Here is a 72089-nt window from a genome sequence, read left to right as displayed (position 1 = left end):
TATTTAGGTTATCACTTAAGACATGATCCACTTGTATGTCTCCACATACATGTTTAAGTTAAAATGACAACCAAGGATATTAGTTTATTGGTTTATGGTAAATGCAAATAAAATATCTCATATTTCACAGACAATAGTGAAGAAAATATCTCATATTATTACATCACAAATGTTTGTTCATACACGTCTTTACAAATTACAGGACCCTACGAGATTCAGGGCATCAACCCTAACATAAACATGGATAGATACCATCAACAAGGATGGGAGCAATCAAGTGGAGCATCTCAACTTAGTGACGAGGTTCATGACCTTTGAGGTCAACTTGCTAAGTTAACTTCTTTGGTTAGTCAATTGGTTGCAGGTGCAAGCATGTAGGATTGATCACCCTGAGCAAGCATGCCCAAGTTTGCAGTGGAGCCCTATGCCACAAGATTACTCCATGGGAGGGTATTTTAGTTATACGGATGACGATTTTCATCGGTCTAGATGGGAGAAGTCCAATGGCTATGGAAACCTAGGATGGGACCAGTGCCACTATGATCCACACCTTGCCACATCCGACATGTCGATGCATGCTCACACCGCCAATTAAGGTATGACTAGAAGATGTGATTAGACAACTTGCTATTAACAATCTTGTTTTTTAGCAAGAGATCCAGACTGAGGTTAGAACTAATCTTCATAGTTTGAGAGACTCGGTCACTCAATCTTCTAATTCAATTGAGAGAGGATGGGAATCCCAGATACTTACATCTTATGACATCACCGAGATGTGTGGCAATGAGGTAATCTATGTCGACATTGAGGATAAGTTGGAAGATAGCATGTCATGCTTAAAGCCAGTTTGTGAGGACTATGGAGAATTTGAGCCTAAAACCATCGATTTCCAGGTGATGGAGTTAGAGGTTGAAAAACATCGCCCTGTTCCAGCATATGGTATATCATATATTTTTTAGTTTTGTTCTTCTTGTTCTCAAGAGTATATTGAGTCTTTATTTTGACTCTTTTGGTTCACTTGAGTCTTTTGATTCTTTCTTTTTACTTTTTTTGGCTAACATGAAAATTTTCAAATTTGACATGTCTGGTTCTCTTCAAAAGATGAAGAGTCTTATAGCCTTACCGAGCTATATCAACTCATCAGAGAAGGGGCCAGAGAAATTCGAGAATTTCTTTGTGCCTTGACAGGGGATACGTCAAGTCGAGCAATCGACGTTAAAAATTTGTCCTTCCTGAAGGGAGTCGGTGAAAAATTTACTGCTTTCTTTATTTGTTTTCTAGATTAGCTTTCTTTTTGTTTTTGTTTTGTAAGGACGACCTAGAGGAAATGAGCATCTTTTTTAGAGGCGAGCCTGGCCACCACCATCCCGTGCACGACAATATTTTCAAGGGATGTTTTATGTTCCCTTATTACCTTTTTCTTTTTTAGCTATACTTGAGATACATTGGGGACAATGTATTACTTTAAGTTGGAGGTGGGGTACCCGCTGGTAGTTTTTTATATTAGATTGGGATCCTTGAGCGTTGTGCTCGGACTATGCTTTGTGTGCTTTGATTACCTTGCTAGCTCGTTTGCTCTGTTGTTATCATGATAGTTTATGATGCACTTTTCCTGTGATGAAATTTGCATGAAAGAACGTTAGGAAAGCATGATAATGATTTTAGCCCAAATTTTAAAAAAAATTCTTGTCTCTCATGCATCTTTAAGTCATTAATTTTGCGAAATTAAATTCTTGCATGCTTAGAATTGGGTTATCTGGTTTATACTTCTGTTGTCACTCCAAAAGGTCCACCTTTGACTTAGGAGTAATCACACGTGTTTTAGAACAAAACTAGACAAAGTGGATAAAATAGGGTCTACTGTGAACTAAAAAAAAAAGAAAGAAAGAAAAGCAAATTAGTTGCAATTCTGGAAAAAGAGAGAGAGAGAGAGAGAGAGAGAGAGAGAAAATGTATAAAAAAATAAGACATATGCTAGCGTGCCTACAAAAAAATAATTTGTATGTGTGTGTGCATGGATAAAGGTGAAAAGAGCTGCCTTTGCTGTATCTAGTTAGAGCCCCGCGAGAAAAGAGTGGATAAGTTCTCGGTGGTGGGGTGTGAAAGCTAACCCTCTAGGTAAAGTATATGCCTTCTATGTTTTGTGTGTGTGTTTAGGCACCCATGTCTTAGTGTTGCCCTCCATTTGCAAGTTTGGTATGTCCGAGGTTGAAAACTTAACCAGTGTAGGGGAAAAATAGGATGAGAACTTTTTAAAAACTCTTTCGGGCCATGCAAGCTTAACTAGCAAAACTCTAGGCTTACTCATACATGAATAGATTAAGAATCATTCTTAAACTTGTGTTTCATTGATTGATCATAATTGAATTTCGTTCTTAATTATAAATTTCATTCTAACTGACTGTTGAGACTGAAGGAACAACCTTGCAAATTAAGCTACATGTTTTTTATTGTTTTATATTCTATTTGATTTTTGTGTTTCTACCTTGCTCGAGATGAGAAGGAACTGAGTTGGGGGTGTTTGATAGCTCTCAAATAGATCTATTATTCCTAACTTAATTCAGGCTCGTTGTTAGATTTTTTGCGTTTATGTTCATGTTTTATAGGTACCAAGCAATCAAGAGGTAGAATTGGCAATTTGGTGAAGAACGGGGTTAATTTGAAGCAATTTGGAGTTGATTTGAGCATCTGAGTTTTGAAAAAAAAAAAAAAAAAAACCAAAATCCCCTGTTTTAGCATCCCAATGCTCACCTTATACGAAGCCTCGATACTCGCTTGATGCTCAAAGGCAGTAGCCTGATGTGCAGGGGCGCGTCGCAGCGTTGTAACGCTCCGAGTTGGCAACAATTCCAGCATTGCAACGTTTCCCTGACGCTAGTGGCTTTATTTGTCGAGCGTTGCAATGCTGCATAAGTTTCTATAAATACCTCTCTTCGTCATCAAAATATGCTAACTTCTGGGGGTTGAACTGATGGAAGCCGAAGTTAACCTTTATTCTTCTTCCTTTCCCTTCAAAATTTAGTGTCTTTATGTTAGTTTTTCTTTTTATTTTGGTTGTAATTGATGGATTGGATGTGTATCTCAGATTTTTCTATGAATTAAAAGGTAACTTCTATCTAATTTCTTTGAGCAAGAGACCTATGTCTAATTTCTTGATTTTTCTGTAATTAAGTTGTGATGTTCTTTAATTCTATGTTTTTCTTTGAATCTAGATGAATTTAGATTTGCATTTGTTATTGGACTGACGACCCTATCATGATTGCATATCTCCACTAGTTAATTTTGAGCTCGCACGTTTCCTCATAGTTCGTCTATTCTTGATTTTACCCCAGTAACAATGGTTGAATGTGTATGCTTGAGATTTATAGGTTGTCCTTAAATTTTGGTAATGCATGTTTAATCTAGATTCGAAGAATAAATTGGTTAACTGAATATGGCTTTTCTTGACTTTTAATCAACACGATTGAATCCTTGTTCTTAATGTATATGTTTTTCTAATTGTATATGATTGCTAAGAACCCAGTAGAATTAAGAGCATATAGTTTAATTGGGGCATGGTCTTTCTGACCTTAATTAATAATTAGGATGCTTGATTGATTTCGATTTAATTGATTGTCGGCCTTTGTAGAGATTAATTAAGTCGAATCGATTTGGTAGTCGTGCATGCATAGAATTGAACATTCGTTTAATTATCGATTTCCATGATAGAAATTGTATAGGAAACTCTCTCTTGCTCTAGAAATTAGATATACTCCTATTTTAGATTACATTTACCCCCTTTTAATTTAATTTCACGCATATATCTCTTCCACACAAAACCCTCCATTTACCACTCTAGTTAGAAAATTAACTTAGTGAAACAAATCGTGCTTCCTTGCGGATCAACTTGAACTTATCACTGTTGCTACGTCTTTGTAATGATAGGAGTAGTTCGGTATTTTACAAATTTCCTTTATTTTCGTAGTCCTTTTCGGGAATTAAACAACACCGTAAGAGGCTCGAACAGAAACCTTTTCTTTTGTTGAAAGATTTGAGGCTATCAAAGTTCTACTTGGAATAACATGTCTTCTAAAATTCAAATTGTACCAAAAGGATGTAAAGAGTGCTTTCCTGAATGGATATCTAAATGAGGAAGTGCATGTTGAGTAGCCCAAAGGATTTTTGGATCCTTCTCATCTTGATTATGTATACAAACTCAACAAAGGCCTTTATGGACTCAAACATGCACCTAGAGCTTGGTATGAACGTTTGACCAAATTTCTATTTAACAATGGGTACAGTCGATGAGGAGTTGATAAAACTCTCTTTGTTAAAAAAATCTCAAGAGAATTTTGTGATTGTCTAGATTCAAGTTGACGACATTGTCTTTGATGGGATGCTACAGGAGATGGTTAAGCTCTTTATGAAATAAATGCAACAAGAATTTGAGATAAGCATGATAGGAGAATTGTCTTATTTTCTGAGGTTTCAAATTAAACAATTGGATGAAGGAATTTTTATCTATCAAAGTAAATATGCCAAGAACATTGTGAAGAAGTTTGGTCTTGAGAAGGCAGTAATAAAAGAACCCATGCTCCCACTCATGTGAAAATGTCAAAAGACTCGAATGGACCTCAAGTTGATGAGAGTCTGTATAGAAGTACATTGGAAGTTTCTATTTAACAGCCAACAGACATGACATTACATTTGTTGTCGGAGTTTGTGCCAGATACCAGTCCTGTACCAAGACCAGTCACTTATTTAGTGCTAAAAGAATAATCAGATATATCAATGGCACGAGTGATTAAGGTTTATTATACACGTTTGATACAAGTAGCTCTCTGGTAGGCTGTTGTGATGACGATTGGGCTAGAAGTATTGCAAACAAGAAAAGTACATCTAGAGGTTGTTTCTTTCTTGGAAATAAAACCTAATTTCGTGATTTGGTAAGAAATAAAAATGTGTTTCTTTGTCAACAGCTGAAGTTGAATATATTGCTACATTGAGTAGCTGCACCCAATTAATATGGATGAAATAAATGTTACAGGAGTGTGCTGTCACACAAGATATCTGACTCTTTACTATGACAACATGAGTGTGATTAATATATCCAAGATTCCTATTCAGTACAGTCGTACTAAGCATATCGACATCATACATCACATTATTCGCGACCTGATGGAGAGCAAACAAATTACGTTGGTGCATATTAACTTAAAAAATTAAAAGTTGACATTTTTACCAAGGCTTTAGATGCAGTTCGTTTTGAGGCTCTAAGAGTAGTTTTGGGCCTTTGTATTCGAAAGGCATAGCAATTATTTCAATGGGCCAATCTGAAATGTTTCTTGGCCCATCAATCTTGGAAGCCCAAACTGTTAATTAATATTGAAACCGTATTAATTATGGTTGGTAAAGGCATGAGGAAGTTTAATTGGTGTTTAATTTCAAATTTTCCTTTGAATTTGAATTTCTTTGAGTTGAAGTATGATGAGTTTTTGTTTGAAATCATGGGCACTCCTTGCTCTCAACCATTCCGAAACAGTTACTTGCATGCGATTTCAGTGATTTCCCTTCAAATGGTCAGCACTAGAAAAGGAACACACACTTCTGATATCAAAATGGTGAGGTACAAAGAAAAGACGAAGATGAAGTGGTATATCAAAGAAGATGGTCTTTTGCCTATAACAAAAAAATATGGTGTTCGTGTGCGTGGACTCATGATTAAAAGAAAGAAGCTAGAGTTCCTTCACCATCGGTAAAACGTCATTGTTCCGGTTCTAGCCCTTCTGTGAATTTGAAAGGAAAAGAGAATGTAAGTTCTTCCTCTTTAATAATGACTGATTTGGTTGGTCTAGGGTTTGAAATTCGTCCCAATCCTGAAAAGTAAATTTCAAGTGGTTCTTCTGACCACATGCACGAGTTTATAACTTTCCCTAGAAATTCTAAGGATTTAGTAGAAGATTGTGTTGATCCTCTTTCAGTTGCTCAAGAGGATATTAGAGCTTCTATTAGTAATGTAGTTATCGATGATTTACTTACTGATGTTATAGGAGATATTGATTCTAATGTGGCTGAAATTGGGTTGGCTGCTAATAAGAGTGTTGTTGTCTCTGAATCTGAGTTAAACAAAAATAAAGGTGTTAATGTGAACGCATAAAATGTTTTAAATATTGTGGTTGAAAATATTGAATCTGCCTCTTCTATATCTGGTGCTACTGCTTCGCAATATGTTTCTATTGATTTTTTTGTTTTTAGTACTGAGCCCTGTGAAGTGGGTCAACTATCGAGGAGAATGTTAAGACTTTGCCTGAGACATCTATTATGCATATCCAAGTAAATGTGGTTGATGATCATTTGTCTACTATGAATGATAATAATTTGAAGAATATCAATCTGTCCAATGTTGTCCATGAATCTAATAATCTGAGTGTTGAGAAATCTTCCAGTTCTGTCCAAGAATATGATCCTGATGATGATATTTCTTTTTTTGAACTAACTTGTAAGAAAGATGTGAATGTTAAAAGTGTTGATGATGCATCCTCTAAGACATCTAAGTCTAAGTCTGATCAGTATATATTCGAGGATGACCCTAATTTGCTAGAGAACTAGGAATTGAAGAGTTTATCTGATGATGGGAAGTCTATTCCAAATCATGCTACTAAAGCCTCAGCTAAGTCCAAAGGAAAGAAAGATGGTCCTTCTAGACCTGCTACGAAAAATGTTTCATCTATTGCATTAGATTGTATTTCTTTTCATACTGAGGCAAGGGCTAGTCTAGAGAAATTTGTGGTTAAGAGAAAAAATTTGGATGCAAAGAAACTATCAAATAGAATTTAAGACTGTTTCGACCTTATGAATTTGATTCTTCAAACTTAACTTGACAGAACTGTTGCTAAATTTGGGACCATTCTATCCTCAAATTGTGAGAGAATTTATTTTCAATCTTTCTTCAGAGTTTGACAATCCTAATAGCCTGATTTTCATAAAATTCATATGTGAAGGCATCCATTTATCTTTACTATTGATCTCATTAATAAATATCTCAATAGAACTGTTCCTACTGATGTTTCTGAAAAGCGACCATCGTTGAGAGAGTTGGCATTTGAATTAACTGATGAGGCAAGGTCATCTTGGCCTAAGAAGGGTTAGTTGTCTACTGTCATTCTGAGTACTAAATATGTTGTGCTTCATAGAATTGGGATTTTCAGCTGGTGTCCTTCCTCTCACAAATCAGTTTTTTTTTTTTTTTCTCTCGCTACATTGTTATATCACATTGGGATTGGATCTCCTTTCAACTATGGAAATTTTGTACTTACTCAGATCAAGCGCCACATTGGATCTCAAGCCTTAAAATTGCCCATCTACTATCCTCGTTTAATTTGTGGAGTTTTACTTGCTCAAAAACCAAATTTCATCACTATTGGGGAACCTGTTGGTGCTGCTCCTACTCTCATTTCAATTCAACCTGAAATTCTACAAAATTATCATGTCCCAAATTTAACTACTCATTCCTTTGCTACCTATGTTGATGGTCTCAGTCAAGCTTTGATTGAATCTCCTTTTGGAAGTCAAGTTCTGCATCATCTTTCTAATGAATTTGAAGATATTGATGCTCATATTCAGAAGCTTCAGGAGCCAAAAGTGATTGTAGAAGGGATGTTACAAACAATGCATGTAACATTGGCCAGGTCTATTGGGACGTCTTCCTCTCAGTCGCATGATTAATTTGTTTAAGACAGAAAGGGGGAGACTTTGTGATGGTGTTGTGTTGAAATCATGAGGAAAGTTTGCTTGTTTAAACTTGTTCTGTTTTGGTTCGTGGCTTTAGATCAATCCAGTGTTGGTTATATGGTGTTCATTTTTTTGCCTTTTTTTTCTGTTCTTTGTTTAGCTGGTTAATTGACTTTGTTTGTCTTACTTCTGTTGTAAAGACTTTTGCATCTTCAGTTGTTACTAATGAAGGGAACGAATCTCGCAGAATCATGTGATCGTCATGCAATTTCGAAATTGATTTTATGGAAGAAAAAAAAAGAAAATAGTTTATAGTGAACAGAGGATAAACACCAATATTGAGCATGATATTGCAAGAGGAAAAGAAGGGAAAAAGCAACAAACCTTTCTCGAATCCCAATCTTCACGATTTTCTCTTCGTCTTCTCACAAACGCCTCTTCAACGAACAAAGACACCACCGTAAGTTACCTTGTTATTCTCTAGGATTCCAAGGGTAGAAGTGTGGTCTCTAGCACCTTGGAGGAGGAAGAGGTAGAGAAAAAATGTTGAGAGAGTAAAGAAAAATTGTTTGGTGGAGGCTAGGGTTTTTCACACAAAAAATGAACCCTCTCTAAATGAGTATAATGATGAATTTATATGGAGAAAGGTTAACCTCTTCTCCAAGTTTTTCCTTTTCCACCATTTTAAGCTAATTAATTAAATAGTCCTTTATTTAATTATTGGCTTACAAATTAAATGATCATATATTAAACCCAATTTAATATGTAATTAATTAACATAAATATCACATATTTATACTAGCCTCTAATCTCCATCATTTCCTAATCAATTAATTAACTATTAATTAATCAGTTAAACAACTATATTGAATCATATTTAATATAAAGTTAATCAACATATAAATATCACATATTTATATGTATACATCTCTTTATGAATCCAATTCATATAAATTTAATATTTGAATCATATTGAAATATATCTCTCTTACATAATTTGGATTATAGATCACATCTATAATTAACCATTATATATTAATCTCATTAATATAAAATTCCCTCAATTAATTTGAACAATTCAAATCATTCCTCATTACTATCCTTTAGTGAACTAACAAGGAGACCTTATCGACCTACAAATTAGAAGCTCCAATGATATGGGATTAATTAGTTAAACTCTTTAATTAAATTAATAAATATTCATTAACTACTAGTCACTTCACTAAAGACTGGTAGCTGCACTATTCGCACTGCAGATATATTTCTATGTCCATGGATATAACCAATCAACAGTAAGTCGACCCTTCACAAATCGCTCATAACTACAGCTGGGTCAAATTATCATTTTATCCCTGTAGTTATATCTAACTCTTTAAGTACCACTGATTCCTCTAATGAACAAATAGCTTATAGTCCAACTATAAACTGACACCTCTTGGGCCAATGAGAGGTTGAGGTCTCATTGTTCAAGACTCAGAATCAACTATTAAGGGAACAATTTATCTACTTTCCTTAAGATCGGGAATGAGTGAATTCCATCTTGTGTAATTGTGTTCCCAACTCCTTGCTCAAAAAAATCCCCAAAATGGTAGGCTTGTTGAGCCAACTAACATAGTCACTCTCACCCATACAAATCAAAGGATTGCTCTCATAAAAGAGAGTTCACAACTCACTCAGAATTAAAGTCAAGTCACCTATGTGTTGGGTTGTATGTCCTAAAACTCGCAATTTTACCAATAAAAATGTTGTTCGACATTTATTCAATAAAGTTGCTATTGAATTTGTAAATTGTACTTATAAAGACTAAATCCAATAAACTAAGATCCATGGCTATTATATGAATACTTGAACTTTATGTGGACATAAATATGGATCAAGTTCGAGTAAATAGCCAAAACGGTCTATAGTATACGAATAAGGTTGGGTGCTTTATTCTGGTAACACTATTGGATGCGGCTCACTCTATGGCTGTTAAAATTTGTTGTAAGGTGCTACAAACTAAGTGATCTTGATTCGTTCATGTATTGACATGAGGAGTGGGGACATCCTATGCAAATAGTTTGCGTAAAATTGAACCAAGAAATAAGTCACTCTTACTTTATAATGTTGTTTATTGTTTAAAACTAACTATTTCGTATAGATGACCTAGGTAACTCAATCTTAATCCTGAGCTAACTACGAACTCTTGATTATTCGGGATTATCCTTAGATTTTCATAGGTAAAGGTTGGCTCAACAGCGCCGTCTCAATAAGCGTCCCATTTAAGGGATAAGACCGGGTAAATAATTGGGGATATAGGGTGCAAGATGAAATTCACACCTACTCGATTTAGGGATATGAGGAAGGTTGTTCGCTTAAGTGTTGAATCTAGGTCTTGAACAAGGGGTTCCACCCTCTCATTGGGCCAAGAAGGATCTAGTTTAATGATTGGATCACAAACCAATTGTTAATTAGAGGATCAGTGGAACTTAAGGAGCAATATGTAATTTCGAGGGTAAAACAGCATTTGACCCAGCCGTTATTACAAATAACCTGTGAAGGGTCGACTTTTTTATAATGGTTAAATCAAGTGGACACAAATATATCTACAATAAGGAAAGTGCAACTATTGAACTATAGTGGGGTAACTCGATAGTTAATGAATATTGATTAGTTTGGTCTAAAGGACCCTCTACTAGCTTATAAAACATGAACATCTTGAATTAGTAAATTGAATGATTTTGAAATGATTTCAATTTGAAGTGATCAAATTGAATCTCAATTTGAAATGTTCAAATTGAATTTAAGGTTTTCAATTTGAAGTGTTCAAATTGCAATTAGGATTTGTATAATTATATTTGATATAATTAAACATTTAATTTATCGAAATTAAACGAAATTGGAGAGTTTGTAATATTTAAATGTTGATTTAAATATTGATTACATGAATAGAATTCATGTTTAAAAATTAGGTGTTTGATTGATTTAATATTTGATATTAAATTATTATTTAATTAATTAAAAATAAAATTTATTTTCAATTTTTATTCAAATTCAGAAATTGAAATTTTGATTTTTAATTTAATTAATTAAATTGGAATAAAATATTAAAAATTAAGTGGTTAGTGGAATTGTCCAATTTCTTTGAAATTAGAGGTGTTTTCACATTAAACTCCCATCTAGCCCACTAAATTTATCCATTTGAAATGTCAATTGGATGATCCTATTAGTGCTTGCATGGAATTGATGAACAAAACCCTCCAATTTCTCTGATTGGGAGAGAGAGGCTTGCTGAAGAATTAGTTTGGCTGCATAAAGTTTTCTTCTCTCAAACCCTCTCATAATCCCTTCACAATTCAATTTAATCTTGAGTTCCACCACTCAAATTCAAGGTTAAGAAAAGTAGAGAAGATCTCTTGGTGGTTCACTGAGATATTGAAGCTGAGAATTCATGGAAATCAACTTGGATTTCGAGGATTCTTCAAAGATATGATTTTTAGAAACTCTCTTGTTGAAAACCCTATTTTACATATTTTTAGAACTCAAATTAAGTGTAATTAGAGTGTTTATTGATTCTGATTTCTTCCATTGCATGCTTATTCATTCCATCACTATGGTCATCCTAATGAAATGCAAGTCTCTTCTAGTAACAGTGTTATATAGAGAGATTATTCATTTTGAGGTCTGGTCTTACACAAACTCTTTGTATATAATAAATACCTCTGCTCACATGTCTCCACATGAATGATCAGGATCAGATCATTTGTAGCATTTTACAACAATTGTAACAACTACAAAGTGAATCGTATTCGTAATGTTACTAGAATAAGGTACCCAACCTTATCCATCTACTACAGACCATTTAGATTATTACTGAAACATGATCCACTTGTATGACAACCACATACTTGTTTTAAGTTTTATAAAATAATATTGAATCTTAGTTTATTGGATTGAATTACTATAGTCTAAACGTTAATAAAATACCTCTTATTTTATTAAGTATATAATTTGTTTTACAAACTACAAGATATATGAGATTTAGGACACTAAATCCAAAAACTAATAATGTCTCGATTTTATTTATGACATTTATTAGTTCGTTGGTTGGTTGTTTCATATTCTGCCTTGAAAAAATATCAACCAAAGGGGGAGTTTGTTGGAGATTTGCTTATTGTCTTTATATTTTTCTAAGGCAGCTTCTGACGATTTTCACAGTTGTCTCGAATGCAATCTTAACATCTGCATCAGACAAGTCGTATTTTCTATAGAATATTTTTCTTTCCTGATCTAGAATTTATATATAGAATATTTTTGTTTCCTAATCTGAAAAATTTCAACAGAGTTATATTGGTCGATATTTTTTCTTTTTTATGGTGGATCTTGTTTTGATAAAAAGGGAAATATTTTTTTTGGAAATTCTTTTCTTATTTGGCCTTGTTTTTAAAAGAAGAATTAGGCCCTCATTTAGGGTTGTCGCTTTTTTATTCGAGCAAGAAGTTTTCTATTCAGTGGTCGAACTGTGCAACACGTTGAAGATGATCACGATCTTAGGAGGAGCCTAAATCATCATTGTCGAGAATGAATTTTCAGGATTTTAGGGAGAGCCTAAGTCATTGCTACAAAGAATGAGTTCTCTATCTTAGGAGGATCATAAGATTCATCAGTGAAAAGAATTTGTTGACTTTAAAGGAAAGAAAACAACATTGAAAGGAGTCTCACACACTGTCAGAAGTCGAAGTGTTCAACACCAATATTATCAAACTTAGGGGAGCATAAGTACATTTGAGAGGGAGTCTCACATCTAGGGGGAGCCTAGGTGATCAGTGAGTTGAGCTCTACTTAAGTCACTGTAGTATTTGTGTATTATAAATAAGTACTACGTTAGAAACTGCTTAACTTATTAATATTAGTGGATTATCTTTCCCGGTCACACTGTCACTCAAGCGTAGATGGATTTCACTGAACTAGGTTACCAACTTCTGTGTGTCTTTATCTGCTTGCTTATTGTTGGTATCTTGTTGTTACAGTTGTTATTTGTGCTTTTCGTTTAACATCCATAATTCGAGTGATGAGTCAACCTAACGCTTTTTCACTTTCAATTTTGATTTTTTGTCAAAAGTAGTTTGCCTTCTATTTAGACTTTGGTTAAGATTATATATACGCATATATCAATGTGGAGTATTGTCTCCACAATCCTAACAACAAGGACCGCTACGCCCAAGGTCGATTAGGTCTTAAATTGAATCTACCTTGATCCCAATTAGGTCTAAGGTCAACTAGCCTATAAGCCTAGAAAAACACGTTGACAACACCACTCTGAGTCCAATTAGTTCACTTGGAAGGGAAAAAAACCAAGGAACCTTAGGTCAAACCAATATAAACAGTAGATGAAGACTCGTAAGGAAGTACAATACTAATGATTTACAAAATTCTAAATTTTGTCACACTTTTAAAACTCTTATACGAATTTTCATAAGCACTACATCAGTATGCACATCTTGTTTTGTAGGTATTCTAAACTCCCAAAATCATCGTTTGAGATTGTACAAATTACGTGACAGATTTATGAAGCACGGATTGCATATCCACGTCATCCATTAAAATAGGATAAGTTCTAAGAAATTCAAGAAATAAAATAATACTTAATTTAAACTTTATTTTTCCTTCACATTAGACACATGTCACACTCCTAAGTTTTGGCTAGAAAGAACAATACATTTTGTCAAATTTTGTTCAACATTGAGACATGCTAACTAATGGTATTAATCAATTTGTTTCCCCAAAGTTGATATATATCCTTTAAGGGTTGAATCAAACAACATTCAAGACAATCCATTTATCCCAAATTCCAAAGGAGAGAAGAAAAATGAAAGTCAAAGAACCAATGGGATTATACTCTAAAATAAGAACTTTCTTTGTTTGGTTGTGACAGCTATATCTTCTCCATGAAACCATGGGGAATTAAAAAAATTTGGCAAAGGAAACATAAACAAAGATGATGAATTTTCAAACATTCGGAAACTTGTGAGAGTTAATAAAAGTTTTTTTTTTATTATTTATTTCCTTTAAGTATTATGGTTGAAAGATAGATAATACAACCTTTCACACATATTTTTTATGTTTAAATATAATATTAGCTTCTAATATTTATGATATATTTCTTTAATTTCATTTTTTTTTATTATATATCATACGACTAAAAGGAGCATAGTTCAACTGACATTTGATAAGTATTAACGACCCTGAGATCTATGGTTTGAAGATTCCCATTCTAAATGTACTAAAAAATTATATATCATATGTAAAAAAGTAAGGTATGTTAATCAATGAGTTTTAAAAATCTGAAGGGATGGTACATATATTTAATTTATCCAATGGCCTAACAACAAACAAACTTATATGGAATTATCTTGAAGAATAGTTTCGGCCCAAATAAATAAATATACTTCTATAGATAAAACACTAGTTACTTTTTAAAAAGCCAATGATTTGAATTTACCATTATTAAAAAAAAAAAATGTTCTTTGTTTTCATCTTACTTATTAAACTACACCTAAACTACCATTAAACTATCTACCAACACAAATTTCTCCCTTTTCAATTAATTTTAAATTTTACATTATCATAGATTTAATTCTTTCTATAAAATTATTGATGTAAAAATGGCATGCATAAAATTATCTCAACTTGAATATAATCAAATGGTTAAGACGTTATAACTTCAATAAAAATGTCACATGATTTAAATGTCCACTACACATATTGTTAATAACTCAAAAATATCATTTTAAAAATAAAGAGAATATGGGACCAAATTGAAAACTGCCTTGCATTGCTGTCTATAAACATATTTTAATTTTAAGTAACTAATGGTTTGAGATTTTTATTAATAATACTTTTCAATATTATTGTAATAGTTAAGGCCCGTGTAGTAACTGTTTCATGTTTTTTTTAAAAAAATTAAGCTTATTTTCGTTCTATTTTTTATCATGATTTACATCTTTTATAAGTACAATGATTAAATTCTTGGCTAAATTTTAAAAACAAAAATAAATTTTTAAAAGCTACTTTCTTTAGTTTTCAAATTTTGGTTTAATTTTTTAAATAATTAATAAAAGATAGATAACAAATGAAGAAATGAGTTAGAAATAGTGTCTATAAACTTAGTTTTTAAAAACAAAAATCAAAATCAAAATGGTTACCAAATGGAACCTATACCATAAGTTTTGAAAATTATGACCAATAAATCTCTAAACTTTTAAAATTAACTCTAATAAATTCTTTCAAAATGTCTAATAGATATATAAACTTTCGATTTTGTATTTAATAAATCTCAAAAGTTATATAAATGTTTCAAGATTAACCATCTTATCCGACAAAAAAAATATTTTGTTTCTAATTAAAATTTTAATTTTCAATTTCATAGCTAATAGATATATTGTTTTTTTAAAAAAATATTTGGTACTTCGTATTAGACATACGAATCGAGAATCGGGATCTATTATATTTTTTAAAGTTGAAAAATTATATATAGTCACAAATTTAGAAGTTTATAGATTAAAATTTTTATGTACTCTAATCCTAAAAATTTGGGTCAACCACTACATGTGAACTTTATATTTTCCATAACTTAACAACGTAAAATTTTAGAAACATGATCGTCAATTTGAATATAGTTGATCAATAAAAGACACTTGCAATTATTAATTTACACTAATAATTATTAATTTAAAACTTGAATTGATCCGTCATGCAATTGATTGAACTTAAAAAATGTGATTAATCCACCGGTTTAATTAGAATTGAAAAGAAAAATCAATAAGAGAAAGAAAACGAAAAAAAGAAAGAAAAAAAATTATTAATAGTGGTTGTAAAACTCAAAACTCTAATATGAAACCCGACCTAACAACTCGAAAAATCAAATTCCTTGTTAAAATTTAAATTAGAGTTTTTTTCTTTTTTGTTGGACCCAAAATCATTCAATTTTGACCTTATGAAGTTCATCACTAATGAATTGATAATTATAAAGCAAATAATACAGACATGAGCAATTAAAGTATCTAATCCCTGCTTATGATTATTACAAAGCAATTAATAAATTAACCATCAATACAATTAATGATTATTAATAATTAACAGCAAAGTACCTAATCGATATGTCGTTAGTCTCTATATCAATAATTTAGTCTCGGTTTGCTAACTATTTTATTTTTTGTTTTCAGTTTTTGAAAATTAAACACATTATTTCTTAATTTCTTATCGAAATTTGCATCTTACTTAAGTATCAAAGTTTATTCTTAGCCAACTTTCAAAAAAAAAATTATTTTTTTAATTTTCAAAATTTGACTTGATTTTTAAAAACAATGGTGAAAAGTAGATTAAAAAAAGAAAAAAGAAAGAAACTTAGAAGTGGAATGAGTATTTATAGGTTTAATTTTCAAAAACTAAAAATAAGAAACCAAATAGTTATCAATAGGGCCTTAATAATTAGTTAAGACAATTAAGACATGCATCTATTAATTAGAGGTGAGAAATTCGAGTCTTATGTTGAACAAAATAAGATTCATTATCTCTCTACGTTTAAATGTATAATGTCAAAACCTTAATCGTGTTTTTCTATTAATATAAAACAAAGTCATTTTTGTTTTCAAAATGGCTATCTAACAAAACGGTAGGATGCTTCAACTCTCTTTGCATACAATTTCTTTAAATTTTTTTTTTTTTTTTGTTCTCTATATTATATTCACCATGACAACACATTTAAATGTGCTATGAATTAAAAAATATAATAATTATATGTATGGTGTAGTAAATTGAAATATATTGAACAAAAAAAATTATTTTTTAAGATTAAATTAATTTACTTGTGTTGTTGAGGATGTTGCATCATGTCACATTATTGAAATAATATCAAATTTACTTTTATTTATTGGCTTAAGTTTTTCAGTCAATCGATGAGTTAACAAGGTTATTAGAGCGGGAGGTCTTGTGTTGAACTCATGTAATGTCATTTAATCTACATTTAATATTATTTACACTTGTTGCACCTTCTACAAGTAATTTCAAGCCCACAAGAATGGTTAGAACCTGACCTCGCCCCGCCCAAATTTTTTAATTATTACTTTATAAATTTTTTTTATTAGAAAATTAAAGTTAAAAAAATAACTTAAACAATAGCTGAAAATTACCGTTTCAGTGGTTTACTATTTTAGTGGTTTATATTATAAACCACTACAACAGTAACTTTCAACTATTGTTTTTGTTTTTTTAGAAAAACTTTAATTTTTTTAATAAAATATTTTTTAATTATTAATTTAAATAAATATATGGAACCATAATACTAATTTCTTACATAAAATTTACCATTTCAGTGTAATCTAAATTTAGTTAATTTTAAATAATAAAAAATAATCAAATAATAAAATAAAAAGCGAGGATTTTTTCGTGTGGACTCAAAACCTTGAACGGGGATTCCTGACCCCCAAACGAGGAATGGGATGGGGATGGGGATTAAAAATCCCCACGCACTCCCCACCTCGCCCCAACTTCGTTGTCATCCCTAGTTAGAATGTTATTATAATATTAAATTAACTACCTTCATCCATTAACTTAATATTTTAATTCAACCGGTGATTCACATATAGAAAAAAGTGAAGAAACCTTATATTCTTTATAAGATACATGAGTTTATAAAGTCTAAACGTATATTCGATTTAAAAAATTGAGATACAATCAAGAATGATGAATTTAAATACCATCTTAAAAAAGCAATGTGAGGTATCTACATTACATTGGATTATTGCTTCATATATTTTACTTCATGTATGAATATCTCAATAAATAATTTATGTGAGCAAATCATTCAATAGTTTTTCTTATGTATTCATAAAGATGAGGCGAATAATTCACATTTGGATTCAAATTTTTATATTCAAGTTGAATAGTTTATTTATATATTCATAGAGACAAGCCTATGAAATTCTTTTAGTATATTTTTAGAACATTGGGAAGTACTTTTGAAAAAATGTAAATATATTTGATATCATTAGATCAAGAAATTATTACAAGAAAATTTTTAGATCAAGTTCTTTAGATGCGTATAAAACTGTTGAAAAACAATTCATTTCCTGATGCTTTTTTAATCCGATACTATTTTAAATATCGTCAAAAGAAGATGGTTTTTTCGATGCTATTTGATAAGGCGTCGGAAAAAAATCGGAAGGAAAAAGTGTTTTAGTGACCTATCTCGACGTTATGTTAAAATGTGTTGAGAATAGAGGCTTCTCCCAACGATTTTAACGTACGGAGAAATTAAGCTGATTAAAAATAAAAATAAAAAACTCCTCCTGCTTTCCCTCCCCAACCCCACAGCCCATAGCACCCCATGCCCCCTCTACTTTCCCTCTATTTCTTTAACCATCGTTTGCTCGATTTGATTTTGTCCTGTCGTAAAGGTAAATTTTTTTTTTTTTTTTTTTTGAGATTTGAATGTTTATATTTTATTTTAAATTTTCTCTTTTAGAGTTTTGCCTAAGTTTAGTTATTTAGTTTGTTATCTTAGAAATTTGAAATAATTTAAATGAGGTTAAATATTATTATTGAAAATTTAAAGTTATTGTCAACAAGAGCGTAACTCAATTGACCTAGTACTTATATTATCAACCTCGTAATTTGAGGCTCGATTCCCCTACTCCACGTTTTAATTACATACCTTTATAGCATAAACATAATATAAATTCTTTAGCATAAGTGGATGTTGAGATGAAAGATTTGGTTTGAGATGGTATGATTGTTGTTATGTTTTAGTTAATTGTTGATATTTGTTTGTAGGTATTGGGTGAGTAAAAAATGAACTTGATATTAGTTTTACGTTTTAATTATTTTCTTTATTTTTAGTTCTAATACTCATAATTTCAAGTTGAAGTGTGAGATAAATTTTAGATTAGTTATTATATGTATATGCTTGAGATTAATATAGGGGAGGTGTGAGGATGTTTGAGTATTGTTGAGATAATTTGGATTAATTTATTATTGAATTATATGTATATTTGAAATTTAGAAGCACATTGTTATTAAAGCAGTGAAAAACAACTTCAAAGATTGTTGATTCAATTATACAAGACTGTCTATAAATACATTTGTAATTTTACTTGTGCACTTGAGAGAAAAAAATTACAACTAGAGAAAAAGTAGATAGAAACTCATCTTTATATAACCCTAGTAGCTCCCCATCTGTAATGATCAGCTTCCCTTCGTAGATGTAGGCTATTTTGGGCCGACGCACGTAAATCCTTGTTGTTCCTTCTTCTCCCCTTCATCTTCTTTATCTTCTTGCTCGTATACTTCAGCTCCTTCGAAAATATTTCAGCATTTCGGCAACATCTTGCCTTGTTCTTTGTTTTTTCTCTCGGTGTGTTTCTGCAAGAAAGAAAAATTTTGGTTAGTCATTGAAATTCTTCCAAATTCAGTAAGTGCTAAAGTTTAATCGTGATCGTCAACGTGTATGGTTGAGGTTCTTCTTCACGTGGATTGTGCTTTTAGCACATATATCATTTTCAGCTGAAAATAGTAAGTGGTATTTTGTCTTTCGGGCCAGACTCGTTTTGCTTTTGCAAAAAAGCCCAAATCAATTTTCTCTTTTTCAAGCCCATTAGTGCAACAATTGGTATCAGAGCCTGCAAGAAAACTTCAAGATTATTCAAAGATTCATAAAGAAAGTAAATCTTGGAGCTTTCGAAATTAAAAGGGAAAGAAATGGCAGTAGCAAGATATGATATTGAAAAGTTTGATGGAAAATGAGACTTTGGCTTATGGAAAGCCAAGATCAAAGCAATTTTGGGCAACAAAGGGCTCACAAGGCCCTTGAAGATCCAACCAAGCTACCTACCATAGCAACAAAAGAAGAGAGGGAGAATATGGAGTTAATTGCTCATGGCACACTTGTTCTTAATTTGTCAGACAGTGTATTAAGACAAGTAATCGACCAAGAAACAGCATTCAAGATGTGGACTAAGTTGAATGAGCTGTATGAGACAAAGAATCTGCCCAACAAGCTTTTCCTGAGGGAAAGGTTTTTCACCTTCAAAATAAGTTCTTCAAAATCCTTAACAGAAAATCTGGATGACATCAAGAGGATTATTACTGAAATTAAGACTCAAGGTGAAGAGATTGGGGTTGATAATGAAGCTTTTGTACTTCTTAACTCACTACTGGATTCCTATAAGGATGTCAAGACTGCCTTAAAGTATGGTAGAGACTCTTTAACAATTGATATTATCATTTCAGCCTTTAAAATCATATAAATGGAGCTCTTAACCAGCAAAGAAGATAAACCCAGTGCTGAGGGTTTATTTGTTAAAGGGAAGTCTAAACAGAGTAATAAGGAAAAAGGGAAGCAAAACTCAACAGAAGAAGGCAAGAAAAAAACCAAGGTTAGATGTAAATATTGCAAGAAGTTGGGACATCTAATCAAGGATTGTAGAACCTTGAAATGGAAAAATGAATAAAAGAATAAGCAATCACAGCCTCAACAGAAAAACCAGCAAAGTCAGTCAGGAGAAGCCTCAGTTTGTGAGGATTCCTATTTCTATTCAGATGCCCTAGCTACATCAAATTTAAAGGCAGATGAAGGATCAAATAAGAACCTAGATTGGGTTCTAGACTCAGGGTGTTCTTTTTATATGACACCCCACAAGGACTAGTTCAGCACATACAGAGATCTAGATGGAGACTCAGTATACATGGGTAATAATAGCTCATGTCCAGTGGTTGTATTGGTTCTATATCACTCAAGCTTGAAGATGGATCAGTCAAATTACTAAGAAATGTTAGACATGTGCCTAAGTTGAAGAGAAATTTGATTTCATTAGGATGTTTGACTCAATCGGCTGTGAATATAGAGGAAAGGAAGGTTACTGTGAAGTTTTGAAGAATAGTAAGCTTATTTTCAGAGGGATCAAGATAAATGGGGTCTATGTTGTTCAAGGAGTTCAGAAACGATACTCAGCCTTAGTTATAACTTCGAAATAGCCTACTGAAGGAGATCTTTGGCACAAAAGACTCTCATATATTAGTGACAAAGGACTACAAGCTCTTGCCAATCAGGAAATTCTACCTAAAGGAATTCATCAAAGTCTATCCTTCTGTGAGCATTGTGTGAGGGCAAAGCTACAAGGTAGAATTTTGTAAAGACTCAGCATACAACCAAGGTCATCCTTGATTATGTGCATTCGGATCTATGGAGTCCTTCACCTTTTCAATCTTTGAGTGGAGCCAGGTATTTTTTAACCTTTGTGAATGATTATTCTAGAAAATGTTTGATAAATTCAAAGAATGGAAGACTTTGGTTGAAAAAATGTCTAACAGTCAAATAAAATGTCTTAGAACTGATAATGGGCTTGAGTTCTATGCAGAAGATTTTAATGTTTTTTGTAGACAGCAGGGGATTATTAGACACAAGACTGTTAGGTATACACCTCAGCAAAATGGGGTGACAGAGAGATTGAATAGAACAATTATGAAAAGAGTTAGAAGCCTAATGTCTCATGCTATTCTTCCTGAGAAGTTTTGGGCTGAGGCAGCATCTTACACTGTCTATACTCTTAATAGATTCCCTCACGCCTCACTTGATTTACTAACTCCTGAAGAAAGGTGGACCAAACAACCTCCTAACCTAAATAATCTAAGTGTGTTTGGTTGCACAAGATTTGTTCACCAGAACAAGGGGAAGTTGGTTGCCCAAGCTGTGAAATGTATGTTCTTGGGTTTCACAAAAGGAGTGAAAGGTTTCAGAATATGGCATCCTACAGAAAAAATGTGTGTTACTAGTAGAGATGTTATTTTCAGGGAGACTAAGATGTTTATGCAAGGATCTGCTCCAAGTGTTACAGCACCTCAAAGGGAGAATGATACAATTGAGGTAGAGCAAGCTCATAACCCTATCACTGATCCTTCGAGCTCATAATCACATTTTGATCAATTACCTCATCATGAAGAAGTAGTAGAAGATGTTATTTCTGATCCAGAGCAAGAGGAACCAGATCTAAGGGGGTATAGCCTAGCAAGATATAGGCAAAGAAGAACTATTGTACCATCTTCAAGATATGATGACTATATCAATTTAGCTCTAAATGCCTCAGATCTATATAATAAAGCAGAACTCTCAACCTTTGAAGAAGCAATAAGTTGTCCTAAAGCTAAATTGTGGATAGAAGCAATGAATGAAGAAGTTAATTCACTTGTCAGAAATAACACTTGGGAGGTGACACTTTTGCCCAAAGGTTGCAAACCAATTGCATCCAAATGGGTGTATAAATATAAGGAGGGATTCCCTAATGGTCAAGGACCTAGATATAAGGCTAGGTTGGTAGCTAAGGGATTTACTCAAAGACCAGGTGTTGACTTCAATGAGATATTTTCTCCTGTGGTCAAGCAAACTTCTATCAGACTCCTACTGTCTATTGTGGCTCAAAATGATCTAGAGTTGAAGCAACTTGATGTTAAAACGGCTTTCTTACATGGTTTCCTAGATGAATTCATTTACATGAATCAACCTAAAAAGTATGAAGTCAGAGGGAAAGAAGATCATTTTTTCTTACTTAAAAGGTCAATCTATGGCCTTAAACAGTCCCCTAGGTGTTGGAACAGAAGATTCAGTGACTTTGTGAAAAAGAATGGCTTTATCAAGAGTTCTTATGATAGCTGTGTTTATATAAACATTCACTCCTACACTCATCCTATCTATTTGTGACTATATGTGGATGATATGCTGCTATCAGGAACAACAATGCAAGACTTGAATAAAGTCAAAGATCTACTCAAGTCAGAATTTGAAATGAAAGACATGGGCAACGCAAAAAGAACATTAGGCATTGATATAATTAGAAACAGAAAATCATGCATACTTAGCATTGATCAGTCTCAATATTGTCAGAAGCTACTCAAGAAATATCACATGACAGAGGCTAAATCAATTTGTACTTCTATTGCTAATCATTTCAAACTCTCAGCAAAAAATTCACCTAAATATTCTGACATTGAACATTTGAAGGTAATGTCAACTATTCCCTATTCCCAAGTTGTGGGAAGTTTAATGTACTTAATGGTATCTACAAGGCCGGATATTGCTTATGCTACAAGTCTGGTAAGTAGGTATATGGTTAATCCAGGAAAGAGGCATTGGGAGGCAACCAAATGGATAATAAAGTATCTTAAAGGCACTACAAGTACTAAACTACTGTATCAACAACTATCAGACAGAGAACCAGAATTAGTAGGGTATGTTGACTCTGACTATGCTAGAGACCTAGACAAGAGGCATTCCTTATCAGGTTATATCTTCCTATATGGAAGGTGTGTTCTAAGTTGGAAGGCTACATTACAGTCAGTAGTAGCTCTCTCCACCACTGAAGCTGAATTTATTGCTCTTTCAGAAGCAGTAAAGAAGGGATTATGGCTAAAGGAACTCCTACGTGATTTTGGGATCAAAAAGATACAGTAAAGATATTTTGTAATAATCAAAGTATTATACACTTGTCTAAACATCCACAATATCACAACAGAACAAAACACATAGATGTGAAATATCATTTCATACGAGAGCAGATTGAAAATAAGCCGATCGAAGTGTTGAAAGTACATACCTCAGATAATGTTTCCGATAAGTTAACCAAGACTGTCACTCAACTCAAACTTCAAAAATGCCTCGATATTATAGGGTTTGAGCTGAGAGACAAAGGTTGAAGAAGAAAAGAGTTAGTAAAGAGAAGCTGAAGAAACTACTTGAAGTTTTCTTTCAAGGTGGAGATTGTTATTAAAGCAGTGAAAAACAACTTCAAAGGTTGTTGAATCAGTTATACAAGATTGTCTATAAATACATTTGTAATTTTACTTGTACACTTAAGAGAGAAAAATTACAACTAGAAAAAAAGTAGACAGAAACTCATCTTTGTATAACCCTTGTAGTTCCCCATCTGTAATAATCAGCTTCTCTCCGTGGATGTCGGCTATTTTGGGCCGAACCACGTAAATCCTTGTTGTTCCTTCTTCTCCCCTTCATCTTCTTTATCTTCTTGCTCGTATACTTCAGCTCCTTCAAAAATCTTTCAGCATTTCAGCAACATCTTGTCTTGTTCTTTGTTTTTTCTCTCGGTGTGTTTCTGCAAGAAAGAAAGATTTTGGTTAGTCAATGAAATTCTTCCAAAGTCAGTAAGTGTTAAAGTTTAATCGTGATCGTCAACGTGTATGGTTGAGATTCTTCTTCACGTGGATTGTGCTTTTAGCACATAGTATCATTTTCAACTGAAAACAGTAAGTGGTATTTTGTCTTTCGGGCCAGACTCGTTTTGCTTTTGCAAAAATGTCCAAATCAATTTTCTTTATCCTTCGTTTTCAAGCTCATAAGTGCAACACACATCAATGGTGGAAAAAAAAGACTTGTGAACAACACATTTCTTTAACATTGTTCATTTTTTTAATAATATTATATAGGAGCAACGAGTTGAGATAAAATCCTTAAAGGACAGAGTGGATAAAATAGAAGTAAAAAGACAAGCTGAGATAGATGACTTGAAGCCATGGTCTTACAACAAATGAAATCACAAGGAGATGCATCAAAATAGATATGAACTCTTCAACTTTGGTAGTAAACTAATATGTTGTTATCCTGCAGTTATATAACAACATAAATGTATATAATACTTTAAGTTTGAGTTGAATTTTCATATATTTGAGATTGGTATATGATATATTGAGTGTGTGGGGGGGAGGGTCGGAGGGGGGATTGCCTAAAGTTCGTTCGAATTTGCTAATGTTCTTAGGTTAAGTTCAAAGTTGGTATAGCGATAAATGCATAGTTACGTTTAAGTTTGAGTTGAGTTTTAAGTTTTATATTGAGTTTAAGATTGATATAAGGATAAATTTCTTGAGTTTGAGATTAAGATTAAGATTGATATACGGATAAATTTCTTGAGTTTGATATTATTTAAATTTATATTTTGTATGTATGTATCTCGAGGTTTGTGTTCAAAATTCATCTCTGGACGATGAAAATTAGGTTGTAGATTTGTATGTTGTAAGTATTTCGGAGTGTATGTTTTGTCGACATTATGTAATGTTATTTCATTGTTTATGTTTCGTGGATATAATATAATGTTTAAGATGATCTTACTTTTAGTTGTTTTATGGATATTATGTAAAGTTTAAGAAAAATAATTATTAAATGTATTAGTTGTTTGATTTTAGTTTATTTGACTAAATTTGTAATAATCAAATAGGTTGGATATTTAGTAGATAAGAAAAAAAAATTTTAAAAAAAAAACTATTACCGATGCCAACTTTAAAGGTGTCGGAAAAAATAAACATTATTTTGAATTTTGTTTTTACCTTTTTCCGATGCTATTCCAATATGTCGTTAGGATAAGTAGCTTTTTCCGATGCTAAAATAGGTTGATGTCGAGAAAGGCAACTTTTTTCAATGATAAAATCACGAATTTGGCGTTGAGAGAGGTTATTTCTCACATAAATCTAGACTTCTCCCGATGCTTAGAGAGTGTTGTTGGCAGAAGGTATTACTCCCGACGCCAAAAAACCAATATTTGACGTGGGGAGAAGTGCCTTTTGTCGACGACACTCTCTAAGCGTTGGGAGAAATCTGCCCCACTTCTCTGGTCGGGAGATCTACTATTTTCGATGATGAAACTTTTTTTGCGTCGGCAGAAGGTTTTCCAATGACCATGTCGACAGTAAAATTGGCGTCGAAACAGCCTTTTCCGCCGCTTTTTACTTTTCCCAACCCATTTTCCATCGGAAAAAGGGATTGATTTTAGATTTGCTTTCAAGTATTTGCGGGACAAAGAATGGGGTAGTTCTTGAATTACCTTGGGGTAGTTCTTGAATTACCTTGCCCTCAAGTATTCAATGGTCTTTTTTTTTTTCTCCTCTTTTGAGTTTAAAGATTATTGCAAGTGGGGTCGGAGGGATTCGAGAATGCATATTTTATGTTAGTTTTTTGTTTTTTTAGCATAAGGGAAGTAGAAGAATTGAACTTTTGATCTCAAGATCCATAGTATAAATTTTATGCTAGCTAGTTGAATTATGCTAATGTTAACAAATATTTTATGTTAGTTGAATTATATTCGTTTTGGCATTTTAAATTATTAACATTGATTTTTTTATTATTTTGTTATAAGAAGAATAATGCTCATGTTGGCACATATTCTATGTTAGTTGATTTAACTCAAAGTAGAGGGACCAAAATAGTCTTTTAACATTTGATTTGATAATAATTAATTAATTTTTAATAGGCTCAAATTAAGGTCATAGTTGATTAGATTATATTGAAATTATTATTATTATTATTATTATTTGAGTACAAAATAGGGTGAGGAGATTTGAACCTCATACCTTTTGGTCTAGAATTTTATTTCAATTAATTATGCTCGCTTTCATAAGTTAATTTTTAAAGTTAATTAATTAAAAATAATAGTATATGAAAAGTTAAATTTCAATTGATATTGATTATTTGAAATAAACCCAACTAATTGTTACGTTGTAATATATTAAATAAATATTCAAGATATATTTACTTGGTACAATTTTATTATAAAAAACGGATCAAATTCGTGAAATTAAATATTTATTAAAACTATTAATTAATTGACTATAGTATGTTAAACTTTTCAAAAGGAAAAAAAACTATAGTATGTTAAATTTATCCAACTAAATAATCTAGTAAAAATATTTATTTTGTTACAATAATTATAGTTATTTGAACCAAAAAAAAATCTTATTTTTATAGTCTTTTAGAGAAATATTTATTATAGTTAATTATTTGATTAAAAGTTATTGATGGACTAACTCTTATTAATTACTTATAATTAAGTTTAATTTATTAATTAATTAATGGATCATAATTATATAAGAGTGTTAGAGATTTGACATACAAAATAAACATAAATACTATTATATATTGATTAACATAAACATCTAATCGTATTCCATGGATAACCAAACATGGTAATTTTTTATTTTTGACAATATTATACCTAGATGTTTTATTCATACGATCTAGGTCGAGGACGAGGTTGCCGTTTGGATTAGTTTAATTTTTTTATACAAAGAAATGAAGGGTGTTGATTTTGAATCATCTTTGAAGAAATGGTCAATTATTTATTGTGTTGAAACAAGGATTACTTGTGGGTTTTTCTCAACCAAAATACTTGCTTTTTGACTAAATTCACCTTAATTCATTCATCACCCAATACCTAACCCAGCCTCCAACCGTCTATAAATTGATAGTGATAATGCAATGTTTAAGCACCAAAATAGCCCAACTTGAGCAAAACACTTACATTTCCAACTGATCTTTGTTGACCAAAAATGGCTTACTCCAAGACCCTTCTCGTTCTCGGCCTCCTTCTCGCTCTTCTTTTCGTCTCCTCTCATGTCTCAGCTCGTTTACTCGGTTTGTTTGCTTATACCAAACTCGCTCTCTCTAAATTTTGTTGTTAATAATATGTTAAAAAGATAAAAATATGTTTTTGTGTATTCTTTTTTGGATATGTGCTTATAACTTTAGTATGATATTAAAGTAGAAAATCATGAGTTTAAAAAACTTGTTTATTTGGTCACCATTAGAAAATAGTTGAGTAGGTCGTTGGATTTCATGTTGATATTCCACTCACATGAGATTGAATAGTAGAATTTCAAAATGGATTTTATAATGATTATATTGATTTAAAAAAATTAACTTTTTTGGAATAAGATGAAAAAGTAGAAAATTTTCTTAAATTTACTTAATTTAACTTTTAGGTATGGCAGTGTTTAAACCTAATATGTTATTTGAACTTAATATGTTTTAACTCTATTGTTGATAGACTTCTATTATTAGTGATACGATTTATCACTAATAGACCCTGATGTTTAGATTTTGTTATGTTTGCAAATTTTTTTGGAGTGTTATATTAGCAAATCCTTTTGTTGTACTATATTTGCAAATACTTCAAGCTCGATTATTATATCTACCACAATCCTTATTTTCATTTATTTTATATGTAGAGGAGGATAAAGGTGGTGTAGAGAGTGATCATCATGGACACCACCACCATGATCATGGACACCACCACCATGACCATGGACACCACGATCATGACCACGGTCACCATGGACATGACCACGATGCTAATGTTGATGGCTTAGATGGTCATCATGGACACCACGGCGGAGGACATGGACACCACGGCGGACACCATGGCCACGATGCTAACGTCAACGACTTGGATGGTCATCATCACCATGACCACGATCATGGACACCACGATCACGGCCATGACCACGGCCACCATGGCCATGACCAAACTCAGAGTGTTAAGAATTAGAGAACAAAAACCTGCAGCACCCTATCTGCTACCATGTTGGTTAACAATGAAAGTATATCATTGTACGATGAAATAAAGTTTGTTTCCAGTGTGTTTTAAATTCAAATAAAGCAAACATATGCTTTATGAAATGCTGAAATATCATACTTTCTTTGCCTTGTTGCAACTTATGATCTTTATGGTTTTCATATATATATGTATGTAATGTCAAATTATATACAAAGTTGATTTGCTTTGTATGCTGCTTAATTTTCTTTCTTTCTTTTTATTTTTTTTTTTGGATAAAGTAATTTTCAATATTAATGTTAATTTTTTTAGTTGGATATGGTCACGATACTGTCGAATTTTAATTTTATCAAAAATAAATAAAAGCTAAAGTTGTAAGGAATATTTTTAAATTTTGTACTTTATTTCAAAAATATACAACTATTTATTGACATTTCGTAAATGTTTTAAATCAACTAGAAGTAGAAATTTGTTAGAATGTGAGGAGTATTATTTTCCAAAATTATATTTTGGATTATTTCTAATTATTTCACTGTACTTAGTGTAAGCCACATAAGCCACATATTTTGTCTGGCTTAGTCTGGTTTATTTTATTTATTATTTAGGTAGGTTAGAGAATTAAAAGATGAACTATGGAAATGGATACAGGCATAATAAAAACCTTTTTTTTGGTTTTAGGTCAAAATTAGTTTTTTTTTTCCCCTCCTTTCTATCCTTATTTTGACAACTTTACTTGAGACTTGAGGTATTTCTGTCATTTACTATTATCTTGAATCATTTGATTGTTATTCTTATTCTTATTGCTTCTATTGCTTGATTTATTTTTGTTGTTTCGCAAACGATCACAAATTTCCTACCTTATCTTTACTTTATAAGATTAGAATTGAGAATAGAGTACTCTTAACCATTGAGAAGCTTATGATTTTGTTTAGATACGAAAAAATCTCACTCAATTTGGTCATACAATCATGTGCGAGTTTATGATCAAATTGGGAGCTTTAGCCTCTAAAACCTTTGATTAACCTCATTTGTTTAGATTCCACATCTTATTGATCTGTTGCTTTATTTTTATTTATTTTTTCTATACATTATCACGAGCTCCCAACCAAATAGTTTAAAATCAAGAATGTAGTATTGACTTTCGAGATTTATGTTTTCGTATAGGCACACACGAAAAGTTTTCAATCAATTTAGTTGTGTGATCTCGTACAATTATACATCATTTTAGGAGCTCTAAGGCCCCCTAGGATGGTAGACACATTCAACTAGGGTATCTTCCCAACTAATCTCTCACAACAACGGCGTATTCAAGTGGTCGGAGCAACTTGAAGGAAAGTTAGAAACTATTTGGCCTAAAATGTTGTAGAAGAAATCCACTTCTGTAAACGTGTTAGAAGTTTAGAACTAAGTTGGCCTCTATATTCTTTAGCCCAAACTTTGAAGTGTCTCGATTTCTACAATAATCTCTTGTAAAAATGTGGTTTATTCATTTAATGTACTTTGGAAGCCTTCGGCAACCTTGTTGAGTCCTTGTTGAGTCTCCTTTTAACTCTTGTTTCAATCCTTTGATGTACTCTTTTTGAGCTTGGACCTCGTTGGGTTAGACATTTTTTTTCTTGTCTCTGTCTAATTTTGATTGCTTTTGGAAATGGTCACTACAAGAAAAAGAGACTCTTCCAACACCTAAAATAACCGTCGGGAGAATTAATCTCTCCCGACTATGTAACGGTAGCATCGAGGGTTGTCGATAACTATCAACGACTTATATATGGCATCGGTAGCTGCTACAAACCCCCACAGGTAAAAAGCATGTGTCGAGAGTTTGACCAAATTGTGATCAAACTCCCAACGACTAGTTTGTCGTCTAGAGTAGGTCTCCCGACACATTTTTTATCATTTTTCGGAGATTTTAAGCATTAGAAAAGGATTTCCTCCAATTGTCTATGAACACTGTTAGCGAGTTGGACTCATCATTTGACTTCTACCCTTGATCCTGCATTCTATTGCCAAGACAAGGTTCAATTGTTTCTTCATTCATTCTAAATCCTTTTCCCAAATGTCATGACCCACTTTCAAAGTATTGTTTGGGACTCTAATACGATAATAATTTCAATCTCATTCCCAATTTCCCTCTCTTATAGTACCATCAGTGACGCATATTTTTTATTCGTCTCACAATTCTCCATGGTTCAACAGCTTAATGTATCTTGGCATTTTTCATGTCAAATTATCCTCTAACCCATGAGCAATTGATGCATATTGGTTTTTATTATGCTTGACGTAATACCAACAGGGGGAATAAGCAATTCCTCCCCAAAGACCAAATAACAGCACAAAAGGTAATTGCTCGCATCAATATGTTAATGGAAATGTCGGCACTCATGATGTCCTCCAGATTACTTTCCCTAATCGTTAGGTGGCCGGAAAAATACTTTCATGCTTCAACATTGGGAATAGTTGGAATTAAGAGAAAACAAGGGAGGCTGCAGCTTCAATTTAAGCATTAGAAAAGGGTTTCCTCCAATTGTCTATGAACACTGTTAGCGTGTTTGACTCATCATTTGACTTCTACCCTTGATCCTGCATTCTGTTGCCAAGACAAGGTTCAATTGTTTCTTCATTCATTCTAAATCCTTTTCCCAAATGTCATGACCCACTTTCTATTATGACTCTAATACGATAATAATTTCAATCTCATTCCCAATTTCCCTCTCTTATAGTACCATCAGTGACGCATATTTTTTATTCGTCTCACAATTCTCCATGGTTCAACAGCTTAATGTATCTTGGCATTTTTCATGTCAAATTATCCTCTAACCCATGAGCAATTGATGCATATTGGTTTTTATTATGCTTGACGTAATACCAACAGGGGGAATAAGCAATTCCTCCCCAAAGACCAAATAACAGCACAAAAGGTAATTGCTCGCATCAATATGTTAATGGAAATGTCGGCACTCATGATGTCCTCCAGATTACTTTCCCTAATCGTTAGGTGGCCGGAAAAATACTTTCATGCTTCAACATTGGGAATAGTTGGAATTAAGAGAAAACAAGGGAGGCTGCAACTTCAATGGTTTCTTCTAGTTCTGTGTAATTTCACACTAATACAAAGGCCTCTTTATGGCATACTTATACAGCTTTACCCTTAGGGTTTTAGGCAACAAAAGAGAAAAAAAATTGGGAATAATTTTCCTAACTAATAGAGGACAGGTGTCCATATAATACAGGTTGGTATAATTGTTTTAAAAACAGAATTGATTCGCTATTTCCTTTTTCTTCCTTTTATATATCCAATCCGATTGGATTTTCTGACTTGGCACTACATTGCTTAGGTGGTTGGCTTCTTTTTTCTGATTGGTCATTGCTGGTTTCTTTTATTCTAACATGCTCCCTCAAACTCGTGGGGAGGTCAACAACACCGAGTTTGTTTCAAAGTTGGTGAAATTGAGATTGTGTCAACGGCTTTGTCAGGCAATCAACAATTTGATCTGACGATGGAATGTATCATACTTCAAGTTGGCCATTGATGAATTGGTCACGAACAAAGTGTACATCAAGCTCAATGTGTTTCGTTCGAGCATGAATCACCGGGTTTGAGGCTAGAGCTCCAGCACTTATGTTGTCACACCATAGAATCAGTTTGTAGGTTGTTTGAATTTATAGTTCACTCATCGGTTGTTTAAGCCAGATGATCCCAGTTGTGGCATGAGCAAGTACTCGATATTCAGATTCTGTGTTGGATCTTGCAATCGTTGTTTGCTTCTGTTGCGAAATCGACAATTAAAGTAAAAAAAGAAACATAGAGTAGGGAAGATCGACACATAGATATACGTGGTTCACTAACAGTGTGTTAGCTACGTCCACGAGCAGAGGGAGAACAATATTATTTGAGAGAATGTTTTCAAAATTACATCAAAAAACGGCGCCTCTGGGTTAGAGAGTTTATATATCGCACTGCTCTAAACCCTAGGGCCAAAATCGTAAATAACTGCAAATAAATAAATATGCTGAATACAAAATCTGAATAGGTTGTTCGAAGGCATTTCAACAACAGAGAGACCCCCGTACTAGGTAAATTCGAAGCGCCAGCAAACAGATTCAAGGCATTTCAACAAATCTCCACCTTGACTTGAATTCTCTCTCAGATAACAGATGTACCAAATGCAACATAAATCAATATCGCCAGACGTACCCATACTTCTCCCTCATGCCTTAAAGTGTCCCACAAAGGGGACCGCTAATAATTCAAAACATTCAGCAAGTCCAAACAATGTTGGAACTTGCCTTGAGGAACCGGTTTGGTGAACATATCAGCAGGGTTATCAGCAGTACTAATTTTCATCACTTTAACTCTATGCTCGCCTCTTAAGAAGTGATATCTTACATCTATGTGCTTAGTTCTCTCATAATGAACTTGATCCTTGGCTAGGCATATTGTACTCAAACTGTCACAATATACAATAGCTTGGTCATGATGCAAACCAAGATCACCAACTAACCCCCTCAGCTATATTCCCTCTTTAGCAGCTTCTGTCAAGGCCATGTACTCTGCTTCAGTAGTAGACAAAGTAACTGTAGACTGTAACGTTGCCTTCCAACTAACAACAGAACCACCCAGAGTGAACACATAGCCAGTCATAGACCTCCTACTATCAACATCTCCAGCATAGTCAGAATCAGAATAACCAGTCACCAAACACTCTGTGCAATTCCCATAAACAAGACCAACATCAGATGTACCTCTAAGGTAACAAAAAATCCTTTTAACGGCTTGTCAATGCTCATTCCCAGGTTGACCCATGAATCTGCTGACAACATTAACAGCATGGACAAGATTAGGCCTAGTACAGACCATAGCATACATCAAACTTCCCACTGCCCTAGTATAAGGAACTCGAGACATGTACTCCTTCTCAGCTTCAGGTTGTGGTGAAAACTCAGATGACAAACGAGCATTTACAGCACTAGAAGTATCTATAGGATTAGTTGTTGACATACCAAACCTGGACAATATTTTCTGAATATATCCTTTCTGTGACAAGAAGAGCTTATTCTTACCTCTGTCCCTATAAATCTCCATACCCAGAATTTTCTGAGTAGCACCCAAATCCTTCATATCAAACTCAACACTGAAAAGATTCTTCAATTTCAAAATATCAGACATGGACTTTGCAGCTATGAGCATATCATCTACATATAAAAGTAGATAAATCATCGAACCATCATCAGCTTTGTTGTGATATACACAACAATCATACGGACTCCTATTATAACCAAGTTCAATCATATAGCTGTCAAATCGTTTGTACCATTGCCTTGGAGACTGCTTTAACCCATACAAAGATTTCTTCAACTTGCAAACATAATCTTCTTTACCTGGACACTGGAACCCATCTGGTTGGGTCATATAAATCTCTTCCTCCAACTCTCCATGTAAGAAAGTTGTCTTCACATCTAGTTATCCAAGTTCCAAATTCTGATGTGCTACTATAGCTAGTAACACCCTGATAGAAGTATGTCTGACTACTAGTGAGAAGATCTCATTATAATCAACTCCTTCCCTTTGTGTGAACCCTCTAGGAACAAGTCGAGCTTTATATTTAATACCCTCTGAAGGCGATATTCCCTCCTTTTTCTTGAAGAACTATTTACAAGTGACAATTTTTCTCTCCTTTGGTCGTTTAACTAATTCCCAAGTCAGATTTTTGCAAGAGATTCCATCTCGTCCCCTATAGCAGCAAGCCATTTAGCAGACTCACCACATGACACAGCTTCTCTATAGGTGGATGGCTCATGAGGATCCACCTCTTCAGCAACCTGCAATGCAAAAGTAACCATATCTTCAAAACCATACCTCACAGGAGGTCCAACACCAACTCTTCTAGTTCTATCACGAGCTATACTCGGTTCATCTACTCGTGATCTAGAATTCTCAGGCAAATCAACTTCTGACGTTCTAGGCACATTAATTTCTGGTTGCACATCAGTTTTTGTAGTAACATGTTGATCTTCTCCACCTTGATGTTGTAATTCATTCACAGCTAAAGTGAATTGCATCTCCACCTGTTTATCAACACTACTACTTTCTCCCACATCAGTAGACGTCACAAAAGGCTTTACAGTTGAGTTAAGCATGGAATTTTCATCAAATATCACAGTCCTACTAAGTATGACTCTATTCTCAGAAGGTGACTAGACTCTATATCCCTTAACTCCATTCCCAAAACCCATAAATATACCCTTTTTAGCTCTTGGTTCTAATTTACCCTCATTAACATGATAGTAGACAGTACAACCAAAAAATTTTAATAAAGAAAAATCTGCAGGCTTACCAGACCACACCTCGTAAGGTGTTTTACAATCAATAGCTGTGTGAGGTCCACGATTGATCAGATAACATGATGTATTCACTGCTTCTGCCCCTGCATTAGAGAGCATACATCTTGCTCTCTCCAACAACGTCTGATTCATACGTTCTGTAACCCCATTTTGTTGTGGAGTATTCCTAACAGTATGATGGCGAACAATCCCTCAGCTTTACAGAACTCATTAAATTCAGATCCACAGAATTCCAGACCATTATCAGTTTGCAGCCTTTTGATCTTCTTCCCGGTTTGATTTTCAATCAATATCTTCCATTGCTTGAAATTCTTGAAGGCTTCACTTTTATGTTTCATCATAAAAACCCAGTCATTCTTGAGTAATCATCAATTATAGACACACAAAAAAAATACCTACTGCCTCTAATAGATTCAACTTTGCAAGGTCCCCAACAGTCTGAATGAATATAATCAAGTGTTCCTTTTGTACGATGAACACCTCTTGGGAACTTGCTGCGATGAAGCTTCCCAAATACACAATGTTCACAAAATTCAAAATTCTGCACCTTATGCCCACAAAGAAGATCTCTTTTTGACATAATTTGCATCATTTTTTCGCTCATATGACCAAGTCTCATATGCCATAACTTAGTCATATCATCCTTATGAATGACTGACGATGCAACAACAGCATAACCTGTTATCATGGAACCTAATAGAAAGTACAGTGTTCCACGCTTTATGCCTTTCAAAACTACCTCAGAACCCTTATAGACATACATTGCTCTACATTTACCTTCAAAACTGTAACCCTTGCTATCGAGTACACTAAAGGATATCAAACTCTTCTTCATTAGTGGAACATGTCTAACCTCTTTTAAAGTGTAGAAGGCATCATTATGTGTTCGTATCTTGACTAAGCCGATTCCAACTATCTTGCACACAGCACCATTAGCCGTGCTAACATTCCCTCCATCTATTTGTTGATAGGTTAAGAACCACTCTTTATTTGGGCACATATGATAAGATGCCCCAGAATTAAGAACCTATACATCATCAGAATGTGACTGTTCATTCACAACTAAAGCTAGATCTCCTTCAGAATCGATCTCGACTTCTTCAGAATCAATCTCAACTTATGCAACAGAGGCGGATGCTTCCCTTTTGTCACTCTTTTCCTTCTTTTCCTGATTCCTTTTTATCTTAGGACATTTGGTTTTCCAATGCCCTTTTTCTTTACAGTAGTTACAAATATCATCTGATCTAGAACCATTTGACTTCAAAGACCTTTTATTCTGGTTCGACTTCTGCTTACCAGAATTCCTATGTCCCTTGCTTCCTGTAGCAGCTAACACAGATGTCTAACTTTCTGTAACTGAACTTCCTGCATTCTGACGGTCCTCTCTCATAAGCAACATGGACTTTGTATCTTCTAAGGTCAGATTTTCTTTCCCTCCAATATACGAGTCAACGAAAATCTCATAAGATGGCGGCAAAGATGTCAACAGAATTAGGGCAGCATCCTCATCTTTAACCTTAACTTCTACATTACGCAGATCTAATAAAATTTTATTTAATTGATCAAGATGGTCTCGTAGAAACGTACCTTCCTGCATACGTAGATGATACAAACGTTTCTTCAGAAACAACTTCTTGGTTAAAGATTTCATCATGTAAAGACTCTCCAACTTCAACCAAAGACCAGCGGCAGTTTCTTCATCTGCGACCTCGATGATGACGTCATCAGCCAAACATAGCATGATCGTCGAATGAGCCTTCTCCTCAAGAGTCTACCACTCTTCGTCATCCCCGACAGCCTTCTTTGACTTACCCGTCAGCGGCGCCCACAGCCCCTGCTGCTTTAGCAGGGATCGCATCTTGATTTACCATAAGCCAAAACTGTTCCTCCCGGTAAATTTTTCGATCTTTACGTTCATGCCAGACATCTTCAATTATCGAACAAATGTGGAATTTTGAAAAAAAACCCTAACAAGTCTCTGATACCAGTTTGTTGCGAAATCGACAATTAAAAAACACAAAAAAAGGAACATAGAGTAGGGAAGATCGACACACAGATATACGTGGTTCACTAACAGTGTGTTAGCTACGTCCACGGGTAGAGGGAGAACAATATTATTTGAGAGAATGTTTTCAAAATTACATCAAAAAACGACGCTTCTAGGTTAGAGAGTTTATATATCGCACTACTCTAAACCCTAGGGTCAAAATCGTAAATAACTGCAAATAAATAAATATGCTAAATACAAAATCTGAATAGGTTGTTCGAAGGCATTTCAACAACAGCGAGACCCCCGTACTAGGTAAATTCGAAGCGCCAGCAAACAGATTCAAGGCATTTCAACAACTTCTTAGAGGACCAAAAGACTAGATTGTTGCCGACATACACATAATATTCTGCAATAGATTTTCTGTCATCAATGTTGGAAGCCCAATCAGCATCCGAGTATGTTGTAAGTTGTAAATTAGTGCTAGGTTGAAAAAGGAGACCATGATGTCTGGTGGCATTGATGTATCGGAGTACCCACTTAGTTGCTTGCCAATGAATATTCGTAGGAGCCTTCAAGAATTGACTCAAATGATTAACTATGTATGTTATATCCAGTCTCGTATGTGTTAGGTATTGAAGGGCTCCGATGGTGCTTCTAAACAAGTAAGGATCAAATAGTGGTTGTCCATCAGTTATTGAAAGGAGTTTACCTACTGTGCAGGGGGAGGCTACCAGTTTAAGATCAGTGAGACCAAGTTTGTGGAGTAAGTCTTCCACATACTTTGATTGATTTAAGATGAAGCCTGACTTGAGATAGTGGACTTGGATACCTAAGAAATAGGTGAGGTGGCCTAGGTCCTTTAATGCAAACCTGCTGTCAAATAGGTTGATGAGTTGGGATATTAGTTGAGGATTGCTACCTGTTATTATCAGATCATCTACATAAACCAGCAGAAATATAACAGCCTCCCGAGTGTGAAATATAAACAATGAATTGTCAGCCTTTGATGCTTTGAATCCCCAACTGACTAAGGCACTGCCTAGTGTGTTGCTCCAGGCCCGAGGGGCTTGTTTTAAGCCATAGAATTGCTTTGTTTAACTTGCACACATACTCAGGATGTTCAGTGCTAACATACCCAGTAGGCTGCTTCATATATGCTTCTTCTTGTAGGTTTCCATTTAGGAAGGCATTATTGAAATCAAGCTGACGGATCTCCCATCCTTTCGAAACAGCAATGCTAAGCACAACTTTGATAGTGAAGCCTTAACTACAAGACTAAACATCTCAAAGAAATCTATCCCTTGATGTTGATGAAACCCCTTTGCTACCAAATGCGCTTTGTATCTGTCAATTGAGCCATCAGGGTGTTTCTTTAACCGGAAGATCCACTTGTTACCTAGAACATTGTATGAGTCAGAGGGTGGTACGAGATGCCATGTGTTTCTTTGAACTAACGCTTGATACTCATTGTCCATAGTTGCTTTCCATTGAGATGTACTAAGCGCCTCTTTGAATCTGGTTGGTTCAGTGACAGTCTAATCAATTTTAGCAGTTGTGAGCAGGATTTTGGGCATGAAAATTCCAGCCTTTGCTCTGGTGATCATCGGATGTGTCGGTTAGAGTGAGACTGTGTGCTGCTGTTGCTCAGTGGGAATGGTGGGCTACTGAATGGATGCAGGTAAGGGTGAATGGTCTGTTTGTGGAGAGCCAATAATGTCCTGAGATGGTGAGATGGTCATGTGAGAGAGAACATTGATAGGAGAAGGAGTTGGGGAGCTATAAGGTTATTGTACAGGAGATATGGTTTGTGGTGCATTAGTTGAGGGGTTGAGTGATGGCTCTATCATAGTAGGATGATTAGCAGAGCTTGGTGAAGGAATTTGAGGAGGATTGATATTAGATATAATAGAATTTGTTTGTAATGGCTCAGGGAGGGCTTGGACAAGTGGGGTAGACATTTGGATAGACAGTGATGGAAGGAGAGCTTGGGAACAGTCACTAATCACCTGAAAACCGCAGAAAATGGAAATTCAGTTTCATTAAAGACAACATTTCTAGATATGTATACTTTACATTGCGTCCGTTATGTATACTTTACATTGCGTCCGCAGAAAATGAACAACGCATCTCCGTTGCATTGCGTCCGTCAATCAATAATGAAAAAATGATCAATGCAATGACGGCGCATGTGATATTCGATTCAGAGCTTAACTTCAACCGTATGCGATAATAAAAAACAACACCGCATGCGGGCACACGATCGAAGATGCAAAAGAGCAACGTAATGGCGGAGGATTCAAATGCGTGTACAGCTAACCGTTGTGTATTTCTGATGGGATTGATTGCGTAACAGAAGGAATATTCATTTCACCATTTTAGGAACTGCCTTAACAATAAAGTGGGGTCCACACTTCAAAGAGTCAAAGCTGAGCCTATAAATAGCCTATGCAATTCCATTGCAAAATATACTTGAGACAGGAATATTTTGATATTTGTATATTGAGAGAAAGGCTAGTCTGAGTGCTAATCTGAGTAGATCCGGGAAGAATTAAGAGACAAGGCCGAGAGGTGAGTCTCAGGGCAAATCCTTTCAATCCCCGCCATTGAATCTCTATACAAAGGTCACTTCTACCGGACGAGCAAGCCTGAGAGGGAAGCTCTTCTCTTCATTCACTCCACAAGATGGCAAGAAAATCCACCGTCCAGATCTGTGTCAAGACGTTGACACTCTTCTGTATTTGTTTCTCTCTCTTTTCATCACTTGTACTCATCTTCTTAATCTTTATCATTCACACCATGTATCAGACGCTTAATCTTAGTATTAATTATATTGATCATTTCCATTATCCTCTCTCTATCTATTTCCGTTCATCCATGAATTGTTTTCTCCACGATATTTTCTTAATCCCCTGGTGATTAGTAAGAATTAAACAAGTAAATTAATTTGTGCTAAGGAAATAAATATGTTTAGCTAAAGCATGCTACACGGCATCTTCACCTGTGAGAGCAGAAGTGAAGATGTCATTCCTCCTGTCAAGAGAAGGTTGGAAGAATGCATTAACTAAAGCGAGAAGTACTTCCAGAGATGGAAGCAACCTTGCGTTCATTATGTTCATCCTTGTTCCACCACAAAGATGTGGGAACGCGGCCGATCACCGAGAGGTGTACGCCAAGGGAAAGCGGAACCTTAATTATATCTTTAATGCAATTAATAAACTTGCGATGTTTATATTAATTACCCTTTCTATTTCTGATTCATACATAAAGACTTGCCACCGCATAACACGATCCTTTGTATAAACTTCACAACCAGTCTCAAACTCAGTATCATGTATCGTGGATCTTGTATCTTGTATCATAATAGCTTAGGTTTACTTTTATCGCACTTTTACTTTATTATCGCAACTTTATTTTACCGCACGATTTTACTTTACCGCACTTTAATTTCATGTACAAGTCACACTCTTTTATTAATTGCAAAATCGGTCACATATATCACGAACGTAACACATTAACGACAACAATCCCTGTGTTCGACCTCAGATTACTCCGAGAAACTTGCGTTGGAATTATACTTGGTTTCAACGCAAGGAAACTTGTGACAACGCATAGCATACTATAAGCATTTCATTAATAACGCATACATCAAGAAGTAGTATCGCATAAAGTGTAAATATGCATAACATAGCATCTACATTCCATCTCCAACTTCATTCATCATGGTCCTCATCCACTTATGCTTATTTAGAACCTTCAATTCAGCAGTGTACACCCATACATCAAAATGAATTAAGTCAAAATTAGCCTTGGCTCTTGATTCAGATTGTGAAAAAGGGAGAGTGTGATTTGCCCAACTGATATGAGTCACAGAATAGGGGTTTTTCATTAACTTTGATGGATTGTTTACACTGATCTAATATTGACTTCAAAACTTTGGGGGAGGGATGACTTAATCTTCTATGCCACAGATATGTTGACTCAATAACATTTACACTGACATTGGATAGTAAAAGTGCTTTTGAGCCATTATTTTTGTCCAAAGGTCTGAGGGTTTCTGATCTTCTATGCTTTGAGACATCATATGGTCGTACGATTGTTTCTCCAAGCTGATAGAGGCCATCCTTAAGTGTGCCTTTCACCAGAGTGTTGCCCAAATGCTTATCCTTTATCAAACAGCAAGTTCCATGAAATTCCACAAAGATATCATTATCTTGAGTTAGTTTAGAGATGCTTACTAGGTTCTTTGCAATAGATGAAACATAAAAAAACTTCTTCCAAACTAAGTACACACTGTCCAGATTTTAAACTTGAGTTACCTACAGCAGAAATATATAGCTTATCACCATTACTAACTGTTACAAGATTAGTATCTGAATACTCGGTTGGATTGGCAATGTGAGTTGGATCTACTGTGACATGATTAGTAGCACCACTATCAGCATACCAGTTGACATCAACTGAACTCTTAGGTGTAGCAGTGAACAGATTGTTGGAGTAGAATGTCATGAAGGCTGATAGAGTGTTGTTGGGTGGTTGTTGATGGCAAGACCCTCTGCCTTGACTTACATTGGGTACATATTCCCTATTGTATCGTTGATAACATACATCAGTTGCATAACCATATTTGGAGCAGACTTGACACATAGGGCGATTGCCCCTACCTCGATTGCCTCCTCCTCCATTGTTGGAGTAATTAGGTTTTGTGTTGTTGTGCTGGAACTTCACATTACCTTGATTAATGTTGGTGGTCGTAGGTTTGACATTGCCATTACCTTTGTTAAAAGCTACATTCACTGATGGATTCCTTGCAGAAGCAACAAAGGACTTGGCCGAGTTTTGAGGCTCTAATCATTTCTCAAAAAAGAGGAGCTCGGATTGCATATCCAATCAGGATATGTCAGGTTTGCTTTGAATCACAACTACAACTAGATTATATTCTTCATCTAAACCAAGTAAAACTTGAGAGATTAAGTTACGAGGTGATAATGAACTTCCTGCTTAAGCCAAGTTGTCTGAGTGTAATTTCATAAGCTTCAGATATTTGGACATGGTTGAGTTCCCTTTGCGTGTTTGTTGAAAACCTGACGAAGGTAATCCTCCTCAACTCGTGATTGAACACCAAAGAGGGCATGGATAGCATCCCATAGAGCTTTGGAATTTTCAAACCCCATGAGTTGCACGGCAACTTCTGGTGCCATTGAGTTATATAGTCATCCTAATAGTAGCTGATCAGCTGTGATCCAGGCCTCATAGAGAGGATTCAACATTTGCTCACCTATGGAGCTTGATGCACCTCCGGAAAGATCAGAAACAGTCGTTCCTACCTCATGTACATACAGACCTTCAATGGGGAGGTATGAACATGGGAGGGCAGACTTTTGTACCTGAGAGGTATCCTTCTAGCCGATACCTTCGGAAAATCAGTAACGCTAGAGTTTTCCACAACATAGAATTCTCTCGTTCGAGCTTTGTGCTTGTGATTTGATTGAGAAGTTCGTTTAACAGTGGCGTGCTGAACTTCGTGGTTTCAGACATTGTTGTCGTCATTCCGGCATGTGAGGTGTTGGCCATTAAAAGCTCTGATACCAAGTTGGAATTAAGAGAAAACAGGGGAGGTTGCAGCTTCAATGGTTTTCTTCTATTTCTGTGTAATTTCACACTAATACAGAGGGCCTCTTTATGGCATACTTATACAGCTTTACCCTTAGGGTTTTAGGCAATGAAAGAGGAAAAAATTGGGAATAATTTTTTTAACTAATAATGGGCAGGTGTCCATATAATACAGGTTGGTATAATTCTTTTAAAAACAGAATTGATTGGTTGTTTCCTTTTTCTTCCTTTTATATATCCAATCCAAATGGATTTTCTGACTTTGCACCATTGCTTAGGTGGTTGGCTTCTTTTTTCTGATTGGTCCTTGTTGGTTTCTTTTATTCTAATAGGAATATTTGGGTTTCAACGCATAGTATTGAAATTTTTTACGTTCTTCCTCGTGTTATTCTATCGACTCTTAAATTTTATCGACAGTGTTAGGATTTATGTCCTAATCTTATAGTTTTAAATTTTCTAAACAAATTTTATATAAATAAAAATCTTATTTGTTCTTTCATAAATAAGTGTTATTTATTTCTGGGCATAACTCAAATTCGTTATTTTATGTAACTTAAACAGTATGTGATTGACATACAAGTGGATCGTGTTCAAGTAATAACTTAAAAATGTCTATAGTATATGGATAAGATTGAATGTCTTATCTTGGTAGCACTATAGATAAAACATACAAGAGTTGTAACTATTACAAACAATTTGATCCAAATGTTTATGTGCAGACATACAAGTGAGGGCATCCTATATAATGAGATTGTATAAGACTGGATCATGAAATATATAATCTCTCTTTGTAACACCGTTAACTTGAGAGATTAATATTTCAAACGATGACCATGTAACTCAATCTCAATCCTAAATAAGTTATGAACTCCTACTCATGAGTGTCGTCCTTTGATTTGTATGGGTGAGAGTAACCCTAGTCGCTAACTTAAAATGCCTACCATTCTGAGGATGATACTAAGTGTGGAGCTGAGAACATAACTACACAAGATGGAATTGACTCATTCCGCCTTTAAGATAAGTAGATAGGTTATTCCCTTAAGTGCTGACTCCAGAACTTGAACAATGAGGTCTCACCCTCTCATTGGCCCAAGAGGAACTTTGTTTACGGTTGAACCATAAACAGATTGTTCATTAGAGGATCAGTGGTACTTAAGGAGCACTAGGTAATTACAAACAGTTTGTAAATGATTGACTTACATATATTGGTTCAATCAATTGACACATAAATATTCTACAATTCATAAGAGTGCAGTTATGGGTCTTTAGTGGTATGCCCCATAATTAATGAAAGTTGATTAATTTAATTAAAGAGTTTAATTAATTAATCTCGAATTGATTTTGCTTATAAAGGTTCATTAGGTCCCTCTGCTAGCTCACAATGAGTTAAACAAAGATATTTAATGTTGAAAGAATTTGAAATGTTCAAAATAATTAAGGAAATTAGTATAATGTATAAGATACATTATAATATAAAGTTAATTTTTCCTTGAATTAGGTTCAAAAATTAAACTTTATAATATGAGAGTATTAATACTTGAATATTATTCAAATATTAAATTAATATGCATTGGATTCATATTAAACTATAGGTTAAAATTATTGTAAATTGGATTCATGTTAAACCTATAGGTTATGAGAGAATATATATATTAAAATATGATTCATATATACATTAAATTAAATATATGATATTTAATAAATTGATCAATTAAATTAGATTTAATTAATTAATTAAATTAGATGTATTTAACTAATATTTAATAGATAGATAAATAAATAATTTTGATTTAATTAATATATATATTTAATTCCCCTACAATGCAGAGGAGTGGTGAATAGGATCCCAAATGTTTAGGTTCTCATTTTGTTTTTACACAAAGAAAGAAACCTCTTACCAATTTCTTTCAAAACACTCTCCATGTTTACAGAATAGGTCTCTCTTACTCTCATGAAAAAAAGAAAAAAAAAAAGTAGAGTTCTCTAGTTTTGCCTTCCCCTACTCCAAGAACACTAAAGCTCCCATAAGCTTCCTTGTTCCAAAGAAAATAGCAAAAAAGATCGGCAGTCATGTCTTGCTCGTGATTTGATTATACAGTGGATCTAGAAGATTGGAAAAAGGTCTTTGAGAATTGGTTCTACAAAAGTTTAATTCATTTTCCCTAATTAATTACTGTATAAAGCATGTTTAGCCTAATTCTTTATGTTTTTATTATGTAATTATTTTGTAACAAAATTGGGACAAAACGATAAATCATTTCTATGGTATTGGGATTCAATCCCTTTAGAGAGTACCCAAATTCGCTCGGATACTTCAAGTGGCTAGAAATTCAGCATTGAAGCACACTGAAGAATTTTTATTTACCTTAGACTCTACAATAGCTCAACCATCTAAAAGCTTCTATCGTAATTGAGATAATCGGGTTCACGTCCTGCTCTATTCCAATGAAACTTAGCAACTTCTTCTACATACTCGTAGATCCATAGAAAAATAACCATGCTATAAATACACATTTCCAAAAGAGACATCTTCCCTCCCTAGCAAACATGCACGCCTTAGGTCGATTAAATACTAAATTGGAACACAATTTCTTCCCTCTTTCATCTTCATTTGCTTCCCTATATCAGATGCATGAACATCGACCAGAAACCTGGATAACCATCTTTGTAGAATCAATTTTCGGTTATATACGTAGACCTTATTTCCTATACATGATAGTATGCTAATGAGATCCTAATATCTTCACTTGTGAGAGTTAAGTCAAACTTGTTGAATATGAAACATCTAAACATGGTAAGTGTGAAGGCTTTTGCATTTTCTTCTCTCGCTCTTTGTACAAATTTGGGACACCAGAAAACCGTGGTTTCGATCCTTCAAGTGATGCCAGAAGTCTGGGATCCCAAAAAATGGACCACGACCTGTAATACACGTGTATTATTGCTTGCATGCACAAGATCTGTTATGTTCTTGTATGCTCTTGCAAAGTCAACTATGTGCTACCAATTGACTCATCAGTAAAAATGGATTTTGTAACATTTTGAGCCAAACAATTTTTAGCTCTTGTTGAAACTACTCCGACCATCGGGATATGTCGTCCCATGAGTCCTTGTCAGGAATTTGTTGGGAAGATACGTCAAGCGCGTGAGTGTCGAATTTTATTTGGAATTTTATACAAAAACGACGAGGAACTCTCTGAGTTCAGCATTCTTGGTTGGAACCCCAATCTTTGTTTTTGGATCAAATATCTATTTGGGTTCTATGAGCTTTAATACCCCTATAGATTTTCATCTCAAAATCGATTGACGAGAAGTAATCCATTTACTAATAAATATTTTGAAGTCTCTTAATTATTCTAACTTGTGATTCTCAACGATAAATATCATTTTTTTTCCTTCTAGATCTATTTATTTAATTAGTCTCATGGTTTCGATCGACATCAAGACCTTCATCGACATTTTATCAAACATGATCTTATAACATGTAGTGTTACATTCATGTTAGTTCAACCAGAAAAATGCAACTCATTTGTATCAAATTAATTTAATATATACATATCAACAACCTTGAACATGCATTGGTCTCGTATTGATTTTTATGATCTAGGCTAGTACATATATGATCAAAAGTTTAAACAGTGAAAGCAAGTGACCCTATATAAGATATTTCTTCTTTTTTTCAAGAATCGAGAAGCTACACTAAATCAACAAACATTTGAGCATTTAATATAAGGAGAAGAAAGAGCCAAACGGTGCGTACCCATCACAAACAATGCCTTCTTCCTTTTGTATAGAAAACAAAGAATGTGCAAAGGCTTTGCAGTCACATGGCCCAACATCACCGACCCTATTAAAAATGGCAGAGCAATAGTATCATATGTGGGGCCATAGGAAAGGAATCTTATAATGCTAAAAAAGATTTTTGCAGTCCAATAAAGCTACACAGCCACAAACACAGTTTCCTACATACACTGAAGAAAATATTTGAAAACAAACAGCTACTGAAGATTCTTGGAACTAGGAAAGCATCCTACTTGTGATATCAAAACAAGGAGAACCATACATAGAATTTTGGCAATATGTTGCAGAGTTTTGCAGAGAATCCAAGGATTCAAATGAGAGATTAAATGGGATTTATGGTAAGATAAGAGATGTAAAAAAAAATGAGAAACTGTCTAATATTACCCCATCTAACTTTATATATAATCTTATAATAATTATTGCTATTTACATGTACATGCATTGTCTGGTTCTGTTGCACAACAGCTAGACCATCCCTCTGTCACTGACCTATATAATAATATTAACAAAATTTGATGGGATGGTTTTCAGTCAAGATAAATATGACAATTAAAAATAAACTAAAATTTGTTCCTTTCACTTCAGTCCACGCGGTTTCTCTTCCAAAATCGCCAGAAAAATAGCACTTACTCGTTTGATTGCCTGCCTATGTAGAGGAGGATGTTTGCCACTCCGCCACAATATGTGTAGCGACTTGTCCACCATGATCTTTGTTCAATCGAGACATATAATAAATTGTTTAACAGCTTGATCTTTTGGGTTGGTGAAGGGGCCATTACCATTAATTATTGGTTGGTGCCTGTGGTCTTGGTAAAAAGATGGTATACTATTGTTCCCATAATAAAGAAGTGATCATTGTGAGAGATAGACCCGGCACTGGATTGCAGTTTTACCAATCATGAAGCCAGGAATGACAGTAAACGCCACAACTGGGTCAAAATCTGGTGAAAGGTACATTTCATCAATGATGCTTTCCATGTAGACCTCTGAGAATCGGCTTCCTTTTCGTACTTGAAAGATGGAAGCCTCTGGTTCAATGGAGTAAGCTAATGAATGTAGTAGCCACACCCACCTTGCCATCTCTGCAAACGTGCCAAAGAACGTTGTATCTGGGAATTGACCGGAGCTGATTAAGCTTCTCTGGTCCAAATTACCAAATAACGATGATTCCATCTTGGGGTGAATGAGCCGCAAATACTTAACCCGACAAAACTTAGCAAAGGTTGATCTTGGATTTTGAGAAAGAAAATCTTTTGTTTTCCTAAGCTTCAGCTCCATAAATCTTGCAAAGAAAAACTGTTTCTGTTTCCATTTTTCGGGCAAGGATTCATTTGGGAGAGAAAAATTGAGTTGATGGAAGGAATCAAACATTTCCCTGAAAACAAATGACTCGAATGCAAAGAATCTATGATCATTATGCCAATAAAAAGTATCAGGTTCAATTTCTGTCGCAGCTGCATCAACATCCCAACCAGCAGATTTCATTTCATCCACCATCATCCGGACAAAACTTCGTACAGACTTGATTGTATGCCCAAGAACTTTAATAAAATGGCTAGCATTTACTCCCGATAAGTGAAGATCACCAGTGACAGGAATAGGCCCACTTTGATCTAAACTTTTCTCCAGCAACCTATTCTGTTTTTTAATTTCCTCGATCTTTTCTCTCAGAAACGTAATTTCAGAGCCCTTCAGTCTTGCTTGCGATTCCAATCTTTTCCCCATTATGTCATATGTTCCCACAAGACTCTTTTGCTCCTGAATTTCAGCCAAGAGCATTGTGGTTTCTGGTGAAGGATCAAACTGTTTTTTGAGGTAGCACTGCTTCAATTCAGACAAAACTTTCAATTCTGAGACAACATAGTGATCGGCATCTTGAATACCTTCGGCATCATAAGGGGATTGAGCAAACTGTAACTGGGCATATGCAGCTTTGACTGATGAGATGCTGGCAAACAATTTTGCTAGCAGTGCATGCAATTGGACTCTATTCTGGAACTCCTCTTCCATACTATCAAAAGACTCAGATAGACTACCTGTACTCTTACTTGCTGTGCAATCATCACTGATCTTTTCTTGTGGCTTAACTTTCCGAGTTTCATGGACAGGTGCTACCCCAGTTAGAGCTCGTATATGAAGAACTTTGGTAATTGTGCGTGCCAATTTGCTCTTACTTGGAGTGAGAGCCGAGGATTTCACAGAGTCCATCTCGGGGCAGGAAAATGGCAAGGATGATTGAAGATTGTCCAGATCACCGTCTGAAATATAAGAATGAGAAAAACATTAGCACAGAAATTCATGAGTTTTCCTTGCCATTACATGTACATTTGGATTGCAGGTTTTCCATAACATACCACCATTAAGACCTTCAATCCTCTGATTCTAAAATTCCAAGATAGTGAATATAATTCTGAGATGCATGCTCGAAAAATGTGCTTAAAGGATTTTCTTTAAAGTTTTAACTCTTGATGCACAACTTTGCAGATGAAGCACGTCTCTTGAATGATATCATGGCATGTGATACTCAATGCCATCGACATATTAGATCAACAAAAAGAAAAGCCGGCAGCCAAAATAGTACAAAAATGTACTTTTATATTCTCCCACCCACCAAACCAAGCAACATTTATGTTAACAACAATCAGGTTAAGTCATAAATTTAATAAAATACCTATAAATACATGTGCAGAAAGCTGTATGGAGACATTAATTTAGTATATACAAATTCCCAACGCGATCATTAAGATTCTGCTTCTGCTACATCAGGCAGTCCATAGTTAGAGATCTAAGAACTTGAGGGAAAACGTAACCATATACAGGAGTACAGAACAGTGAAACACTTCCAAGTATCTTCCAATGAACTGATCCAAACACTGACTAATGAAACCAAGCACTAGCTGGTTATATGGGAAAGAAGAAAATGCCAGGAAGGTTTCGAAATATCCCCCACCGAATCAAACAATAAGAGCCCAAAAGGGTCGGAAGATCTAACAAAAAGCCAGCCTACAACAGCTATGACGATCAAAAGCAAGCTCTTTTTCATTATTATTCTACTGCACATTAGAATATTTATTGAGATATTTAACAAATATCCAATTAAATATCGAGTCACCACTAGGCACGTATATGAACCTCAATAGAAGAAACCACAGAAGACAGAATACCTCACAATTGCAGGTGACTGACATAGTCGCTATCTAATCATGAACATTAAAAAAAGTGTGACACAAAGCACTTCAAACCCTCCATTATTCAGCGTTCTATTAATAGAAGAGCCTTTAGTCAATAACTCATACTTTTATAACTTAAAAACCTACTCAAAAGAATCTCCAGGTTCCTTTTAGAAAGCCTACATTAAGATGCACGTATATAGCTACCCCACAAAAAATTATTAAACGGGAAAACTGAAAAGGAGTTCCATATTAAAGATAAGGGCAAGATCAAAGAAGGAAATATACAGTGAGGCGAAATCAATGGTATCTTCTCTTAAATCGCATTTCCTAAAAAGGACATTGCCTCAAATGCAAATCACCCCGTGAAGTCCTTTCGGTGTTACCATGCTTGTGCAAAAATCGGGAACCCCAGAACAACATAAGGTAATAATAAAAACAATTAATAATAGTTTTGATTAACGTACCTCAATGAATCGCCTAAGAAAACGCGGAGAGTCCAATCAGTCAACCAGTCATCGCAGCGTAAATCTCAAGGAAACGGAACTAGAAGACGCCGTGAGAAAAACCCCCAAGGAGCCCGACCTCGGCGACCCGCTAACTCTGAAGTAAGAAAGACGAGAGAAAATTTTCAAAACAGAACCAAAAAACACAGAGACTGATTCTTCTATACAAACAGTAACTGGGATCGTCAAAACAGAGAAGAACCGAGCAGGAAAAGGTTAGGGATATGCCGTAGGGCCGGTGTTCACATTATCAAAAAGGATTTAGACATTACAATGATTAACGCCATATCTGCTTTTTCTATAAGATAATGTAATGAATGGAAAGCTAGAGTACATCCGAGAACAGCGTTTCCTCCATTCAAATGAGCAAGTTAGGGATCGAAGGGAAGAAAACACACCATTGACCTCATGAAGGAAACAAAAGACGCGAGCAAACGACAATGCGGCTGAATCCAATGGAGGAGACGATTCTTCACTGTGTTCAAGAGTGCTTCTGGTTTTATGCTCTGTTCGGAGCTCAAAAACACGCTTCCTGAAAACTCGAGATCGTTGAATGGCGGTCTTCGCTCTGTCCTGCCGCTTCGAAGAACCAAAAATCTAGAGAGAGAGAGAAGGAAATGGAGGAGAGAGAAAGAGAGGGAAGAAAGAAATTCAGAGTTCGAGGAGAGGGGAAAGGGAGGGAAGGGACAGAGAAATACAGAGATGGGAAGAGGGTGAAATAGAGGAAAAGACGAAAAAGGGCATGGGTTTTAAGGTGAAAAGACGGGAAAGGACAGTGTTGGGACGAGTCCGACATAGGGCATTAGGGGAATTTAAAAGCGGTAAGAAGAGCCAACTTTCGGGATTTTTCTTGGACGAAAATGCCCCCCTGCACTTATTTTATATTGGGGTAAAATTGTGCTTCGGTCTCTATAATCATATAAGATGCCTATTCGATACCGAATCTGAAAGAATTTTTAAAAAACATGAGATTTAACCCAAAAAAAAAAAAAAACCAGAGAAAATTATATTTCATGTATTTGGTAGTATATTTATAAATTAAATTTTAATTTAAATAATTTTTAAAATGTATTTGAAAATATATTTACAGAGAAATCTAGAAAAAATCTTATAAATAAAAAAATCTCAAAAATATTTACACTTTATATAGCAAAACAGATAAAGGTTAAGAATATTGTGGTTTTTGAAAGTAATAACAAAAATGGGGTAGATGGGAACAAAATTTCAAAAATAATATTGAAGTTGAAAGTATTGACAACAATTGGTTTTAAGATGGAGGTTAATCGTGTACTGGATAAACAATTATGTTTTAATCCAATCAGTGTCATGTCAGTGGCAGTGGACTTGGTCAAAGCTATACTCATGGACAGGATCCACGATTTGACCATTTTTTTCCCATTTTGATTTTTCTTTTTAATTTCTAACTAACAAATTTTTTCATTACTAAACTTAGTTATATGTTTTGATGTGTAGTTTGTAGTATATTAAAAATAAAATTTTAACTTGACTAAGTGGTACTTCCCTCTACAAATTAAAAAACAGAACAACTCATGTATATGGTGGAGTATACTTTAGGAAAAAGAGAAATTAGTTCTTTAATTTCAAAATAGAAGTTTACATGAAGTTAAAAGACGACCCCCTGGCGTTTACCCAAGGATTACCTTCGTATTCCTTTAAATTAACTTTGTCTTGATGTCGTTGTCGTCTATGATGAATACGTCTTCGATTGTTAGCAACATTGAGGTGTCTTGTTTTTCGAATAATACTTTCTATGTTTACCGAGGTTTGATCACATATTAAACCCAACTCTGGTAAATTTTGTTGCACTAAATATTGTTGTACACTTTGGATAAATTTATTTTGTACGATGAAATAAATTAATATTAAATAATGTTCATATCATATATTTGGGAAATGTAAGATAATAAATCTCTTATCATGCAGTAATAGTAAACGTTGTCAGGTGTGATAAATGGCCTCGTGATTAAATCGTATTAAGAAAAATAGTCTTCTGATACAGTTGTTCCATTTGTTAATTCTCCCTATGCACAATGATCATGACGTGCACGCCAGTATGATATGTATTCTGCATGAATTCGGCGCAAGTCTTGGTCGTGCTTACCACTCAAATCAATATGGCTTAGTGTCGGGTGTATATAGCACAATTAATATACTATTTGTTACAGACCGAACTGTCTCAACACACGATCTCGATGATGTCACTCTACTATATAGAAGCATATAAGATGGCTAACGGTCGACCAGATGTCTTGGCCATTACGACAGTATCAGGCAGTAATGACCAAATATCTTACGTGTATGGAGTCCAATTAATCCGGGGAAACAAAAAGATAATTAGACAACCATAAACTTTTTAATATTTATTTATATATATACATTTGTTACCTAGTTGTACATCAGTCTGTCGAATATCTGTCGGTATATTAGCAACATATTTGTTGACGGTTCAGAGATAGTCAATACACCACTCCATCTAAAATTATAAAAAACGATACAATTAATTTATATTCTTAAATAAAATGGTAATAGAATAAATATATAAATGAAATAATACCTGGCACTGAGTGGACGATAACCTAGGGCCTGTAACTGGACTTGTGATAATATAATTTTAAATCTATCATAAGTCCATACATGTAGTAGTATCAGTGGCTCCCCTATTTTTAACACTTGTGCATTAATAGTCCGACAAAGTTCTCTATAAAGTCATGCAAGACAGGCACCACCCTACGAGTACACACCAGTATGCTCAAAATCAGACAGTAGTGGGAGAAACATAAGATGTACCAGAGTGTTCGACTTGTCAGCAAACAAAAATCCTCCAGTAAGCTGCATAATGTATGCTTGTGCATACTTATGTACACTAATGTCGTCGGCATCAGGAGGCAATTCTGGAAATTGGGACGCTAACCATGGGACACTCAATCCTGAGCCTTTCAAATCATATGGTAGAACGTCTAAGAACTCGTCACAGACAATTTTCCAATCATATTGTAATAAACCTGTCAAATGTTCTCCGTCCACTCGTAACCCAAACTGAATATAACATTTTGCAACGTAATTGTACATTCCCCACAAGGTAGGCGAAATGTGTGGGTTTCTAGTCTCCAACGCTCTACTAAAGCAGTGATTATGTGGCAATCAAGTTGGATAAATCCAATCTGTGCAACTCCAAGAAACCAGCCAATTATACATAAGGAATAATACGTGGATCAAAGGGGATAGTATGTTGTGCAGACGTCTCATTCTCTGACAACCCAAAACTACAATAGAAGAACTATCCCATATCAATTGTGAATGATGGGTATGTTGTTAATATAGTTGCATGGGATTAGAAAGACGTTCTTCATTATCTAATAAATTCAAAATATATTACATATAGTCAATTCCATAAAGAAACTCCATTACATAACAAAATCCATTACCTAATAAATTCAAATTACATAACAAAATCTATTACATAACAAACTCAAAAGTCTATTACATAAAAAATAAAAAACTTAACAAATTGATTACATAACAGAGTCATAAATGGCTCGAAGAGGAAACACCTAATGTACGTTGTGGACAAGTACACTTGTTATGTCATTCTCCCTTACAAATTGTACATTGAACTTTTTGTCTAGCCTCTCTCCAATCTATTTTATTATGAATTCGCGTACTTTTTTGTCAACCCTATTCTTTTAGTAAGTCCCCATTTGGACGAACTTCTGTAAATGGTAATTATGGCCAATAATCTGGGTGTTGTATTAGATGGAAGCGACCTTCATAACATCGCTTGAAATGGAATGATTTGTAGCATTCATCAATAAGAGGTATGTATGTCAAACACGTGAATTACAAACTGCATCACATGAGAGCATGAAATCTTGAACGACTACTACTTATTACAAGAACAAACCCATTATTTCAAGCTCACAACTTGTGTGTGTTGGCCTTTATAGGGAAAAATCATACTTATGCCAATTTATACTTCAAAGGTTTTGGTTTCCCTGTCAATAGATGTCACTGCATGTACAGATGCTCTTTTTTCCACCTCTTAAGCCTTCTCATGGCATATTCTGTATACATGTTCCCACAGTCGAGTGTTTCACTTATCTCTTGTCTTCGACATTCAAAAACCAAAGAAAAATCGATAACATTCTATCACCTTTGAAAACACCATTCACACATTCGTCTGCATTTCTTGTCATTCACCCATAGTGGTACCCATCATCATGTGATTGTGTCCATTTTTTCAAGTCAATATCAGAAAAATATTCAAGGCACTCAAGGCTCAATTGTTTCAACTACTTCATGCACCTAATGAATTTGCGCCTTTGGCATTGATTTCCTGCCTTAAACACCAAATCTTTTAGTTGCTTCGATTCGTATTTCGTATTGAAATTACTAGCAACATGACAAAGACAATATCAATGGTATGCTCTAGGTTCACTCAAATCAATTTTCTCATTGTTAATTGCAGGGATAATGATCAGAAATCAAGCAAATATCATCTCATTGGGTAACATATTCACACAATGCCCACAAAAATCATGACCAACTGGACGAGTTTTCACCTTAAACAATAAAAAAAGCAAGGAGAAACATGTGCCCGTTTGCATCAATAGATAAGGCAGTCAATATTTTTCCCTTATACTTTCCGTAGAGATGAGTTCCATCAATCTGAATTAATGGTCTACAATATTTGAACTCTTCTCTTGCAGGACCGAACGATCATAAAACTCAACAAAAAATAGTCGTACCTAGCACATCGACGGAAGGAAATACTAATCCGATCGTGTTCTAGGATTGTAATGCACAACAACACAACCAATACGAAAACTTTGAATATGATTTCTCATAATCCCCAAACACAGCAATTAATACTTTTCTCTTGGCTTGCCACACCTATCTATAATTAACATTATACTCATATTGTTTTTTAATTGCTTATTGGAGTAGGGCCATGGGTACCCCAGAATCAGCTCTAACCATATTTTGGATTTCGATACTCATAAAATTTGAATCAAGCTGTGAATGAGCTCCCCTTCAAATCTGGTGATTTCAAATATTCCATGAATTTTACACCGACATGCCCGTAACCTCCAATCACAACCATTCTTCCACTGTTTGCATCTCACATACCAAATATCTTGATTTGATTCTACTACAACAATCCTATATTGTTCTGTCACGTAATATTTTTTTACATCCAGTTGTAAATCTTCTTTAGTCAAATAACATTCATTTTTTGTATTAAACTATAATTATCTATACATCTACTCATTTCCTCCAATGTTGACCCTCGTTCACAGGTTGAATTAGTAATTTTTCAATCTATTTGTGTGAATATCTCTTACAATACCAACTCAATATCATGTTCTACACTTCTATCATTTCCAAATAATTCATCAAGTTCTATGTCAATATCACTGTCTTCATCATTTCCAAGTTCAAGAATGACTGAATCTTCAGGACGCATCGACATATTTACTCAAATTTCTACGACTGTTATAGTTGACAAAAAATATGTTAATACTAATAGCCAAAAAAATTTGTTTCTTCTTTCAAGTAGTCCAAATAGATCAATACTCCAAACAGTCCAAATGTTTTTTTATGACCACTTCAAACAATTCAAATATTTCATTAAATCAGCCCAAATTCAAATAATAAAAAATTGAATACACTTAAATCATCCCAAATGTAACACTCCAATCGGATTGCTGGACGAATACACTTAAAAAAAATCCAAGTTATGATATAGCCCAAAAAATCTAATACAGTTAAAAAAATCGGCAATCCAAGTTATGACATTCAACTACCAAAAAAACGAATCAACCCAAATATAGATTTATGGAGCATACACTTAAATATGGAGGGAACTCTATTCTTTTTTGCACAATCTCATATATTGGGTTAAAAAAAAGAAAAAAGAAATAGACAAACTTTACCTACGGTCGGTGGCAGCAGAAGAACAACAAACGGTAGACATAGCGAACGACGACGACAACTAGATCGGTGGACGGTGACGACAATTGGACCAACGACTGTGAGAGAGAGGCAGAAAGTAAAGGGGAAGTTCGTGGGGCGTGTGTTTAGGACCATTAAGTCGTGTACCCGATACATGACATAGGGTAATCGGGAACCCCGTCCACAATTATTTGGCCAACGATGTATGATTATCCATGTGGAAGTCTATTTGTGCCAGGTAAGGATGTCCATTTACCCCGTGGGGACCTGTTCCAAACAGGGCAGGAAATCCCCGATTAGATGGGGAATGAGGGAGGGAGTGGGGATAATTTTTCCCCGTTTGCTAAACGGGGACGGGGACGGGATTATATTCCCCGCCCACCTTGATGAATATATTATATAGTTATATTTATATAATAATAATAATTACTTATTATTATTATTATTATTATATAAATACCTTTTACAAAATTTGTGGTATAAAAAGTTCGTTATTTTCTAATTTTCATTTCAACCTTTTCGTACTTTAATACCTTTCTAAATTGTTTTAACATTTAAGACTTTCTACCTTAAGTCATAAATGTTGTAGTACTTAAATGGAAAGCTTGACTATGATATTGTAATATTTAAATTTTAACTTTTAGAAATTATAGGATTAAATTATATTTTTACACATATAATAGTATTATTTTTATAATGAACTTTTATACTATTTTCTTTGAATGAAAAATTTATTGGAAATAACTCATTTAATATATATAATTTTATTTGGTTGAGAATAAAAAAAATTACTAAAAATGAATATATTAAAAAAAAGGGAAAAAATTTTCCCGTGGAAAATTAGCGGGGACGAGGAATGAAATAGGGGGGGCGGGAACACCATGGATATCTTGTCAATGTTAGATGCACGTGATGCAAAGGAAGTTGTGGACCCTGTCCATGATTTAAGACTAATTGTATACTGGGTCCACAATTCAACTACTCTATTTTTTACATTACTTTCGGCCCAACCCTATTTTTGTTAATAATTATTAAAATAACCTTATTTAAAAAAATCCCTATAAACTATAAAACTAATTATAACTATCCACTAAATACTAGGTTGATTATATTTTTATTACTATTAATTATTAAAAATAACCTTATTTAAAAAAATCCCTATAAACTATAAAACTAATTATAGCTATCCACTAAATACTAGGTTGATTATAAACTATTACTAATTAATTTATGAATTTGTTTTATGTAAAAAGGAAATTGTGTGATTATATTATTTTGTTATATCATATAATATAATATATTACATATTTTAATTTAATAAAATTAATTGAATTTTAACATGAAATACTAGGAAATTAGTGAATATTTTATTTTGTAATGTCAATAGATTATGAATGGAAGTTATTGGTATTTATTATGTTATGAAGTATTTTATGTGTGTATATTTTAACTAAAATTGAGTACTTGAGCTAAAATTTATCAAAAACTAATTAATTAAAAATTATTTTTGAAAAAGAAGTTACCTGTTTTATACCCATGAGTTAAAACTATGGAAATATTTATATAGCAAAAACGAAATGTTATTAAAAGGTTATTATAATAATTATAATAATTGGAACTAATTAAATAACATTATTATAACATACAATATAACTATAAATACTATATTATAGTTTTGAAAAGGCTATTATATGTTAAAGATAACACATTATTTTAGCTATACAAACATATTATAGCTTTAATAGAAAACACTATCAAATATTTTCATAACATCGTATATAAGTTGTATCCTCATACTTTATAATAACATCCATTATAGCTTTAGAAAAGCGCTACAAAAAGTCCAAGACTTTTAATAACATAGACTGCTAGGACTTTTGAAAAATACTATAAAAAGTCTATTATAGCTTTTTTTTCATTAGCTATTGTATATGTTATTTCTTGTAGTGATTTGTTATTGTTTTTATCATTTTTGATATAATTCTGCAGTTTACAATTTTGAATTCAAAAATTGAATACACTGAAACACAAAAAAGTTGTTATCTGAATTTACATTGTTTGGATCACATAATCTCGAAAATAGAATCCATACTGCCAATCAAACGCATAATCGCTGAATTATTGAATATGGAAACACAAAACAAAATATGAGTTGCTTACCAAATAGACCGTAAACATTTAGCTTTGTATTGAATAAATTTGTAAATAAAAAAATGTTGAATAGGTTAAGTATCTATTAGATACAAAAGGTGTTAGATAAACATGAAATTGCATAACATAATCAATTAGCAATGGACAAGTAATCAATGCATCTGAAAACAAGATTGTGAGGTATTCTCATCTTTTTAATGTGGAATCACAATATACTCCCTCAAAATACTACCTCTTCTAAGTTCATCATTATTGGACTGAATATCTTTTTGAACTTCATAGGTGTTGATATCATATTAGATAAACACGATGCGACGTTACGTCTCAAAACCAACAACAAAGACATCATTTTGAGATGGGCATATCGTGGATCATACATTAAATAGATGAGGAGATCTTGTTATCTTTAGAAATATGTGTGAGCTAATCTCTCATAGTTAAGTAGTTTTGAGATGAAACTTCATGTAATCTAATAACCTAAGTTTTAATTTGAAAAAAATTAAGTAGATCACATCTTCATTATGCGACCTTTTGGATTTTTCTTTAAAAAAAACAAATATTAAATTTTTTTTTGGCTCAATAATGATTTTTTTTTTAAAGAAAGTACAATATTCTTCTAATAAAATTGAAAATTTATATACTCTTATAAAAGGTTTTCAAACTTCAATATTACAAACACGATTGGGGAATGTGGGACGAGAGAGGGGTAATTTAGGAAGATCGGTGAAAACTTTTTATCTGGGCGATATGACGTTAGAGGGAAAGATGGTGGCCTCACCCCAGCCCCAGGGGAGGGGTTTGAGTGTAAACATTAGGATGTAAAAATGGTGTGAGTGGATACGTCAAACACATGGTTGTCTATGACAATGTGGGCCCCGCTTCAGCCGAAATCTTTTTCCCACTTTTCAAATAATTTTACTGACATTGGATTTTACCCCATTGGTCCTCTTTTATTTTTCTTTTCTTTTCTTTTTTTCATGTCATTTGTAATTTTTTTTCACCCATGTTTAATTTAAGATTAAATTTATTGTTATTACAATTTTTTTATTCGACATTTTTGTCCTATATTTTTTATATCTGTTTTATTTTTTTTATTCTTAAATTTTAACTCTAATTTCTATTTGATTTTAAAATGTCACACATTTAATTTCTAAGTGTTTTGAGGTTTGTTTCAATTTAGTATCTAAATTTAAAGATATTACAATTTTACATTTGAAATTTGAGTTATTTTTCAATTTTATCTATGAATTTGAAGATTTTATATTTTTAACCTCAATTATTTTAATTAAATATTCACTTTCAATCGTCGATGTCGATTTTTAATAATTAATTAAAAATAATTATGAAGTGAAATTTAAAATTTAACTTAAAAGGTGATAAAGATAGTGAAACTTAATTAATTATCATTCTTTTAATCATTTTTAATTTATTAAAATAAAGTAACTCTAGAGACAGAAAGTGAGGATTTAGTGAAAAATCGAGGTTAGGTGTATAAATCTTAAAACATAGGGACCAAATTGAAACAAAACTCAAATGTCAATGGTAAAGTTCTTGCATTTTGAAATCAAGACAAAACTGAAACTAAATTCACATGTAATATTTTGAAACCTAGGGACTAAATAGAAACTAGACCCAAGACGAAAAATTTCACAAAATGACCCAAAAACCAAAAATTTTTCTACCAATGACCTCTTTCTAAAAACTTTTCTACCACCGACTTTTTGTCCATATGAAATTCCAAAATTACCCCCAATTTTAAAAAGCCTTCAGACCGTTTGATATCCACGTACTTCTATGAATACTTTACAACGATAGGTCCCTTCATTTCCTTTCCTTCTCAAAGCATTTCTCTTCGAAGAATTTTCTCTCAAATTTGCTCCCGTTTTCTCTGCAAACTTCAGCCGAGCACTCCTAGCAGGTTTCTTGTCGGTCCTCTCTGCGCACTTGCCACTGTCGTCGTGATCTGAAAGGTATGAGACTCTCCTCCTTGAAGAATGCATGTTAATATTCGAGGTTTAATCGTGTATTCATTTGAAATCGATCGTTGAGAGAATACTAAGTGATCAGATAGAGAATACTAAGTGAATGCTTAGAGAATATTAAGCGATCGTTTAGATATTACTAAGCCATCGAATAGAGATTACTAAGCGATCAAATATAGAATACTAAGTAATCGTTTAGATATTTATTGTGTGATCGTTTAGGTTTATATTATGCGATTATTTAGCTAATTGTTACGTGATCGTATAGATATTTATTGCGTGATCGTTTAGGTTTATATCGCACGATCGTCTAGCTATTTGTTATGCAATCATTTAACTAACTGTTACGCGATCATTTAGATATTAATTATGTGATCGTTTATGTTTATATCGTGCGATTGTTTAGCTATCTGTTATGCGATCATCTAGCTATCTATTATGCGATCATTTAACTAACTTTACGCGATTGTTTAGCTAACTGTTACACAATCGTTTAGATATTTATTGTGTGATCGTTTAGGTTTATATCGTCTGGTCATTTAGCTATCTGTTATGTGATCGTTTAACTAACTATTACGTGATCATTTATATATTTATTATGTGATCGATTAGGTTTATATCGTGCAATCATTTAGCTATCTGTTATGCGATCGTTTAATTTTTGTTATGCGATTGTTTATTAATTGTTATATGTGCACACTTGCCAAATTGGTAAGATAGACGTCCCTGTTGAGAACTATTTTCCGACTACAGATGTGAGTATTTACATTAATTTAGGAAATTATACACGATTTCTAAGATAATTCTACATGATCATTTAGAATTTACAGTATTTATAATTATTATTTTTTTGTTGGATGTTGGAAAATAGGAATGCTTTGTTTATTTTATTTATTAAGGACGGATGGGGCTATACATGAATTCATGCGTTAGACATAGCTTATACGTTTGCACCCATGCATCTAAGGTCATGCGTTGAAATGAAGATGTGTTAGACTAATATGTAATGACCCCGCATTCCTATCACAAGTTTTCTTACGCTTGCGCCAAGTATAACGCAAAAGCAAGTTTCTCGGGTAATCCGAGGTCGAACACAGGGACTTGTCACTCAATAATTATTGTGAAGCAATGCGTTTGAAGCGATGAAAAGAAAAATAAAAAGAAGTTTAGTAGATGTACATACTATTCCTACTCCTAACTAAACAGATCGAGCAATAGAAGACTTGCAATGAGAATAAGTAGAGACACGACAACCATTAACGCATAATAATGTTTATTATCTTAAATCACCCGAGTAATCCCAGCTTATTGTACTAATGCATCGTACACCTCTCGATGGTCAGCCGCATGACTATATCTCTATATTGTATGGTTGCGTCGAGCATAAGATTGTGCCTATCTCTAGAAACAATGCAAACTTTGCTTTAGCGCGTTCCATCTCTTACCTTCTCAGACAGTTAGACACGACTATTTAACTTATAGACAAGCAATGCAACATCTCATAGACAAGCGTTGTTACAGCCTTTCACCAAGCAAAGAGGATTAACTCACTATACTCGCACAACGCACACCTCTCGGTGGGTTGCTTCATGCATCCTATCTCTAGGCTATCCTATTAAGCATGCCATTGTCTTTGATAAATAAACGCTGAAGATAAACTACGATAGAGATGAAGATGATGAAGAAGATGACAATGAAAGAGTTAAGATTTGCATTGACCACAAAATGTCTTAATATCTTAAGCTAAAATGCAATACAATACAGAGATTAGAAGAGAAAGGAAGGACTCTGCGTCAAGGCTTCCGGTGGTGCCATGGTTGAATGGTGGAGATGTCTCCCTCGAGCTCTATCTCCGACGAAAGCTCCGGTCGTCACTTGGTCTGGTCTGTGGAGATGAAGAATTCTCACTGAAAATATTTTTCAAGCTCTCATTTGTGATCACAAACTTCTGCCTTGAGGCATAAATTCGGATGTCTTAAAATGAAGGTCGTAAGGGATTTTTATAGAGTTTGGACGCCGATAGTTATAATGATGACGATATGGCTCACTGCTGCTTTTGTGGCGGTATGAGCATTGTCACATCGCCTTATCTTATTGATACTCCCAAGGTATGCGTCCGAGCTTAATTTAGCTGAAGTTATCAACATGTTCTACCCATCTTGCGATCTTCTATTATGGTTATCACTCCGTGGCCGCAATCTCCATTTGGTCACCGCAATTCCCATGCGTTGGACACATGCGATTACTGCAACTTCCATGCATTGGACGCATGTGATTATGCGTCCGAGCTTAATTTAGCTGAAGTTATCAACGCGTTCTACCCATTTTGCAATCTTCTATTATGGCTATCACTCCGTGGCCGCAATCTCCATTTGGTCACCGCAATTCCCATGCGTTGGACGCATGCGATTACCGCAACTTCCATGCGTTGGATGCATGTAGTTACCGTCTGCGATTGCTTAGCTCATGCGTTTGTTTTTGCGATCGCTTATTTCAATCACATGCTTTTGATTCCTGCGATGGCTACAAAAATAGACACTTTGACATAGAGTAACGCATAATATTGGGGTCAGTGAGGATTTAGGTGTTAATTGACGCAAAACTCGATTAGCAAATTCTAAGTATTATCACCGCATTTTTCTACTTATTAGCCCTCATGATTCTAAATAAGAGGCTTATAATAACTGGCATTTCTGTCAGTTATCATTGGACAAGACTATGGATCTTCTATTGATGCACGTGCATTCGAGCTTCACAGTAAGGAAATTTCACATATTTGTTGAAACCAATCTTCACTCAACAATGTATTTACATCTTGCCTTTCCCATGGTGATTTTATGGAGCCAGAGGGAATTGCTTTTGATATTCTGTCAGAAGGTCTTGAAATGGAGGATGGCAAAGTGGTAGGCTGGTTGGATCATGAAGCACACATGAGGTTTTCGGTGGACTCTTACTTTTTCACTTACTACGTGCTTGGACAATATGAAGAATAAAAACCAGCGTGGATGGATGTTGACTTCATATTTGAGCCAATCAACATCAAACAACACTAGCTTATGTTTGTCATCGATCTGGAGAGGTGCATAATCTTTGTATTTGACTCCATGTCGAACTACATTGGTAGTGACGTAGTTGATGGTTATCTTCAGCTCGTGGCCAGAGTAATACCTTCGATGTTGATTACTGTCCAATTTGACATTCAACATAGGAGGTTCAAGTACAGGCAATAGAAAGTGAAGAGATCGAAGGTGACTCTCCAAGAGGGAAGGTCTCTAAACTGTGACATTTTTTGTGCTAAATTTATAGAATATTGTGTAACTAGTGTTGATAGGGCTAGCTTAACACATTCTAATATGGCATTGTATAGGAAACAGTATGTTGCCCAGTTGTGGGCAAATAAATATTTTATGGTATTAAAATTCAAATTGCCATGTACATTTAATAAGCAAATAAATGACTAAGCAATCGCCAAAAACTAACTAAATGGTCACATATATCTGAGTAAACGGTCACACATAATAACTATAATAACACATACAAATAACAAAGCAATCGCATACAAATAATAAAGCGATCACATCGAAATAACTAAGTTGTCGTATAGATTGAAGTAAACGATCATCTGTAATAATTAAGTGATCGCCAACAAATAACTAAGTGATTGTATAGAAATAACTAAGCGGTCGCCCAAACAACTAAGTGATCGTATATAAATACCCAATCGATTGCCCATGAATAAATAAGCGATCGTATACAAGTTACATATCGTTGAGCCTAGATGGGCCAGTGTCAGGTGTTATTAATATTTATTTGCACGTTTTCTTATTATGTCCTCTCTGACCACATTATGTACACCTATGTATTTGACATGACTCCTCTCCAATAGAAGGTATCCTAATGGTTTAACGTCGACCGATACTTGCTACCTTTCATGATGGTAGATTTTAAAGTCTTCAAAGTATGGTCTTCAACTCCATTCTTGGCTATGTCCAACTGGGAAGATTAGTTCGACGTAAGCAACAAGCTCACACTCAACTGTAACCATTTTGCACATAATGTTTGAACATTAATGTTTTTCAGGATCGCTGCAGATATTACATGGGAATACGGGATCTTGATGCAATTAAACTCCATACAAGTACATGTCTGTGGACGAAGATCAACCAACCCCCTAAATATCCATCGTCCACATTAATTATATGCATGTCCACCAGGGGAAACACGATATGTTCTAGATATCAATTTCAATTCCTTAAGAATATTAATTGCGTAACCAGTTACAATGTTTGTGCATGTCATTGCATGTATACGTCAAACATAGAACCAACCTTGTAACCACTCATGGATATGCTCCAATAGTTTTGTGATTGATAGTTCTCATGCATCTTTCAATACTTCATTGAGGCATTCTACTATATTTTTCCTCATATTGTCATACCTACAATGGACTTGATAAACTCTTGTCCACCGTTGTAATCTAACCTCCTCAAGATAAGCTATCACACCATGATATTTATGGAGCTTAGCCTAATATATCTGAAACTCAGACATTCTATAAGCTTTCGCCGCTAGGTAGAAGTGTGAGATTATGTCCTTATTCTTAAATTTGTCAAACAAATTAAAATGCATCAGGAAGAAGTTTGTATTCCTGAAGATTGTTCATATCCATGTTTAGTATCAAACTGTGAAGTACATCTGGGTTCACTGTTGTAATCAAACCAAGCTTCACTTTGGTCATCCCCCAAGTTACACGGCTCAATATGATCATCCAATGAATACATATGTGAATATTACGTGTTGGAGTAGTTGCAAACCCAAAGTTTTGAGTGGTTGAAATGGTTTGATTGGCTGGATTGCAATGTTGGTACATATCGTCCGTGTGCACTCCATGACTTTCACAAGGGGTAATGATACAAATAATGGCATCCGGGATGCATCATTTCCTTCTCGAAAAAAGTTAAGGTCTTCATCATAGATTATGTCAATCGGGGGAGTTGGGACCAATAAATTGTGACAATATTTGATGTGTATATCAAACATATCTGGATCGATATTCAATCGTTGTGTATAATACTCACTAATTCACTGACTGTTATATCATTTTTTACTTTCAGACCTTTCAGATGACCTCTAACATAATTTCTTCCGGACTTATCCTAATCCCCTCCATATTGTACAAAGATGCGAAGTACTGTCGTTGATCTGCAATGGGATAGGCAAATTTTAAGCAACATCCCATAAAAGTTGTACAAATTGCCCAATAATCGACATGTGATCACCCAACTATTTATAAGTGTTATCTTAGTATTGCATATGCGATCATATAAATTTCTGAATGATCGTTTATACAGTACTACACAATCAGTTATACAGTACTACATGATCGCTTATACAGTACTACATGGTCATTTATAAATTACTAGATGATCATTTATAACTTACTACACGATCGTCTAGTAATTCATGAACGATCGTTTATATTGTAATGAATGATTGTGTATATATTACTATACGATCATTCATTCAATGCTAAACGACACTTATTATGAAAGCGATTTTGGACAAGAAATATTAAATATCACTTATATTTTCTCCGTTTATGAATTTGACGATGAAAGCGAATACTCCGAGAGAACGATCGATGAGGATATTGGACTGAAACTCTGAGATAAAGCTCCAAGAGAACAATGGGAGAATTTCGTATGGAGTTTGACAGAAAGTGAATACTGAGAGTGACCTTCCATTGGTAGAATATTAGTTGGGAATAAATGCTATTGGTAGAATATTAGTTGGGAATAAATGCTTCGGTGGAATGTTGGTGTTACATTGAATACATATTGAATGTTTGAGAAATGGTTGAAGGAAGAAGATGGAAGGCTTTGGTCTAAAGGCTTTTTAAAATTGGAGGTAATTTAGAATTTCGCATGGACAAAATGTCAGTGGTATAAAAGTTTTTAGGAAGAAGTCATTGATAGAAAAGTTTTTGGTTTTTGAGTTATTTTGTGAAAATTTCCACCCAAGACCTATGAACCAAAAAAGTATTTTTTTTCTAATATTATATGTATACATTTTTATAGATTGGATATTAATAATTGACATTCTCATTATATCATTAAAATTCTATTAAATATCAAATTACAATAATAAAATGTTACTAACGTAAATATTATATAAATAACGGTTAGTTGTAAGCATGCCAAAATAAGATATAAAAATAAAGTATGTGTCCACATAATTTAAGTTTTACAAAAACAGCAAAATCGGTTAGCCCAACCCAACTTAAATGAGGCATTGAAATTGAAAAGTCAAAATGCCCTCACTGATTCACTGACGGTATGGAATTTGATTGCTATCTGATTGTCATGTGACTACTATCTAAAGTTTATTTGATATTGATTGCTCTACTATTGCTAATAATATAGTTTGTTCTCTGATTGTTGTTTGATTGCTATATGATAGTAATTGCTGATTATGTCGATTATTATCATATGACTTTTACTTCACTTTCGTTTACTTGAACTTTAGTTCTTCTTCTCTTGATTTTTACCACGACTGATATACACCATCAAAAGAGAATCATGGTGATTGATCTTTCTTCTCCTCATTCAATAGTTTAAGCATAGAAGTTTAGTTTGATTGTTGTCTAATTACTAGTAATACAGATTGCTAACTGATTGTTGTCTGGTTACTATTTGATACTTATACTTAATTATACAAATTGCTATTTTATTGCTGGTTGATTACTGTCTGATTTCTAAATCAAACCCTTATTGATGAATCTACACTCCATAAACTCTTAAAATCACAACAAAAATCACATGCTTAAAATCGATCTTATTTTGTACTTAATACACACTTGATATCCTTTAATATACTTGATACACACTTGGTGCCTCTTGATACACTATTGATGCATACTTGATACACACTTGATATCTCTTGATACCCCTTGATACACTTAATGACTTGATACCTCTTGATACCCCTCGATATACTCGATGCCCCTTGATACACTTGATTCACTACTGATATACACTCGATACACATTTGATATACACATGACGTACACTTGATACACACTTCAACTCCCCTTCCCCAACCCGTTCTTTAGTTCTTTAAATTTCTGATTCTTATACTTCATAGTAATCGACTTTCCCACCTTTCAAATAGTAGAAGAATTCACGAGCCTTGCAACCCAATTTCAATTAAATTTCCATAAATTGAAAAAACACCACAAAAACTTTTTAAGAACATCAAATTTTCCCTTTTTCTTTTTAACCTGTTGTAAATGGTAGTTAAGGACCCTACCAGGCACAAGAACCTTTTCGTCTTTGTTCTCTGCCCAGCAAAATACGATAACCTTCAAAATCTCTGAAGTCAAAATTAAATTAGAAAAAAATAACAAAAAACAAATCAGAACAGAAATAAAAAGTGATCGCCATAAATTACAAGACCTTTTACAGAACCAAAAATTCCATGGACCAAAACAATTGGAGGAAGATGCTGATCGGAATTGCTCGATGATGAATGACCAAATCAACTACTAATCTCATTCCTGATCTCTTTCAATGGCTCTGACTCCTTATCCAATTAATTCCTATTTTGTTTGGTTTTTTTTCATTGAATAGATGAGTTTAGAGTGCAGAATCAAAAGAGAAAATAAGAAGAATCTTCGAAGACGAAAATGAAAGGAGGAGACAAAATTAGTAAGAGGTAATTTTGGAATAACGAAAAAATAAAATATCAAAACTAACCTTTTGTTGTACTCAGAAATCCGAAATGTTGAAGACACATTTGCAAATCTTTATTTCTAAATTGACACCCGTTGCAAAGTGGAAGGTATAATTTATTAGTTTAGATAATTTGTTGGGTTATTTTTAATTATAAAAAAATAAACAAAAATATTTATAAATATAACAAAATTTCACTGTTATATTATATGCAACAATAGATTGCAATAGACTATATTTGTATCTATATATATCATGATAGATATAGATAGTAGTCTATCGCGATCTATTATATATATAATATAATATTTTGTTATTATTTATAAATATTTTCAATAGTTTTGTTATTTAAAATAAATTTTCTAAATTTTTTTAATAATTTGTTTTTATATAGTTTTTAGAAGTATTCATCAATGTTTTTCCGAAATTTATATCGACGTTTTCTAAAATTAAATTATTGATGTATTTGTCAAACATCGGTATTTCAAACGTAACATAAAACGCCGCTTTTTTCAATATATATATATATATTTATTATTATTATGTTTGTATGTTTCTGATTCTTTTTCTTGTCATCTTTTGTTATTTTTTGTTTCTACGGTTGAAAGTAAAATCGGTTTTCTTTATACATAATTTTAATTTTCCATTTAGATTTTTTTTTTTTAATTTGGGAAAAGAATTTGGTATGTAGGTTAAAAGTTTGAAATTTATGCTAATTATTTATTTAATTCTTATCAAGTACTCGTCTTTATCAGACATTACCATATCTATGTGATTGTCTTTTAGGTTAAAAAATACATTTGATCCCTCAAAATAATAATCTAGTCCTTAAATTTTGATTGGTAACGATTTAGTCTTTACATGACCAATTGTGTAACAATTTAGTTCATAAACTTTAGTATATAATAATTTAATCCATATATTTCTAAATTTGTAATAATTTAGATCCTAAAGTAATTCTGAATTTTAATATGTGATAATTTAGTCCATATACTTTCAAATTTGTAATAATTTAGTTCCTAAAGTAAAAAAAAATTATCAAAATTTGATGTCAATTTCTATTATTTTATGATGTAGACTTTATATTTAATAAAAATATTGAATATCTAATTAATTTATCAGTATATTTACGTAAGAAATCTCATTAAATCTTCACATTAAAAGTTTCAATTTTTTTTTTTAATTGTTACATAGAAAAATTTAGGGACTGAATTGTTACAAAATTAAAAATATAGAGACTAAATCGTTACAACTAAAGTTTGAGAACTAAATTGTTACTTCTATGAAAGTTTAAGAACTAATTTTTTTATTTTTTTTTACTTTTTCTTTTTGCATGAAATATGGAATGTTTCCTGGGTTGTTTGTACATTCAAACATAAGAAAATTTTTGAGCACTTGGCTGGATGATAAAACATGAGTTCAGTTAAAATGATGTTCAAACTTTTTTTTATTTAAATCGAAGTTGCGAGTAAAATTAACAAATGATATCAAATAAAAATATGAAGGGAAGTGGCAGGTTTAGTATATATATTTGTTCGTATAACATCGGTTAACTATCAAACAACTATTTGGTCTACATCAAAGATAGATATCCGTGGGTTAAATTGATATCTCTGTATTTAGGAGCTTCATGCATCATCTTCAATCACAAATGAAAATAAATATTTAAAAAACTACATTACTTTTGAAAAAAATTGTCACGTGACAATTTGTGATTAAACATTTGAATGAGCTACACAAAAAATGGATGTAACACAAGATGTACCTACGTCTTTTTTTTTAAGGACGATTGTAAATATAGCAATCAAGCCCAAAATATTAATAAATATAGCAAAAATGTAAATAGTAAGAGTTTATTAAGAATGTACTATATCATTAATAAAAATCTACCGATGAAAAGACTTTATTAAAACTTTGTTATATTTACAATTTTTCAAATGAAAAATACATTCACTTGATTTAAAACACCTATCATGCTCTCCATTAACGCAAGGCTAGATTTATAGCCACAATAAATAGAATAATCATCTTACAGTTTAGTATTTAATATTGCATGTACGGTACCATTAAAAGAAAAAAAAAGTTAATAGAAAGTGTTATATTATTAGCTATAATTTGAATATTATCATTACACTTTATATATAAATATCGCATCATTGTCACTATTATTTTGTGGGAGGGTTCTTCTTTTGGGCTAAAAAGAAAACCAAAACTAAGTCTAAAAGTACATAGAATCTATGGAGTTCATCTTAATTTTATATATTGCAACTTTTTTTTTTGTTAGTCACTCTTTAATTTACTAACAACAATTGAAAAAGGGTTGACTTTATAATTACACATTATGCATTTAAAGTAGGATTAACAATTCATTGTTGTAAGAGTGAAAATGTGAATTAATGCATAAATATACTTATCAATCTAATTTTTCATTTATATATATGTTACTAGGTAATCACTAGAAACTAGAAAGGCTATGAATCAAAACCAGTACACGAGCATTTTCTAAAATTAAAAGGGATTGGTTCGTAAGTCGCATTTACATAAATTAGACAATCATCACATATACAAAATGAGTAAAGAAATCTCAAAACAACTAACATATTATCAAACCTGCCTCAAGATTCTCTACTAACACTACATTGCCCCTTAATACAAGTTCAATAAGGTGTCATAGAAGGGTATAGTATGAATAGGAGCGCACATCCACCTTCAAAACCTATGTTTGTTCAACGACACTAATTCAACATTTCAGTTTATACTAAATTAAACAACGAAAAATGTTGGGTATGACACCACACCAATGTGAGAATCTATCTTGCATGCTAGTTCAAGGTGGATGATCAAAAACATCAAACTCGAACAAGTAACAATCATATTCATTCAAGTAAGACCATGCAGTCACACATCTCACACACATAGATATTTAATGTTTTATTTACTTTTTTCACATTGAAAAGAAAGAAAAATTTAGGGACCACAATCATTAATATGTAGTTCAATAAATAAATGTGTTTCTCGTCTTTCTCATTTTCTTTTCTTTATAAAACTATTATATTAAAATGCAATATATTGTTGTGGATTTAAATGTTAGTTCAAATAAGCAAAGCATAAGTTTTATATATATTAAGTATTTCAATATTCAATTATATATCCATAATAGAATATAGAGAAAAAAAATCAATCTATATCTCTAAACTTGAATCAGTAGATATAGCTATTAAACATATAATTTGAAACATGTTGAGTTTATTTGTTATTTTAGAGTTTTTGTTTTCGAACCATTATTATTATTATTATTATTATTATTATTATTATTATTATTATTATTATTATTATTATTAATAATGTTTAGAAAACATATGATTTCTTAAAATATTAATTTGATATTACTTTAATACAAGTGGACCTTGTCGTGGGCTCGTAGTGGTAGCTTTGCATTTTGGGGCTCTAGAATGACGTTAATCTACCGTTTAATTTAATTAATTTATTGTTATTATTTTATTAAATGGTTAATTTAACACTTAAGAATACTGAAACTTGGAGAGCTCGTGTAATTGGAATTATTAAAAAAAAAAAATTATTAATCTAATCTCAGTTAATTTAATTAAATGTTTTGTTTAAGACTGAGGGAGGATTATACTGTCTTTTAATTGTGCATCGAACATGAATGATGAATCCACTTGCCACGTTGGATCTCCCTGGATCTTCATTTTTTAAATTTCTTTATATCTATTAAATTATGCATTTTGTTTTTACTTTCCGTACTACTTTTAATTTTTTTAATTCATTAGTTTTTAATTGATCAAATTTTATTGTCAATAATAGTAGTTCATATTTATCAAGATTCATCTCGAGAGATTATTAATCAATTTACCTAGACAATATAATTAATTTGTGTTGATGGTAAAATCTAGACAAAAGAAATTCACATGACTTTTAGAATTTATAATTTTAGAGAAAGAAAACGACTTGCAAGAAAGAAAAAGAAAACACAGTCAACATTTAGAAAGAGTCAGTGCAAGCTAGAGGGGTAGAAGAACTTTTACTTTTGGGTGTGTCTATGACCCCCTATTTATAGTATGATGGATTTGAGATTCCAAACCTAAAGATAATTAAGAAAAATTGATTTAGATTGGCTACGAGCCGTAGATTATGGCCTACGGAAAGTGGACCCTCAAGGTCGAAGTGACTCGACCCAACTCCTTTTTGCCTCTTGCTATTTTTCTCTTTTGGCTCATTGGTCCATTTCATGTAGTTCTCTGATTTTTATGTGGCAACTATTTTTCTAAATTCAGAATTTCTGATCCAAAACAATCGCTCTATATAGTAAAGTATAAAGATAAAATTGATATTAATGAAGAATTACCAAGAAATTCTCTCTAAAAAAACAAAAGAAAAACAAATTGGAACCATACATCATAGTAAATGATACACCTAAATAAATGGTGGAGAAAAACATCTCTTCAATTAATTAGGTGTTTTTAACGAGTTGGATTTGGACATTTTGGATATTTTGCTAGTTGAATTAATTAGTTAGCGTGGGACATTTTGGATTTTTTGCTAGTTGAATTTTGATTTTTTTTCCTTTTAAATTTAGTTTTAAAGAGCATTAAATATTTGAGTATGGGAAAAAAAAAACATAAGAATACAATTATTTCCCAAATATCCTATTTATGTTTTACTTCTCACTACTTAGAAGGAAAAAAAAAAAACTTATAAAACATGAACGTGCACTTTTTTTTTTCTTTTAGTATTTTAAACAAA

At 33.4% G+C, this 72089-nt stretch overlaps 2 protein-coding genes across 8 annotated transcripts; one reads left to right on the top strand and one right to left on the bottom strand.

Annotated features, from left to right (window-relative positions):
- Positions 1–23761: 23761 nt before the first annotated feature.
- LOC120087231 (protein GRAVITROPIC IN THE LIGHT 1-like) lies at positions 23762–50168 on the bottom strand. Of its 7 annotated transcripts, XR_005484463.2 has the most exons (5): positions 49888–50167; positions 49451–49586; positions 46444–48071; positions 45773–45859; positions 23762–23849 (listed from the first exon to the last, which is right to left on the bottom strand). XR_005484463.2 is itself a non-coding variant. In XM_039044146.2 (3 exons), the coding sequence occupies exon 3, from the start codon at positions 48019–48021 to the stop codon at positions 46666–46668; it is 1356 nt and encodes a 451-aa protein (XP_038900074.1). In that variant the 5' UTR covers positions 48022–48071; positions 48168–49586; positions 49888–50168; the 3' UTR covers positions 46185–46665. The 7 variants fall into 7 exon arrangements, 4 of the variants coding, with proteins under 4 accessions (XP_038900074.1, XP_038900073.1, XP_090173859.1 ...); XR_016532055.1 differs by lacking the exon at positions 23762–23849 and having other exon boundaries at positions 45541–45859; positions 48168–49586; positions 49888–50168; XR_005484462.2 differs by lacking the exon at positions 23762–23849 and having other exon boundaries at positions 45541–45859.
- On the top strand, positions 26893–28316 carry LOC120087233 (uncharacterized). The gene is made up of 2 exons (XM_039044148.2): positions 26893–27154; positions 27748–28316. Exons 1-2 carry the CDS (start codon positions 27070–27072, stop codon positions 28065–28067), a joined length of 405 nt encoding a protein of 134 aa, XP_038900076.1. The 5' UTR covers positions 26893–27069; the 3' UTR covers positions 28068–28316.
- Positions 50169–72089: the final 21921 nt, after the last annotated feature.

Source organism: Benincasa hispida, chromosome 9, assembly GCF_027475165.1.
Source record: "Benincasa hispida cultivar pf3 chromosome 9, pf3_genome.v1.1, whole genome shotgun sequence".
In the NCBI taxonomy this organism is placed as follows: Eukaryota; Viridiplantae; Streptophyta; class Magnoliopsida; order Cucurbitales; family Cucurbitaceae; genus Benincasa; species Benincasa hispida.
This window is presented reverse-complemented; position numbering and strand designations above follow the sequence as displayed.

What these genes read in the sequence shown, in the direction of transcription:
- LOC120087233 (XM_039044148.2), top strand. Translation starts at nt 27,070, where the DNA reads ATGGCTTACTCCAAGACCCTTCTCGTTCTCGGCCTCCTTCTCGCTCTT. An exon ending in TGTCTCAGCTCGTTTACTCG is followed by an intron (nt 27,155 to 27,747) that starts GTTTGTTTGCTT and finishes TTTTATATGTAG; the next exon opens with AGGAGGATAAAGGTGGTGTA.
- LOC120087231 (XM_039044146.2), bottom strand. Translation starts at nt 48,021, where the DNA reads ATGGACTCTGTGAAATCCTCGGCTCTCACTCCAAGTAAGAGCAAATTG.